General features: G+C 43.8%; 4 protein-coding genes across 8 annotated transcripts; 2 read left to right on the top strand and 2 right to left on the bottom strand.

The window, feature by feature from the left end:
- Positions 1–4,829: 4,829 nt before the first annotated feature.
- On the bottom strand, positions 4,830–17,440 carry patl1 (PAT1 homolog 1, processing body mRNA decay factor). Its single transcript, XM_084929793.1, has 20 exons — positions 17,350–17,440; positions 14,049–14,154; positions 12,756–12,983; positions 12,426–12,680; positions 11,340–11,416; positions 11,057–11,137; positions 10,725–10,919; positions 10,432–10,533; positions 9,645–9,731; positions 8,878–9,095; positions 8,658–8,799; positions 8,425–8,542; positions 8,241–8,338; positions 7,518–7,577; positions 7,255–7,400; positions 7,008–7,167; positions 6,810–6,935; positions 6,137–6,228; positions 5,288–5,437; positions 4,830–5,206 (listed from the first exon to the last, which is right to left on the bottom strand). The coding sequence occupies exons 1-20, from the start codon at positions 17,362–17,364 to the stop codon at positions 5,185–5,187; spliced, it is 2,478 nt and encodes an 825-aa protein (XP_084785919.1). The 5' UTR covers positions 17,365–17,440; the 3' UTR covers positions 4,830–5,184.
- A 36-nt stretch (positions 17,441–17,476) lies between these two features.
- On the top strand, positions 17,477–21,992 carry LOC146384779 (uncharacterized). 2 transcript variants are annotated; one of them, XM_084929841.1, is made up of 5 exons: positions 17,477–17,551; positions 18,999–19,342; positions 19,409–19,516; positions 19,803–20,322; positions 21,231–21,992. In XM_084929841.1, exons 2-5 carry the CDS (start codon positions 19,196–19,198, stop codon positions 21,464–21,466), a joined length of 1,011 nt encoding a protein of 336 aa, XP_084785967.1. In that variant the 5' UTR covers positions 17,477–17,551; positions 18,999–19,195; the 3' UTR covers positions 21,467–21,992. The 2 variants fall into 2 exon arrangements, with proteins under 2 accessions (XP_084785967.1, XP_084785968.1); XM_084929842.1 differs by having other exon boundaries at positions 17,490–17,551; positions 19,112–19,342.
- Positions 21,993–28,620: 6,628 nt separating this feature from the next.
- LOC146384778 (uncharacterized) lies at positions 28,621–33,435 on the top strand. Its single transcript, XM_084929778.1, has one exon. The coding sequence runs from the start codon at positions 29,227–29,229 to the stop codon at positions 32,299–32,301; it is 3,075 nt and encodes a 1,024-aa protein (XP_084785904.1). The 5' UTR covers positions 28,621–29,226; the 3' UTR covers positions 32,302–33,435.
- Positions 33,436–36,641: 3,206 nt separating this feature from the next.
- Positions 36,642–67,063, bottom strand: LOC146384777 (SLAM family member 7-like). Of its 4 annotated transcripts, none has more exons than XR_014800357.1 (7): positions 66,650–66,856; positions 52,454–52,756; positions 47,354–47,632; positions 47,158–47,277; positions 40,022–40,083; positions 39,376–39,539; positions 36,642–38,709 (listed from the first exon to the last, which is right to left on the bottom strand). XR_014800357.1 is itself a non-coding variant. In XM_084929851.1 (7 exons), exons 2-7 carry the CDS (start codon positions 66,684–66,686, stop codon positions 39,426–39,428), a joined length of 915 nt encoding a protein of 304 aa, XP_084785977.1. In that variant the 5' UTR covers positions 66,687–66,764; positions 66,863–67,063; the 3' UTR covers positions 36,642–39,425. The 4 variants fall into 4 exon arrangements, 3 of the variants coding, with proteins under 3 accessions (XP_084785977.1, XP_084785976.1, XP_084785978.1); XM_084929851.1 differs by adding an exon at positions 66,863–67,063 and having other exon boundaries at positions 36,642–39,539; positions 66,650–66,764; XM_084929850.1 differs by having other exon boundaries at positions 36,642–39,539.
- Positions 67,064–70,941: the final 3,878 nt, after the last annotated feature.

Raw genomic sequence — 70,941 nt, 5'->3', positions numbered from 1 at the left:
CAGATACCTCCTCGACTGCTGATACGTAACATCCCGATAAACTCATTTTATTCAACACTAATAAGCACACGGCAGACAACATGTTTGAGAACAACACTGTGAAGAGATATAGAAATGTTTTGTACGGCTGCTACGACGGGGAAATTACAGACCACAGCTGTTTCTATATCAGGCTGGAAACATGTTTACCATATGAACTATGATCATGAAGCATTGACCATTCAAAGCAAACACTGCTGTGTTTAAAGCAGAGCACTCACTCTGTATTTGCAGAGTGACCCAACAAACCCGAGTGTTGGTGCAGGTCTGTGAAGTCAGAGCAACATGAGAGTGCAGAGCTGGGTCTTCACGTGGTCTTCACTTGTGTTTTATTGTGTGCTGATGCTGAGCTGGGCTCTAAGGCCAGCAGGAGCACATTTTTCCACAGGTGTGTCCCTTTCACTTTAAATCCGAATAAACACGTCTCCCAGCTGTAATTCTTCCATCGTGACGTTTTCTCTTTTCTCTTCGGCTGTCATTTGTTCTTCTGTTTGTCACTAAGCTGAGCTACAGTCTGCAAAACCTGCAGGCAGAAGTAAATTCATTTCACCTTCCTCTTTGTTTCTGATGCACAGTCAGAAAAACTAAACCGAGGGAGTTTTCCAGCTCTGGGATAAATTAAGTTCATCTATCGTCCACAGTTAAAGAGCTTTATTTGGAAAGTATGCTGGAGGGCAAACGCTCCTGACTCCCTCGCACTTTCTGTGCTGTTGTTATGTAGCAGTACGTTTGCATCTTTATGCTCTCTGTGCACCACAGTTACAGGACGGCCGATCTGATTAAAAGCTGAACAAGCCTGTCAGTGGGTCAGTGTTTGCGACAGCAGTCTGTTAATCATTGAACACAAACACTATAAACTCCATCACAGAGCCACACGAGTCAGTCGCTAAACTCAATAGATTCTGTACTCAGAGCAGCGTGCACAGTAAATAAAAAAGCATCTTTATTTTAAAAACGGGAGCATTCACTCGGTTTACACGATGTAGGACTAAACGTAAAAACCATTCAAAATAGCCGCTGGCGTTGAGAAGAGCGAGCTAGAACAATCAAACACCAACATTTCTGATAAAGTTAAGCTCGAGTTGTTGCACAGCGGCTAGATTTCTATAAACCTCTGTCAGCATGGAGGCGCTGTGCAGCCCTCTCAGGGTTATTCGGTGAGTTTTACTTCCAGCAGCAGTCATCGTGTCCTCCTGCAGTGTCACAGCTCGTCGATGGACTGAGTCTTGTTGCCGATGATTTCGTTGCAGCTTCCAATGATGTGAGGTTGGTTGGCAAAGGGAACCGTTGTGCCGGCGAGCTGAGGTTCAAGCACGAGGCAGAGTGGAGACAGCTGAGCAAACAGCGCACCTGGAGCCTGAAGGAGGCCGGCGTGGCGTGCAGACAGCTCGACTGCGGCTCTGCTGTTTCAGTCAAAAACGTCAGGCACCGGCCCAAAGTTCTGCGCGTCTGGACCTTTTATTCGGACTGTGACGGCTCTGAGCGAGCACTCACGGACTGCGGAACGGTGAGGAAGGGCCTCTCAGATTTCACCACTGAGGTGATCTGCTCAGGTGAGAACAGCACGGCATTCGTTGTACAGTGAGCTGAGGGTCAGTTCAGCTGCAGGTGCGATGGACGGATTTTATTCACATAGGTCAAAGGTCTGAGACCGCCAGTAAAGGTTCCTCTCTATGGTCTTACCAGTTTTCTTTTGATTAAACATGTTTTTACATTATAGTACAGAGAGTAGGCCAGACAGTGGGAGGCAGTGACACAGGAAGTCACACAAAGGTGTGGGCGGAGTTTAACCCATCCTCCAGCAGTAGTCTTCATCAGTGGCCACCAGGGGGCGACTCATCCAGCTGTAAAAAGAATTATACGTATATAAAAAGCATCTGTGAATCATGACCTCAGTAAACACTTTGCTGATGAGGTCAGGAGGTCAAACTTCACGCCTCACGCTGTGATTGTCGAGTTACCTTCACACGATGCCGCCCGTTGTTTCGCCACATAACTGCATAACATTGATGTCAAAGCACCGAGATGGCCAAAAGCTGGTGAGAATGCTTGAAGTGTTTCATGTAGTTTGTGGGTTTCATCCTGCAGCATTTACGTCACGATCAGAGGTTAAGGCGGCTGCAGTCTCATTAAATTATCGCAGCAGACGCAGAATAAGACGAGTTTTTACTGGTGTTAAATCCAGTAAAGTTAACCTCAAAGCTCACGTCTGCAGGATTAATCTTTATTACTAATTCTATCCACCCACAATGTTTCTGCTCAGAAAGGGAAACTCACACAAATACATAAGTAATAAGGTGGTAATAACACCTCTTTCAGTCACATTAGCCCCGCCCCTCCCTAATAAAGGTTTTGCACCATCAGCTCATAAATCTGATCCAATAACTTGAAACCTGACGCTTCTTTGTTTTCTACGACACAGTTGGAGTGTTTAAAGCGTGTGCGCTCATTAGGTGTATGATGATGTCATTGCAGACGTCCTGCCTGCTCCTGACATCAGTTTCTACACTGACGGCAGTGAGACTTCTCCAACTGGGAATCAAACGCAGGGCGTGGTGTGGAAGGGCCACTCTTTCATCATCAGCTGCTCTGTGGAGCCACGATACAGCGGCGGCACCTTTACCCTCAGCATCACCGGCGCCCACCAACACCGCAGCTTGACCCAAACAGCGTTCAATCACTCGGCCAGCTTCTGGTTCAGAGCTGCCAATCAAACACACGAGGGGACCTACAGCTGCGTCTATCGCAACAATGTCTTCCGCCACATCTTCTCATCTGAGGGCGGGAGGCTCTCGCTCACTGTCAAAGGTACGACAAAGACACTGGCTGGATGGCCGTGGCTACTTCAGCTCACCTCTCACCCACCCAGTTACTTGTCACGCGGTTTATGGTGTTGTGATGCCAATATGTGTGTGTTTGTTTTGTTCTCGTGCTGATCTTGCATATGGACACCAGCATGACTACAGGTCTCTCTCTTTTTCCACATGTAGCTCAAAACCTTACAAAAACATGTTTTTTTAGAGTTTTTACATTTTAGTAAAATATTTTGTTCATATTTAAAACACAATTTTAAATGACACCTCTCTCCCTCGTCTCTGTCAGCGTCCCTTCTTCCTCGTGGCGTTGGTCAGATGTAACTGCAGAGTGGATTTTGGCCCCTCCTCATTTTGACGTGTCTGTCTCTAACAGATGATTCAGATGTGATTTTGGACGATGGCGTGCTCAGAGCCAGAGAGGACTTCGTTGCCTGTGCTGGGAAGCTTCTCATCCACAACGGGAACGAAACCAAACCGGTGAGCGCAGAGTCCACAGTCTGGGACCTGAACCACGCAGGCATAGTGTGCAGACAGCTGGGCTGCGACATCGCTGTTTCCACCAAAGCCGTCAACCTTCCCAACAAAACGCCGATGTGGCGTTTTTTTCTCTGACTGCCTTGGAAGAGAGTCTGCGCTGATGGAGTGCGGAGCTGTAAATCCACGGCTTTCCTCCTCGGTCATTCAGGTGAACTGTGCAGGTGAGATGTTTGAATCGGTTTGCTGTGGGTGTCGTCTGCTCATTCAACAGTTTCCCGTTTCCTGGTAAATGATGTACTCGTGGCACGACTCAGTCCTGCCTGACAGCTGTCACACTTTAGGAACAGTCACAGCTGTGGATCACTTTCACACATCAACGTCAAACAACATTTGAATGAAGTTTAGGATGTTTTTTGTGGAGCAGCACACAACAGGAAGTCGTCAGCTTCAGATTCACTGACATCATCCTGAGTTCAGACATTTCCTCCTGATGATAAACTATCCGAGCGAGGGTGCAAACTCAACAAGCCTTCAAAGGTGCTTCTCCAAAGTTCTCAGCTGAGGGTCTGAAAACTTCTGTAAACTTCACATTTGATCATTTTCAATTTTAAGATACTTTGAAAATTTCCTGCATCGTTACAAGAAAGCATCACATTTCATTTTCCTGACGTCTGATGCATTCTGGCTCAACGTAGACTGTAACCCCCCCATACAGCAGCGTTTTCATTTGACCCATTAATGCGCTCCACCTGTCAGACGCTCACCTATGTCACAGACATGGACACGCTTGAACACAGATGTGGTTCCACGTCAGACTGAAACTCTTCTGTTTTGCCGTCTTCATCAGGGCGCCGCGGGTGAGAGCCGAGGACACAACGCTGGACCAGACAATCGACCGCAGAGGCGCCGACAGACGGACGGAGTATTCTGGGTCATGGCTCAAATTCTGGGTTTAATAAGGAGAAATATCCGCCCTCTAAGTTACCAATAAAAAGAGCTCATGATAAAAAAAAGACTTATTTTTTGGTATGTAAATCATATAAACTGAGTCAGAGGTACTGGGCTGGATTCAGAAACCCGTCCTCGACAATTTTACAAGAAAACAGATTATGATCCGAGTCCGCTCATGAAGTGCTCCTCCCCCAAGTTTGTCCAGTGGGCGTTTGCCAGAGCCCTGATTGGTCAGTCGGCATCGGGCCTGTTTGTTGGTTTCTTATCTAAATCCCTGATAAGAGGTGACTGACGTGGGGAAACCCTGAGGTTCCCTCACAGAAAGCCCACACTCTGTGACCTTCGTATGATTTACCTGTGAATTACTCACCTGGGCAGAATGTCGTTTCTTCCTGATATTGTTTCTCATGCAAATCAAAAATATCAGTGAATTAACCATAACAACATTTAACATCACATTTTTGCATAACTGACGGTTTTTGGATCTGTGATTGGACGGAATCGTCCGGAGCGTTTGCACGTGTGCAGAAAGAGACGAGATTTTATATAATAGAAATACTTTCTTTAATCTGAAGGTTCATCACAGACATATTCGTAAACAAGATACTTAAAAATGCAGATTTCATTAATTTTTGTCCCCATTCAGACGCTGAGTGTCTCACACACACACACACACACACACACACACACACACACACACACGAAACACAGAAAAACAAAAGTGACTAAAGATTCTGCTTGATTAAAATCATCCGCTGTGGCTTCACTTCGAGTGTGCGCGCGCACACACACACACACACACACACACACACACACACACACACACACACACACACAAAACAAAAGGTCTGCATCGGGTGGGTGGGTGGGGGAGGGGCTGCGTCGATACGTGTAGTAACTTCTACCTGGACAAAGCAGAGATCCTGAAACAGAAACAGGATACAACGTCAGTTTAACGTCGCCCCTCCCGTGTTCTCGCCGCCGCTCGTCCGCCGCTCACTTACTGTAGCTTGTCCTGTAACAGCTCGAGCCTCTGCCGGTCCACGTAGCGCGAGAAGAGGGAGAGCAGGTTGGGAGGGGTGAAGAGGGGGGGAGAGAGGGACGAGGAGGGGACGCTGAGCAGCTCCCTCGTCACCGAAAACACCAACTCAGTCCTGAGGGAGGAGAGAGGCGGGGTCATGCTCACTGTCATTAGCACGAATCACATCAAACTTTCCCCACCAGGGGGCGCCGTTCTCCAGCAGCTGTATGGAGAGGAGTTCATCTTTTTTCAGCTGACCCGACTTTACCACAGATGATGAAGATCACATGACTCACTGCACCATCTTGTGGTGGTAACTGGTATTACAGGTTCAGTTAATTCTGGAAGATTTTTAACTACTTTTTAATAAAAATAAACCAAAAGTATTTGAAACAATCTTCCAAATTAATTTTAATATCATTACATGTAGCAATCCTTTTACGCTGACTTAGACGTTAAGCTGCACACTTCTGATTGTTTTAAGAACAAAGTGCACACCATACTGAGAGGCCAAGTTTTCAGCGGTGTTGTGACAGGCCGCTGGTAACAGAGAAAACCTGAAACTGTCCATCTGTCCGTTATGTGCAGACACAGCACTGGCTGAGCATCATGTGGCTGAACAGTGAAAACATTCAGGTACAAGAACGACACTGTTCAAATCTTTGACAGACCTTTGACCAGGTGCTGCTTAGACCGCTTTAAAAATATAAAATGAGGGGTGGCTCAAGACTTTTGCACAGCACATGAAAAGTAGCCGAGCAGAGGCGTCAGTGAATCCTCTGAATACAATTATATGGTAGATTATTTTAAAAATGACACACGCACGGCTCACCATCGATTGTCGTCCATGAGCTGACAGTTTGGGTCGGAGCTCTGCATCCTCTCACCTTCACTCAGGATCACGTAGAGCAGCGTCACGCCAAACTGGACAGAAACAGGCGTGTGCATGTGAACACATGTGGACGAACATCAGTTTGTTAAAACAAACAAACAAACAAAAAAAAACAGCAACAAAAATCCCCCCAAACCGTCTCTCAGAGCCAACGCATCACTCTGACAATATCAGATATACTGAAGGAGAAGAAACGTTTTCTTTGGTCTCTGGATAAAAATCCCAGAGAGACACAAACCCAGCGACGTTTGAGGAACAGGAAGGACAAACTGTGCGTGTGAGGCTCTGCAGGTACGCTGATGTAAGCGTTACCGTCCATCCTTCGGGGACTCCAAGCACAGCTGCGTCTCTGCAGGTGATGCTAGGTTTACACTCTTCGGCTTGTTTTACAGATCAATGAAATGAGCGCTCAGGTGTAATCATGTGATCACAGACTCTGTCAGAGCAGCTGCAGCAGCTGAAATCTGGAGTTTGCTCGTTACGTTGAAGAAAAAAGTTCAGAAACTTTGGAAACAGGAAGTGGCACAAACGGCATTTCCTTCTGTTGCTACGGGTGACCTGGAGTGACGTGCGTGCTCTGTGATTGGTCCGGGCTGGGCTGTGGGGCGCGTACCTTGTTGTGCAGCACTGTGGCCAGCTGGCCCTCGCTGCCTTGGAGCTCCTGGAGCAGATCTGTGAGGGAGGCGCTCGATAACGACTGGATCACTGCAGAAACCGGCTCCACCAACCAGCACAGCACCTGAACGGAGAGCAGAGGCGTTAACGCCGCACAGACACAGGTGAAAGTGAGGTCACTTCCTGCGGGGCTTACCTGGTCCTGTTTGTCCTTCTTGGCTAAAGCGGGAAGGTTGCGGGCAATTGCCATGACAACAGCAGCAGCCTGCATTGAGGGCAGGAAGGGGAGGAGCCGGGAGATGAGTCGCTTGCCCTTCCTCACCGACATGATCATCACACACTGCTCGTCACTCACTCTTCACAGAGGAGGAGAAGAAAACATTACACCGCTGAGCCGCCTGTGACGGCGCTGATTGGACAGAGTAAGGCCCGCCCCCTCCTACCTGTCGTCCCACTCTTTCTCCCGCAGCGAGCTGCAGAGCTGCTCCGTGTTGCTCTTGTGCTGCTCCAGCAGAGCCTCGCGGTCCTCCTCCGGCGCCTGGACGAAGCACTTCTCAAAGTCCTGAACCTCCAGCAGCAAACTGTACATCTGCAGGGCGGAGGGGGAGGAGGAGAGGGAGGAGGAAGGGAGACATGGTTACATTTCTCGAAGCGTTTCCTGCCGTCTGCATGAACATCCTGTCGTGCACGGCTCTGCTCGTCCTACCTTCTCCACTGTGTAGAGGATTTGTCGCCTCTTATTCCAAACCTGCTTCTCTCGTTTCTCCTTCAAGAAAACAGAAACAAAAAGATCATCGGGAGCTGAAACCTGATAAAACACTTCAGGATTCAAAAGAACGAACCCAGAAAAGCAGAACCAAACAGCTGCTGTGTCACATGTTTCTATCTGCCTGCTGGGTTTGGTGGATAAAGTGGATTCAGGACAATTTGAAGCTCGTTTCACAGGGACACTGATCCACTGTAACAGCGACTGCCAGCTGTGCCGTACGTCCAACCTCGAGTGGAGCTGCCGACAGGCTGTTAGCAGCGTCTGCTAAAGGCAAAGACTCAGGTTTCTCTCAGAGCGACATACAAACATACATGTGAGGGAAACACTGACGTAGTTAGTGCCATAACTGTCTCATTTATTCTCATTTCCAGCCGACTCTTAATCAGAATTCTGTTTTTCTGATTCGATCACGAGGCAGCTTTCTGACGTGATCAAACATTTCACCAAGTTTCAGAGCATTTGAAGTTGTGGAGATCCTGCAGCTGCTTCGTGGTCTCACAGTGTGTTTTGTTCTTGTACGACCTGATCGTCACCTGGTCTAAAGAAACAACCCGCTCTCATCTGAGCCTCCATTTTTGTTTATAAAGCGAACTTTCAGAATAAAGTGCAGCTGAAGCAGCGTCGTCATAAAAACGTTCGAATGTAGAAAGAAATAAAAACCTCGTCGTCTGAGCGAGTCGTCACCACGGCGTCGATCATCTTGCGGGGGTTGTTGACGCTGGAGACGGTCAGTTTACCCAGAGAGCCTGCGAACTGAACTGCAGACAGACCCGCGTCAGAGCTGAGCAGCTGATCGAGCAGCGCGACATGTGACATCACGCGGCGAAGCGCCGGTGTGGGTTACCTGGTCTGTAGGTGTGCTCCACCTTGGCCACCTGAGGAGTGATGAGCTTGGTGGTGTGCTCCTTCTTGCTGCTGTCTCGTTCTTTCTCCTGACGCTTCTCCATTTTCTCATAGTAGTTCTACAAACACACACACACACACACACACACACACACACACACACACACCATGAACAACCATCACACTGACTCGTGTGGGGCTGCTTTAGCTGAAGCAAGCGTCGGTGAAACCCACCTGATAGTAGTAGTCATCCAGGTAAGGGTCTGTGCTCTGCAGCTGCATCATCTGGATCTTCGTCACCCACTCCTTCTCTTTCTGAGTCATCAGGTTGCTGTAGGGGTCTCTGCTGCGCCGGTCCATCCCGGGCCTGCGGTCCCTGCACAGACGCAACAAGACGATGACCGCGTGTTGACTCGACCAATGAGCAGGCTGTGTTTCTCGCGCGCTTGCTTACCCTCCTCGGCTCTGCATGCGCTGGGTGAGCATGCGGCGGTGCTGTGGGTGAAGGTGAGTGGTGTTGTGCCGGAGCGGCGGCGCGTGGTTAGGGGGCCCGTGAGGTGGTGGGGGGCCCATTCGGTGACCGTGCGGAGGAGGAGGGCCTCCGAAGAAGGGCCTGAAACCTCCCCCGCCTGGCAGCAGAGGAGGAGGACCGCCGTGGGGAAATCCTGCCACCTGGACACACGGGACAGTCAAGAACCTGAGAAGCTGTGAGGGAGCGTTCGCTGACATGTCATCGATCACGCTTAACGGGGTAGCCTAACATGTAAGTAATAACAACATGTATGTAAAAACATCCATCCGCTTCTCCTTTTCAGGGTTGCGGGGGGCTCTGGAGCCTATCCCAGCTGTCATAGGACGAGAGGCAGGGTGCACCCTGGACAGGTCGCCAGTCTGTCGCAGGGCCAACACACAAAGACGGACAACCATTCGCTCTCACATTCACTCCTGCAGTCACACCTGTGGGCAATTTGATCGATTAACTTATCCCCACTAACTGCATATCTTTGGACTGTGGGAGGAAGCCGGAGGAGAGAACCCTCGCAAACACGGGGAGAACATGCAAACTCCACACAGAAAGACCCCTGATGGTGGAATTGAACTGGTGCATGCATGTGTGTATGTATGCAAAAGCTTGTGTGTAATAACATCACGTATATGTGTAATAACAACATGTATGCAAGTCTGCCTGTGTGTGTGTGTGTGTGTGTGTGTGTGTCTGACCTGAGAGTTGAGCAGCTGGGCGCGTTGAATCTGCGACAGAACAGGACCGACTCTGGGGGGGAACGGGCCGCGGCACAGAGGAGAGTTCTGACAACACACAAAAAAAGTGACGTCAGAATAAAACACGGTGATGAGGTCACATGACCGCGCTGTTTGTGGGGAAAACTAAAATCAGAGCTAACAGCTGGCCCGAAGCTGTAAATATGATTCCCGCCTTTATAAACGTAGACGGGTCCTTCCTGGACCTTTGTGGGTGTGACTACACACAGCAGCTCGAGCCGTCCACACAGTCACAGGTTCAAGTATTTTCATCCACAGCCCTGGTGGTGACCGAGAGGCTCCGCCTCCGCAGGTTCAGAAACCTGCTGATGTCATCGGCCCCACACAGACTGAACGCTCATCCTGATTAAGCTACAATACAAAGTGCAATCATTTCATTGTGATTCTTTGTTTTCATAATCACTAAAAGACCAAATCACACAGCTCCACCCTGCAGCCTCCATCAGCTCAGTGCTGAACCACCTGATCAGGTGCTGGTGGAGGTCACCACACAATCAGCTGCTAGCTCATCAACAAATACAGCAAACAGTGCTATTAGCCGGGCACTTTTACTGTTCCATGGTGCGTAAATAAAAACTACATGATATAAAATCATCACCAGTATGATTCCTGTCAAAAATAAACCTGTGATGTCTTTTCTATTTGGCCTGTAAACACACTGCAGCGCACCGTGCTGAGCGCAGGAGTCTAACGCAGACGGGGCAGCGGGTGGAGAGGAAACACTCACTGCAATGTTGAGGAGGGTGTTGGGTGACAGACGCTCGGGGAAAGGAGCGGGGTATCTGTGCTGGACCGGGGCTCTCACGTGGACCGCTGTGGGATGGTGGATCTACACAAACACACACAGACAGAGGGCGGGGTTAACAGAGACGGAGCCATTACACGCAGCCGGACGCCTGCCGTGCTGCTTCGTAACCTTAAAAGCACATCTCGGCGCCACGGCAACGTTTAAATCCTGTGACAGAAACAAGTGTTCACAGCAGGGAGGGACACCCAGCAGGAAGACTTCCTGTTTCTGACCTGGTGATTCAGCGCGTGGCTCATCGGCTGTTTGGGTGGAGTCCCGATTGGCACCGCCCTCACCGGAGGGGAGCCAATCACAGGGGAAGAAGAGCGTGGAGGAGGAGCCCTCTCTGACAGATCCTCATCGTTCCTGCCCTGAGGAGCTCGTTTAGGATGGCCCACCTCTTTGATTATCGACATGAGCGGATTATCCTGAAGACAGAAATGTGAACAAAAATATAAACAATAACTACATTAATGTATTTAGTCGTTCATTTCTTTATTTCTGATCCTAGAATTAACACCTAAACTGAACGGTTAGCTATCCAATAAGAAGAGTAAAGTTTAACCTCCATGTGTGTGACCAATCCCGGGGCGACGCTCACGGGGCCAAAGCCCATGCTGTTCTCCCAAATACTGTGAGAGCTCATCTATGAGAGACAGAGTCAAGAAACAAACACTTCATGCACATCAGGCTTGAACTGATTCTGCTGCAGTGAGACTAAACACAGGGCAGGAAATCTTAAATCCACCTGTTCGTAGATTTTTGGCGCATGATTCAATTTAATTTTCTCAAAAACATTTTGCCACGCTGCAAAGTCTGATACTGCACATGAAGGTAAAAACACTGACCTGGCCCATGGGAGCGGTGCCTCTGCGCAGCAAGTGCTGCTGCTGTTGGTAGCTGAGCATGGACGAGGGAGGAAGGCCTGAAGCACAACAGCAGGTTTCAGTTACACAGGGCAAACACACAGCATGCTTCTGGAGCTAATGTGAACTTAAGCTGCAGACTGAACGAACAGCAGAAACACGGAGTCATCGCCGGCCTGATCCTAGAGCGGGAATCTTTGGGAAGCTGCCCGGCAGTTTCAGAGAGCACAGCAGCGCTGCAGCCTCACACGAGGCGTTCACTTGATCTGCTTCTGTTCAGTTTTACTGTCAAACATTAATTCAATTCAATTTTATTTATATGTCTCAACAGTAGATACAGAGAAAAGCCCAACAATCATATGACCCCCTATCAGCAAGCACTTTGGCGACAGTGGGAAGGAAAAACTCCCTTTTAACAGGAAGAAACCTCCGACAGAACCAGGCTCAGGGAGGGGCGGGGCCATCTGCTGTGATTGGTGAGAGAAGGAAGACAGGATAAAGACATGCTGTGGAAGACAAATACTTTCTTGCTCCAAGTGTGTGAAAGGCTTTTCCAAATTTCGGATACCGGCGTTTCTCATGAGGCAGAAAATCTCCTGGTCTCCTGGACTCCTGGTTTTACCTCCTACGTTCCCGACATGCAGAAAGCAAACAGCAGGTAGGTTTGCTCTGAGCATCGCAGCCACGAATTCAAAATCAACCCTTTAGGCTCCAAAATCTGCCAGTGGGTTAAGAAGCCAAGTTTTCTTACAACGACTCTTTGATGAACAACAGATCGATCAAAGAAAACAACCAAGTGTATCTTTAAAAATATGAAATTTCATCAACTTATTCAACATTTAAATTCCCCAAAATGAAGCTGCTCACACGAACCAGCTCATATAAAAGAGACCAAATGACAGACGCTACGAATCAACTGTGACCAACAGTCATGTGACAACAGATCCACAGTCAGGCCGCAGACACACACACACACAATTAAAATCTTGGTGACATCTATAAAAATAAAGCCCACTGAGCTCAGTGAATCTTAGATCTTCTAGAGATGAGCGGTCGACTCATTCTCACCTGACGCAGGGAGCCCGGGAGGCAGCTGGTGCTGGGGATGCTGGTGTGGCTGGGTGGGAGGCAGGATGGGGGAGGGCTGCGGCAGGACTCTGGGCTGGTCCAGCCCCCGCAGGGCGGAGAGGCCGGATCCTGAAGAGCCGGGGGGCAGACCGGGTCTCTCAGCTGCCCCGACTCCAGCGATGGCCGGGTCGGCGTCCAGGATCAGCCTGGCCAGAGACTCGGCCAAATCCCCCTCCCCCACTCGATCCTCCACATCTGAAGTGAGAGATTACAGACTTTAAAAGATGCCGATCTCCACTTGATGCTTCAGCGTCTGATGACATCACCTACCTGATGGCGGCAGTCTAGACGAGGAAGAGGAGAAGCTGAGGGAAGCGAGGGATGATGGTGGAGGGGGATGGACTACAGAAGAAGGGATTCGGGTGGAGGACGGGCGCTCGCTTGTGCTCAAGTCTGAGTCCCCTCCCATCCCCCCTCCTCCGAACCCCAGCCCCGCCCCTAACTCGTCCCGTTCATCGAGCTCGGCGAGGCGCTTGTGTTCCTCCTGCCAGTCGTCATCTGGAACAAACAAGGAACATCAAATCTGCGCAGCCCCAAATCACATGTGAAAGGTCAAAGGTCACCACAGACAAATATGCAAAGACACAAACCGTCCTACAAAATAAAAGCAGAGACGTGAGGATGAGAATCCGTGTTCATAAACACACAGAGCGCCTTCAAACCCTCAGAGGTCGCACGTACATGTGACCTCCTCATTTATGGGCCTCTTGGAAAATATCAGAGTATACCGGGGCTGTAAACGAGCGGCAGCGCTGTCATTCAGAAACTGAGCTCGTGTGATCTAAAATAAGGTTTCTCTGCAGTCGAGCAGCACCGCGCTCCTTATAATAAAGAACCAGGCTGACAGCAGCCACTGATTTGAGCGTCTAAATGTTCTAACATTTATTTTAAAGCTTAGTGATACAAATCTACCAATAAATTACAGATTTAGCTCCCCAGTAATATATACAATAATTATGAGTTTCTCTCCAGTAACAATGAAGACTCCAGTAAAACTGTGGCCTACATGTCATCTTTGGTTCAATGACTTGTTCATGGTTAAATGCTTCAGCAGCACATTCAGTCTTTTCTCACTGAATGAAAGGAGGTGAGAACAGCTGAGCCTCTGTGCTAATAAAAAGCAGATGTTGTTGCAGATACTCAAAGATAATCAGGGTATAAGTCACCCTCTCAGTCCTCAGCCTGTCAGAGCAAACAGAGTCTGAGAAATGCTACGAGCTAAGTGAAGGAGCTGACCCTGTTCCTGACGCGCTGATGCGGCTAATGCAGAGCTAACTCAGTTTCATGGTTCAAACATTTCACTGCACGCTCCACGACAGCAAAGAAACTTTTATCAGTCATTGTGAGAACCGATGTTGCTCATTGGTTTACTCCATTTTGTTATTGTTAGACTGTGTTTGAGCAATTTGTGTGCACGACGTGTCCGACAGGCCTGAGAGCAAGAAAAAACTAGCCAGGCGTGTTTAATACGAACATCCAGGAGATCTGACAGGACAGATCCACAGTACAACCTCACCTCATCTAGACAACAGAGTCAGACTGAAAAAGATGTTTCTTTCTTACCGATGGCCCCGGCTCCAAAAGTGTCATCGTTGAATTGATCGATTTCATCTTCGTCTTCTATCAATCCATCATCTTCCTCCTCCAGCATACAGTCTTCATCCAGGGACTAAAATAAAGGAGGACAAGAGGGATGAAAAGATCTACAGATGTGAAAGACGAGGTGACCGAACAGCTGCGACTGGGACGTCAGAATAATCTGTGACTCTATAAAATAATGTCTCAACACTTTTAACTCACGTCTCAAAACTCAGAGCTGCACAGCCTTCACCATGATTCTGTCTTAGTGTAGTTTGATCTTGCTTAGCTTTTATACTTTCATGCTTTTTTTTAACCTTATGTTTAATTTGTATTTTGCTATGTTTTATAATATTGCTACTGTTATTGTACTATTGTAAGGTGAGCTGGAGGGTCTTAAAGGTGCCTATAAATAAAATTTATTATTATTAATATCATTATAATTTCTACAGCTGTAGATATTTTGTCATCCAAAGCCCTCTCTCCATCAGCATGAGAAAAATCCTCTCGGTGGATGGTCCTGCTCGACACACGGCTCCATCAGACATTTATAGTAAATCAGATCCACGATCTTATTCATTCTCAGAGCTCTGCAATCAAAAGCATCCTCTGGGTGTGTCCGATCTGACACACAACCAGTTCAGTGAGTCTCGTCAGAGATTAGTCAACAATCAATTCAAAAAGCTGACATGTTTTTACTAGTGACACATAAATATTATTGCTTAAAATATGGCCTGCTGCTGCTTCAGGGCCATTCCTCCATGTGAGGGATGATCCTGATTCAGCTGCTGTAAAACTGATGAGACATTAAACACAAGCTGACACTGTTAAACATCGTCTCATTTGCTGATTGATTGATTGATTGGCTGAATATTGCTATTGGGAAATAAAATGATATTTAAAAATGTTTCCAAAAAGTTGATTCTGTTCCTCTGGACGTAGCGTTTTGTGGGAGAAACGTTTCGTCACTCATCCAGGTGACGTCTTCAGTCTCAGCTGACTGCAGGTTTCCCCAATCTTATAAACAGGACATCTCTGTGAATGGTACTCATGGCCATTGATCAGTGGTCTTTGATCAGTGGGTTTTGGTCAGTGGTTGTTGATCAATGGTCATGAGAATTTGCATAATTAAGACTAAGGAACTGACCTCCCAGCCCATTGTTCCTTCAGTGGGCTGGTTTCAGTCATTATGCAAATGTCCTGTTTATAAGATTGAAACCTGCAGTCAACTGAGACTGAAGACGTCACCTGGATGATGACGAAACGTTTCTCCCACAAAACGCTACGTCCAGATGAACAGAATCAACTTTTTGGAGATTTACTTTCCTGGATGATTGAGAATGCATCAAGACCTTTAAAAATGTTCATCAATTTTCCGATGCTTATCCAGACGGGTTCTCAGGAGCTAAACAGACTCCCAGACTCCTCTCTCCACTGTAACCTCCTCCAGTCTTCTGGAGGACACCTACATCCTCCCAAAGCAGCCAAAAGACTTCATTTGTCATCACGTTCTGGGTCTGCTCGGGGTCTCCTCGTGTCCGTCCTCAGCCGGGATAAACGAGAGAGCTGTGCCAGGAAGGACATTCGGCGTAAATCTGTGCTTCCTCTTGGCAACTAATGGAGCAGCCGAAAGTAAACAGCAGCATCCATACCGCCAAATAAATCTTGTTATTGATCCGGGTGCATCGTTACTCTTTACCGCAGGAACTGAAAGAGCTTCACAAATTTCTCAGCAGAGGCTTGATTGCACTTAATATAGAAAAACGTATCAAAGATGGACCACAGGTCTCAAAAATACATTCACAGAAACTGCAACGATTGCACCAAACAATGCAGGTGCAGCAGCCTTGCACGCTTTACTCCAAATTTAAGTAAATGATGACAATATTTCTTTTTATTTTTTTGCTGTCTTGTGCTACGTGCTCTTCCTGATGAAACCCTCCACTTTATCCAGGCTCAGGAACTGTGCTGGGAAGTATAGTAGCTTGGGACCGTGTGAGGGAGGAGGTTATCTTCCCACTGTTAAGTTTACTTTTTAAATGTGGTCATTCTAGGTGTCAGGAACGAGGAGTACTCGGGGCAAGCTTATTGTTTAAGGACCTGTGACAGACAGCCCACGGTGAAAATCTTCACTTCGAGGATTGAAAATCAATAGGTGTGATCACAGTGGCCATGTCACCTAACAAAGGTCAGGATATAATTTTAAAATTAAGCCAGATGTCTTAAGCATAGAGAGTGATGCCCAGTCTCTTCCTCGCAGTGAGAAACACAACTTCCTTTAGCACTGGTATCAGATCAGTGGATATCTAGCAGATACCTTAAGCTGCAGTGTTGGTATCTGGATCCAAACGGAGCTGGAAAAAGCTGGATCCACGCCTACCAAACACTGCGCATGTCCTCAGAGGCAGCAGTAAATTCATTCTTGTCGAGCAACTGACAGATTTGTTATACGACGGTTCATTTTATGAATAAAATGCTGACTCGCTGGAGCTTACAGCACCGTTATTATCTTGCATAAACTGGCTGATCATCAGTGTGCTGTCAGGGCCACATGGACCTGTGATGACAGTTACTTTTATTTAACCCATCCAGAAGGTGCCAGAAAGTCTGATTCAAACCGACACTGGGCCTTGGAGTGGTCAAAGTGTGCTAAACTGAGCTGCAAAAGAAACGCCTCAGCCTGAGTTGGCATTTATAGCATGTAAGTAAATACTAGGAGTAGCATTGACCACTGGCCAAATGCTAGCAGTAGCTAGCTGAGACAATGACCCTGCTTTCACTGGGAAAAACATGAAACGCATCGAAACAGGAACACTACGGTACTGACAAGAGAAGCCATTAGTAGCCTTCCATTTTTAAACTACCTGCTGGGAACAATAGCGTTTCTTATCACAGCACTCTGGCACCCTGCAGCTAGCAGATGCGCCTGTTAGCCGCAATGCTAATGCTGACGTGATATCGCGTATGACTCGCGTCGATTAGCTGCTGCCCTCAGAGGCCGAATACGACACAGTCAGGGCCGCTGCGACACTCCGGACTGTCACAGCGGACGCTGGTTTACTTTACAGTACTGTAACCCACACGGGCCGAGACAGGGCTCGCCGTCCCCGGTTCAGCACCAGGAAAGCGGGCTGCCTCGCAGGCCGCACCGAGTTCAGCCGCATAAACAATAGTGAACGCCGAGCACGTACAGCGCGCGCTCCGTGGTCATCGTGAGCTCTCCGGGACTCACCGGAACTCTTCCTCGGGAAAACACACCTGATTATTTCCACAGAGCTACACTCACCTGAAATCGAAACATCTATCCGCAGGCTTTCGGGAGGAGAGTGCATGGGAAGCTAGGCGGCGCGCAAATGACGCCAGCAGAGGACGTCCTCTAGGACCCACGTTACGGAACGACGTGAACGAGCGCGCATTTGACGTTCGCGCTCCGGGCTGTAGCGCGCCTCCCGAAAATGAGGAAACAGAGCGAGAAAACAACAAAAACGGTAAATAAAGAAGAAAACAGCACATCAGACTTTACAGCAGCGATTTTCTCTGCACTGCAGCTCGCCGTTTGCTTAAAATCATTATTTAAGAGCTTCATTGGACTAGACCACGATTCTATGACTATCATAAAGCTTTTTTTAGAAATAAGGAACTGCATTATAATGGCTCAGCTCAGTGTTGTGTTGTTGGAATAAATGTTTTAATGAACTCAGTGATTTCATTTGTCGAAAACAAGCCATAATACGCGAATAATGTGAATGATTACATTATTAATATTACAACTATACAGTGCTGTGCGAAAGTCCCGAGCCACCCCTTATTCCTTTAGATTATTCCCTGCGAGACAGACTTTGTTGTGATGTTTTAAAGTGGTCCTGAGCAGCAGGTCTCCACAGTGGGCTGTTTTTGCACTTGTGCTTGTGCCTGGGCATTTTCAGAGGAATGATTTTTTTTTTCTTGGCTTGTTAAGCCGCCCAACTCTGCCTCATCACAGCCAGCTCAGCAGAAAATACATTTTAAGTTGCATCTTTAGGCACTTTGTTACCAGCAGCCTGACAGATCATTCATTCCCATTTGTTTAGTTGTTTAGTGTTAGTGTCATTTGTACCAAAAGTTCAAATACTGATTCAAATTCTTTACTCGAGCAAAAGTGAAACATTTAGTCTGCCTCAGTTTATATGAACAAACATAATGTGACACGTACAGATTTAACAACACGAGGACTTCCATGTGAGCTTTAAATGAGCATCCTTCCTTTAACTCTAAGCTCTCCTCTTCCTCTCCTGTCCTTCTTTCTTATCTTTCTCCATCTCTGAGTGATGTTAGCTCTTTCTTTTCTCTCCCTGTGAAATAAGCAGCTGGACCTTTAGCTGCAACACACCGTGAGACAAACACTTTGTGTGTTTGCTGATGTTTGTTGAGCTCATAGAAAGGCTGCATTTTAATTTTTTTTAATTGTTGGAATTATGAGAATAGAATCGTACAATCAGAGTTTGATCCTTCATGCAATAACACCTCCAGTCTCATTAGAGTTGTACAAACTCTGTTTTAGCTTTATGTATAATAATTTTCATCCATTTATGTGCACTTGGCAGTAAATTGCCTATTTTAAATAATTAACTAATATATAATAATATTATATTACATTATTATTAATAGTATGGTATTATTAAAATATAATAATATAATAAAATATTTCTATTTTCTCAGCAAAATATAAAGAAATGAGTGACTCATGACTTTTGCACAGTACTGTATCTGCTGTTTTACACGTGTGTGTATTTCTGAGTGAAAAAGTAAAATTGTAAATGTGCAAAACTGAGATGCTGTTGTGTGTGTGTGTGTTTTATCCCACAGTAGAGCTGTAATATTACCACATACTTACTGAAATATTTTACTGAAATACATTTTTTATCTTTAACTCTGATTATTTTGTTATTTTTTTAGTTATAACTGTGCGAGCGGGTCTCTACATAATAACAGCTGTGCACTGGCTCAGCACTGATGCACACATGGAATTTAAACAATACATCAAAGTGCAGTTTTTGCATTTTTACCAGAAACAGCGCAGTGCCTCCTCACAGTGAAAGCAGAGCTCCTGAATACTTGCATGTGTGTGAGTGCGTTGCGTGCTGAGCTCCACCATGGTTCAGTGGCAGCTCTGCACTCCGGAGAACCTGATGTATTCAGGGTTTGGCCGTCCTTTTCCACGACACGGCCTCCAGCTGCTCTTTTGGTTTTCCAACCAGTGTGTGACCTGCGACGTGGTCCAGCTGGTGGTCACCATGAAGGTAAGATCAGGTCTGTGTGTGTCTGTGTGTGTGTGAATCAGACTAACACCTGATGTGTTTCCACAGCTGGTGTCGGACTGTCAGCCGGAGAACGGGAACTTCGGCTTCCACCTGTTTGGAAACATGGAGGAGCTCCTTCCTGTTCTGAGCAGGCCCAGGAAGAGCAGGAGTAAGGTGTGCCATGTTTGTTTGGTAGTTTCACAGGTAGAGATCAGTCTGCTTCCTGTTAGGGGAACCGCTCAGCTGGTTATGGTTCAGTGAAAACACTCGCTTCAGTTTGAGGTTTCATGCTCTCAGCTGGAATCTGAATGGGCAAACATTTCATTATAAGTGAAATGAGAAGAAGAGCAAAGGCGGGACCGTGCAGGTGGGAGTAGGACTCAGACTGCAGGGGCAAAGTGCTGTTTTATTCTTCCTGTAACAGCACAGCCTCTGCCCTCCATCTTTACTCTCTTTCCAGGTTACGTACTTTGAGGTTGGCAACCTGAGCACAGAAACTTATCCTGCTTCTGCAAACCTGCCAGCGTACGTGAGGGAAAATTATCGGTCGGGTGTCAGAAGCAACAACTCCAACATCGATCGCATCATCATTGGTTACCGGGTGAGGACCCGGGTGGTGGAGACGGTGTACATCACTGAGCACGACCCAGCCGCCTTTGGGAGGTTCAGATTCGACAGGACTTTTGAAATCAGCTGTGAACTGATCCAGGCCCTGCAGAACCCCCAGCTGGACCTCACCAGCTTCCTCATCCAGATGGGCTACTACGTAAATGTGCTCCAGGGCATAGGAGAGATCCCCTACTCGGATCCATCAGCTCAGCAAACCTGCAGCGTGGTGCAGTACTACAGCGGATCCACACAGCAGCCCAGCAGCTACGAGCAGCACGTGCACTACAGCTACAACACATCAGCACAGAGCGGGCCTGCAGCTAACTACAGGAAACTACCGGCGTACAGTTACTGGAAGCTGCCTCGTGAAGGTAAACCTGCAGTCAGGGTTCAGTTTAGCTTCAGATGTAAAAGTTTTTAATGGCAGAAAATGTGGAATATGTCTGACTGGCTTCTTTGGTCAGGTCGCCCGAGTTCAAGCTGAGATGTGCGCTTCGTTTGAGGTTTTATTTCCCCAGATTTTCATTGTTTTTATGATTTGTCGTTTTGGTTTTCTTTCACAAGAAGCACTCGAGTTGGAAGCAACTGGATGTCTTATCCAGATGTGCAGAAGTCTCAGTGATGAGGTGAAACATCTAAAAAAAGACATCCAGTCGTTTTCCACTTAACTGCTTCAGATGATCATGAGCTGTAGCAGCAACTGCAGTGGGTATAAAATGTGTACACACCTGATAAAAGACCAGGACTTTATGATGTAATGTGACCTTTAACCTCTACTATTTATTTAAAATCAAACCATGTGTGTCATGTTTCCCTACAGACAATGAGCTGGTGTCATATCTGTGCTTTTACTTTAGCTTTTTATATCACCTGTAGGGTCTGCTGAAGAATTGGCTCCTGTAAAAGTTCTGGACATGAACCTAGAAATGGAGCTCTCATATTTAGACGTGATTGTTCAGAGCTGCTAGCACCGCGAGCCAGATTCCATTCACACGTGAGATAATGAGGAACATTAAAGGGACGGTTCACCGTCTCTGAGCTGTAGAGCTTTCTGTCCTTCTGTTTTGGTGATTCATGTTTTTGAGACATCAGCAAACATCATGAAATACAAAAGAATAAAGAGACTGAAAAATGATCCTCAAACGCGAGCAGTTCGGTGCCTGGCAGGTGACGGGGATCGTTTCTGACTGTGTGATCGAACCTGTAAAACAATTCTTGATAAACCATCTCTCCTTTGTAAGAGTAACATTTTAAAGACTTTCTGAATTTCTGTCTTCAGCTTTCAGTGGAAAACCAAAGAAGCGGGATGGAGGCGAGGACTTTGGCTTCCTGAAGCTTCTTCTCGGCGCTGGAGCGCTCTACTTAGCAGCCAAGTGTCTGTTCTGGTTACTCGGCAGCTGGTGGAGCGAAGACGTGGACGGAGACGTGGCGCTGAAGCCACAGTGGACTCCGACGTTTTGGCGCCGCGCTCCCAGCGATCGGCACACGCACGTCATGCTGGATTACGTCTTCTAAAACTCACACGTGGTATCAAATGTCACACAAAGCTGTGGACTTTCTGGACTCCAGCCTGTGCACTGTGCTGTTTTCCACACTGGAGGAAAAATGATTATTTTAAACGACTTTAAGGTGTTTTTGCTTTATGTTTGACACAGACTGGACCAAAATCACATTATGCATTCATCCATGCATCCAGCTGAATCTGTAAACACTGAAAAATCAGTGCAGTATTCATGTGATGGTTCCTGTTCCAGGAAGCAGCTTTAGCTCCAGATGACTCAGTTTCCACTTCCACAAAGTCAGCTCTGATTATTTTCACCCTGAGATCAGCACGAGTGGAGAAAGAAAGCCATCACCAATCGAGCTCCGATACCACGATTCACCACGGCCACGGAAAAATAAAGAGCAGGGCAGCGATTTTAATCCAGAAGACGAAGCAATATGAGCGTGTGTCAGGACGGGCGCATCAGAGATCACACACTCGCAGTGAGACTGGTTTTGGTCGTTTTTAGTGGAAAATAAACTCAAACTTTGAATCAAATATTGTTTGACATAATTTAAAAACTAGAGCTCAAAATTTCAGCATGAAATGTAATCAGATTACAGACTGTCTGTAGGTTTTTTTTAGTCATGTTTGAGACTAAATATTTAAATATTCACATTGGGTCTTGGGAATGAGGCGTGGGCTGGGAAGTCCACAGATTTCTCTCCACAGGTTCGACTCCCGAGGCTGGAAGCGCAGAGAACAGTGAGTTCAATAAACAGCTCTGACCCCAGCAACAAGGTGACACCACAACACCAGAGGCCAGCGCACACACTAACACAGGTGAGTTCACTGCCCACAGCCTCCAGGTGCGAGGACTCGTAGAGCACGAGTGTTGAACATTTAGATTCTGTCGATCGTGTCGGAGAATGGCCGACACAAATGGAGATGCTTTGAAACCAGTAACTCCAGTAAAGTCCAAGAATGAAGCAGAGAGCCGGAAATGAGCAGAACTTTAAGGCAGGTCGCACAAACATGGATAAAAGTGCGTTAGCTGTTTGACACAGATATACGGAGGGCCAGGAGTGACTAAATGAAGTAATATAATACACCATTAAATAACTGATTAAATGTTTAATTAATTAATTAATGAAACATATTTTGAGAAGTAATTAAATGACCATTCATTTATTTATATATTTATTTCAAATTTTAATTAATTATTGACACAATTCATTAATTCATTTTGTCACTCCTGGTGCTCCGTATATCTGTACCTCTTTTTACTGGTCGCCCAAATTTTAGCAGACCATATTAGGTCGAGTAAACCTCGAGGTATTTCTCTGCTGGACAGAAATCTAATCATCGCTCTTTTTTTCTGAAGAACGAAAACCAAATTTCTGCCGCTCTGGATTCAGTAAAATTGTTCCCTGGATCTTAGATCTGAATATTAACAGGTGTGAACGTATGGCTACAACATCCTTAAATCTGGAAGCTATCATTCAGAAAACCCAACGCAGACTAAACAGTGTCTCCTGAGAGATCTCTGAGGAAGAGGAGGAAGAGTTCTGATCGCCAAAGCGTCGCTCCATGTAGAGAAAAATCCTTCAAACAACATCGACAAGATGCTCTGTAACTTTGTGTGGAGAAATAATAATAATGGATTGCATTTATATAGCGCTTTTCGGGGCCCTCAAAGCGCTTTACAATTCCACTATTCATTCACTCTCACATTCACACACTGGTGGAGGCAGCTACAGTTGTAGCCACAGCTGCCCTGGGGCAGACTGACAGAAGCGAGGCTGCCATATCGCGCCATCGGCCCCTCTGGCCAACACCAGTAGGTGAAGTGTCTTGCCCAAAGACACAACGACCGAGACTAATTTTACCTCCTCACTACGTACAACTCTGGATACTGTAGCTCCTGTGAAAACTAAGGCTCAAAAAGCATCTCTAGACCCAGCAGTCTTAGCTAATTATAGGCCAATCTCCAACCTTCCTTTCATATCAAAAATCCTTGAAAGAGTAGTTGTCAAACAGCTAACAGATCATCTGCAGAGGAATGGTTTATTTGAAGAGTTTCAGTCAGGTTTCAGAGCTCATCACAGCACAGAAACAGCTTTAGTGAAGGTTACAAATGATCTTCTTATGGCCTCTGACAGTGGACTCATCTCTGTGCTTGTCCTGCTAGACCTCAGTGCAGCGTTCGATACTGTCGACCATAATATCCTATTAGAGCGATTAGAACATGCTGTAGGTATTACAGGTACTGCACTGCAGTGGTTTGTATCATATCTATCTAATAGACTCCAGTTTGTGCATGTAAATGGAGAGTCCTCTTCACACACTGAGGTTAATTATGGAGTTCCACAGGGTTCAGTGCTAGGACCAATTCTGTTTACATTATACATGCTTCCCTTAGGCAGCAGCATCAGAAGACATAGCATACATTTACACTGCTATGCAGATGACACCCAGCTCTATCTGTCCATGAAGCCAGATAACACACACCAATGAGTTAAACTGCAGGAATGTCTTAAAGACGTAAAGACCTGGATGGCCACTAACTTTCTGCTTCTTCATTCAGATCAAACTGAGGTTATTGTACTCGGCCCTGAAAATCTTAGAAATATGGTATCTAAGCAGATTCATACTCTGGATGGCATTACCTTGGCCTCCAGTAACGCTGTGAGGAACCTTGGAGTCATTTTTGACCAGGACATGTCCTTCAACGCACATATTAAACAAATATGTAAGACTGCTTTCTTCCATTTGTGCAACATCTCTAAAGTTAGAAATATCCTGTCTCAGAGTGACGCTGAAAAACTAGTTCATGCATTTATTACTTCCAGGCTGGACGACTGTAATTCATTATTATCAGGAAGTCCTAAAAACTCCCTGAAAAGCCTTCAGTTAATCCAAAATGCTGCAGCAAGAGTCCTGACAGGGACTAGAAGGAGAGAGCAGATTTCTCCTGTTTTGGCTTCCTGTTAAATCCAGAATTCAAAATCCTGCTTCTCACATACAAGGTCTTAAATAATCAGGCCCATCTTATCTTAATGACCTTGTAGTACCATATCACCCTATTAGAGCACTTCGCTCTCACACTGCAGGCCTACTTGTTGTTCCTAGAGTATTTAAAATGGGAGGCAGAGCCTTCAGTTTTCAGGCCCCTCTTCTGTGGAACCAGCTTCCAGTTTGGATTCAGGAGACAGAAACTATCTCTACTTTCAAGATTAGGCTTCAAACTTTCCTGTTTGCTAAAGCATATAGTTAGGGCTGGACCAGGTGACCCTGAATCCTCCCTTAGTTATGCTGCAATAGGTTTAGGCTGCCGGGGGATTCCCATGATGCATTTTTCCTTCCCACTGTCACCAAAGTGCTTGCTCATAGGTGGTCTTATGATTGTTGGGTTTTACTCTGTATGTATTATTGTGCGCTCTACTGTACAATATAAAGCACCTTGAGGCGACTGTTGTTGTGATTTGGCGCTGTATAAATAAAATTGAATTGAATTGAATCGTGCTGTCAGATTTGTGATCTGATTTCAAAACAAACTGCTGAAGATTTTCTCTTATTTTGGAAGGATGTTCTGTTTGGCCTTACAGAAAACTGTACACATCTAAAAAAGAAGTCTGATAAAGTATATATAATTGAGCTGATTTTTATTATGGCCAGGTTTTATACACATAAGTGTAAGTTCAGAGGCACTAACTCTGATTATTTCCTTTAAAAATGAATTCAAACAGTACAGTCAATGAAAGAACCTGCATTAGGTTCAACCTCTTTCTGTAGTCTGTTATCGCCCCCTAGTGGTCAAACAATCCTGCCGTAAACTGCTCTTTGTATATAATTAATTGATTTTACTTATTTATGTTTAATGTTTCTCTCTCTCCTTTTCTCCACTAAGCATTTTCAAAATTCACGAGTATCACTAAAAATGGCAAAACATTTATATCATTCATATACTTTTATTTCTCAGTTTATGATCGTTGTTTGATGTCACCTGCAAACACCGACACGCTGCTGTGGTCAGAGTCTTACTATAACTGTTGTGTATCTGTATGAGCGACCGGACACGGTTACTTGCTGCACCTTGTCAGCGCCTCTGCACCGGACAGCACGGCGGCTTTCCAGCCGAGCTGATCGAGCCATCGTGCTGCTTCACGTTTACCTCAGGCTTTGATGACGTCAGGGGCACGTAGAAAACGTTAGAGTCACTGGATTAAACCAAGTGACGTAAAAGACAAAAAACGCAAAAGGACAACCCCAAACGCACGCGCACACACACACACACACACACACTAAAAAGATATTAAATGATCTCTCTAAAAACATGTTTACTTATAATTTCAGATGTGCACAAATTCGGTTGTCAAAGAAGAAAAATGCCTTTAGATTAGATTCTTTTTTTGTTTGTACAATGAGAAATTACAACAAGTAGTGTATTTTTGTTTTAATGATGATTTTGGACTAAAGTGTTTCCCCAAAGAGTGGCCTACAGCTCATTTAGGTTTGAGACCTCTGTTAAGTGAGCTGTTCATGAAGGCTTCTCCATCTACACACAAACATCTCAGCTCTCTCGTTTCTCTTTCCTGTGATCTAACAGATCCTCCTGTACTGCACATCATCACATCAGAGCGAGCTCTGCCCAGTCTCACATGCTGTGGCCTGTCTCACAGGTTCTTAGTAATCCAGTGGGCTGATTATGTAGCGCCTCCCTCAGTAGAAGCTGTGAAATGTTGTTTGTCATTAGTTGTTCTTATGGATTAAACAGTGTTTGTTCATCTCCAAGCTTCATTCACTCAAAGGTGGCTTTTAGTTTGAATTCAGGTCTCAATGTCTCGTTGTGTAAACTTGTAGAACATCTGACTAGTATTTCATTAATGCTGGTTTCCTTTACCTGTTCAAAGTAGCACACTGCGCACGCACACAGTGAGAACATGTCTAACGCTGGACACCAGCAGCTGACCTACCCACAATACATGCAAGACAACTAAATTGGTCCACAGAATAGATGTAAACTGACTAAACTACGACACAAATCAGACAAAAACAGATGCAACATGATCACAAACAGACACATGTTGGCTACATGTTGATGCAAAATGACTGCAATCACACGTGCAACACTTTCTACATATTTGACAACAGAAGAAAAACACAAACAAAGTTGGAATGTATTTTCATTTAGATTTCTTTTTTTATTTCATGCCGAATTAGATATTTTAAAAATCAAGCGCCAAATCACAAAGTCTCCTCCCTATTTGTACTGTAAGGTCAAAACCCTACAGTACTACAGAGAACCCCAACAATCAAATGATTCCCCTCTGAGCAAGCACGAGGCGACTGTGGGGAAGAAAAACTCCCTTTAACAGGAAGAAACTTCCAACGGAACCGGGCTCAGAAGGGACGGCCATCCGCTGCGACCGGTTGGGGGGATGGAAATCAAAAAGGAGACGAGATGGCGTGAACTACAGTTGTTAGAATTTGGATTTGAGGGCCGATCTAAAAATCAGGGCTCGCAAAATCGCTAGCCCGACGTCCCGGGGCTAGTGATATCTCCGGTCGGGTGACCAAAATCTATCGCTAGCCCCGGGACGTCGGGTTAGCGATTTTGCGAGCCCTGAAGTGTTATGGTTTAAATTTTGATTTGGTGCTAAAATTCTGCCTCAAGATGTTAAAAGAAGCAGGGCAGTGGGGGAAAGCCAGGATGGTGATTTTAATCATCGTTGGCTTTAATGCACCACCTAAAGGGCTTTCGCAGAGCTTTTCCCACCGCTGAAAAGAACCTGGAAATTTTGGATTTCTTTGGAGGACTGGGGATGACTCCCAGGCTGATTTTTAGATGCCTTATCACAGCCTCATCAAAAGATGAATTACTTTCCATCGCAGCATGTAAGACGCGTTCTGGAGAGCCAAACTCCCTGATGAGGGATTTGGCTATTTTCTTCATGAACTGTTTGTGGTCATTGATGAGACTCGTGGTGGACTCTGTGCTGCTGAGTTCAGGCTTGATCAGGTCTCTCAGACGGTTGATGGCCATGTCTAGTTCTGCTGACAGAGACACGGACTGTTTGGTCTTAGATTTAGATTTTCTAAGAACGCTCGTGAAGAGGAAGAAGGCGAGGTCATCGGACGTTTTCTCAACCTCGGAAGATGGCACTGACACAGAACCATTCTCTGGTCTGACATATTTGTCTGACAGACAAATATTAATATACAACCCCCACTGTGTGAAAGCTTTAGATATATTTAAGGACAATATCCCAAAAATAAAGTAAAAAGATTTGATCCTCTTACGTCTCAGATACAATGAAAGACAAACAGATGCAGTAAATATTCTTTTATTGATGAGAAAACTGTGCAGTATAATTTACTTATGTTGAAGATATGAGAGCATTAAACAGGCTGATGTTTGGAGGCTCTAACAGCAGAGAGATGATACAGAAACATGACATCTTTATAAAATACTGACACTTTGTGAAGGGACAACTTTTTATTTAAATGCATACTTTTCCCACTGAAACCAGTACAATCCCACTGTGATGAAAACAATATCTGAACTCAACATATTCTGGATAAATCAAAGCATTATTGTCTGTGGTTCCCTTATTTTTCCTTGGTTCCCTGTCAGATCCTGCAGGACAAACAGCAGTGAGTGGTTCCCTGTATGCAGCTGTTACAGTTTGTGTTGGAGATACTTCTGCAGCTACAGGAAGCAAATAGAAAAGTGTTTTCAATGTTTTTACCAGTCCCTCAACTACAGAGAGCCGTCTGCTCTCCTCTGCATCTCTCAGCTGCTGCTGGCTCCTCTTCCTCCTCCTCACACACCGTCCTGGATCTGTCCTGGTGTCTCATCAGGGGTGGAGAGCCTCCGTCTCCTCTCACCTTCTCAGGCTCTTCTGACTCTGGACACTTGCAGAAGGAAATCAACCACAGCAGTCAGCAACAAAAGCAGCAGAAGTTGATCAAATATCTGTAAACTTGCAGTATAATACTTGTAATAAAAGTACAGTAACAGTAATTAGTGACTGAGCAGCCCGGGGCGTTTCTCTTGATTTCTTTAGTAAATGCATTCACCTGCACAGATTAGCTAAACGAACCCTGACATCTTAGCTAGCTAGGTCTCAGGACCGAGCTAAGGACGGTAGTTACGGAGTAGCTTACAAACACATTTAACTTACCGGAACAGTGCAGCGGGGCCTCGGGTCCTTCTGTCGGGTAGTCCAGTTTACTGAAGAACACCTCAGGCTGTCACGTTAAAACACTCGGTCGTGTTTTCGAAGCGTAAACGCTGGCCCTCCTCTCAGAGCCTACGCTCTATCTGCTATTCCCGAACAGAGATACGCAAGTTTCTCCGTGACTGCAGCTGTCACTACAGTCATTGGTGGGACATGACAACAGCGCCACCTGCAGGAAGATTTTCTCTCTGTCTGATAGCTCGTGTTCTGAGACCTGACGATGTCCTAAAATGTGCACCGTACTGCGCTTACTTTGAAGACTTTATTTCTGGACCGCTTCACTTCGACCGTCCGCCATTTTTCTTCAACCGTTGACTCGCAATGAATCCTGGGATATGGAGGGTCACAAACGGTACACCCGAGGCGTCATTCAAATCTGCTGCTGCGCAGCTGTGAGCGCGCGCCAGGGGCTTCTATCGCCGCGTCTCCGCGTGCGTTCTCCGTGACGTCACTGGCTTTTGCTTTGATCTGTCAGCCACGTCACAGGCAGTGAAACCTATAAATAGCGGCTCTCAAACAGAAACATCACACAGCTCATCTGTTTGCAAATGTTCAACAGTCGGCGTTCTCTAAAGCAAGAAAACTCGCACACTATTCACTTAAATCTAGAAAATCACAGTTGCGACACAACAATGGCATCGCCCAGCAAAGACGAAACTTCATTCGTGGTCACACCAGAGCAGATGATGCCACCAATCAACCGGTGCTTTGAAAGGCTCTCTGAAGTTCAGTGGAGCTTGATAGAAAATGGCACGTGCGACTCGGGCGTCCAAGCGGTGCTCGCGGATATGATTTCTGAAATCATTCAGGTCGCCTCTGTCAGAATCCTTGAAACAAACCTTCCTGTTATTCAGGATCAAATGACGAAGGAAGATCCGGAGCCTTTAGGTGCGGGGAAAATAAGCCCGTCCCTCGGAGACTCGATCTCAGCCGCCATCGCCAGCGCTCTTAACGTCCCGGAACAGCGACATGAGAGCGCTGACGAGCTGACACGGATGGTTGAGGAAGAGATCTCCGAAAAGGTCAGCTCAACAGTTGCCCTGATCGCAGAAAGCCCTGATTTGCCACAAGACCCCGCCGTTTATGTTAGCGGCAAATTTAGTAATATTAAAAAGCTGCGCCGCATGGTTTGCCACACTGCCTCGTGCCTTAAAAGGCACGCACGTATGCTGCGCTGCCGGTGCGTGTCAAGGGGGTCTGATTCCGGTTCAGAAAGCACGGATTCAAATGTGTCAGTGCAATCAGCAATCACAGAGATTTCTGTGATTCTGTCATCAAGGAGCTCAGATGGAGAGATGACAGAAGGAGATAAAGGTTCAGATGATGAGGAGAAAGAAATTGAGCTCCCAGACCAATCAGCTGTAACAGAACAAGGCGAAATAAAACCCACTGCAGAGAGCCACAGTATCCGAGCTGCAACCCCAGTAGAACAGGTTGCAGCTGACATTGTAAATGAGATACTTGGAAACGTGGGTTCAAGCAGTGAAGAGCTCTGTGACGGCTGTAGCTTACTCAAAGCTGCCTTTAATGCAGAATTCATTACCGACAAGGTGAGAGACTTCTTTTCCAAATGTGTGCCGTCCACCTCTCACTCCGGGCTCAAAGCACGCAAACATCGCTTTTCCGTGTTTGCGAAAAAACAATTTGAAAATATGAAAAACAAGCTGAGACAAGAAATAAAGACAAACAGCAAATATTTTATTTGTCTAAAAAACGTTTGCAAGCAGCCCAAGAGTGACACGGTGCCCTCCGATGAAAGCATAGCTGTCAGCCTCTCAGGGTCAGAGCCTCATAGTCCTCGTCCCCAGAGCGCAAACCAAGCCCCTTCCCACAATATGCTTCTACGGTACATTCGTTTTTCTCCAATCGACTTTGGCGCCATTAGATCCCACGTCAATCGGTTGTTTGACAAACTCACTAAGAAAGAAGAGGTCTCCATTGAAAAAACCTTGGAAAACTTTAGAAATAGTGGGGCAACCAGAGACTTTGCTGTGGAGTTAACGGCAAAAGTGTTTGATCTACTGATGACGGATCGAATGTATGAAATCCCCGAACCTCTAATGGGTAGATCCCTCTCAGATACCGTCATCTCCAGGACTCCACGACAAACACAAGGCTCAAAGCATCCCTATTCTGCTGAAGTCCTCTATGTCCTCGTAGAAGACGCAGTAGAAAGGTTTCTACAGAAGCTCTTACTCTGGCTGGACAACGAAGATCAAGTGATTCAAATGGACAAGGTGTCTGGGGCTGTGAATGACATCCAAAACTTTATTAAAAGAATACAGACCCCAAAGCAGGAAACAAGCACAGATTCAGCGAGCAGTGGTGAGGAATCTGTACCATCACCTCCAACGTCAGAACCTGGGAGCATTTCTCCAGAGAAATGTTCTCTGGCATCTGATAAGTCCCCTCAAACGCCAAAATCTGGGAGCATTTCTCCAGAGAAATGTTCTCTGGCATCTGATAAGTCCCCTCAAATGCCAAGATCTGGGAGCATTTCTCCAGAGAAATGCTCTCTGGCATCTGATAAGTCCCCTCAAACGCCAAAATCTGGGAGCATTTCTCCAGAGAAATGTTCTCTGGCATCTGATAAGTCCCCTCAAATGCCAAGATCTGGGAGCATTTCTCCAGAGAAATGCTCTCTGGCATCTGATAAGTCCCCTCAAATGCCAAGATCTGGGAGCATTTCTCCAGAGAAATGTTCTCTGGCATCTGATAAGTCCCCTCAAATGCCAAGATCTGGGAGCATTTCTCCAGAGAAATGCTCTCTGGCATCAAAAATTTCAAGTCCAATGCCAAAATCTGGGAGCATTTCTCCAGAGAAATGTTCTCTGGCATCTGATAAGTCCCCTCAAATGCCAAGATCTGGGAGCATTTCTCCAGAGAAATGCTCTCTGGCATCTGATAAGTCCCCTCAAATGCCAAGATCTGGGAGCATTTCTCCAGAGAAATGCTCTCTGGCATCTGATAAGTCCTCTCAAATGCCAAGATCTGGGAGCATTTCTCCAGAGAAATGTTCTCTGGCATCTGATAAGTCCCCTCAAACGCCAAAATCTGGGAGCTCTGTGGCATCTGAAAAGTCACCTGCAACGCCAAAATCTGGCATTGCACCTGCAGAGCATCCAGAAAAATGCTCTGCAGGTGTTTCCTCTAAAATGTCAGAGAATGGTTCTGTGTCAGTGCCATCTTCCGAGGTTGAGAAAACGTCCGATGACCTCGCCTTCTTCTTCTTCACGAGCGTTCTTAGAAAATCTAAATCTAAGACCAAACAGTCCGTGTCTCTGTCAGCAGAACTAGACATGGCCATCAACCGTCTGAGAGACCTGATCAAGCCTGAACTCAGCAGCACAGAGTCCACCACGAGTCTCATCAATGACCACAAACAGTTCATGAAGAAAATAGCCAAATCCCTCATCAGGGAGTTTGGCTCTCCAGAACGCGTCTTACATGCTGCGATGGAAAGTAATTCATCTTTTGATGAGGCTGTGATAAGGCATCTAAAAATCAGCCTGGGAGTCATCCCCAGTCCTCCAAAGAAATCCAAAATTTCCAGGTTCTTTTCAGCGGTGGGAAAAGCTCTGCGAAAGCCCTTTAGGTGGTGCATTAAAGCCAACGATGATTAAAATCACCATCCTGGCTTTCCCCCACTGCCCTGCTTCTTTTAACATCTTGAGGCAGAATTTTAGCACCAAATCAAAATTTAAACCATAACACTTCAGGGCTCGCAAAATCGCTAACCCGACGTCCCGGGGCTAGCGATAGATTTTGGTCACCCGACCGGAGATATCACTAGCCCCGGGACGTCGGGCTAGCGATTTTGCGAGCCCTGATTTTTAGATCGGCCCTCAAATCCAAATTCTAACAACTGTAGTTCACGCCATCTCGTCTCCTTTTTGATTTCCATCCCCCCAACCGGTCGCAGCGGATGGCCGTCCCTTCTGAGCCCGGTTCCGTTGGAAGTTTCTTCCTGTTAAAGGGAGTTTTTCTTCCCCACAGTCGCCTCGTGCTTGCTCAGAGGGGAATCATTTGATTGTTGGGGTTCTCTGTAGTACTGTAGGGTTTTGACCTTACAGTACAAACAGGGAGGAGACTTTGTGATTTGGCGCTTGATTTTTAAAATATCTAATTCGGCATGAAATAAAAAAAGAAATCTAAATGAAAATACATTCCAACTTTGTTTGTGTTTTTCTTCTGTTGTCAAATATGTAGAAAGTGTTGCACGTGTGATTGCAGTCATTTTGCATCAACATGTAGCCAACATGTGTCTGTTTGTGATCATGTTGCATCTGTTTTTGTCTGATTTGTGTCGTAGTTTAGTCAGTTTACATCTATTCTGTGGACCAATTTAGTTGTCTTGCATGTATTGTGGGTAGGTCAGCTGCTGGTGTCCAGCGTTAGACATGTTCTCACTGTGTGCGTGCGCAGTGTGCTACTTTGAACAGGTAAAGGAAACCAGCATTAATGAAATACTAGTCAGATGTTCTACAAGTTTACACAACGAGACATTGAGACCTGAATTCAAACTAAAAGCCACCTTTGAGTGAATGAAGCTTGGAGATGAACAAACACTGTTTAATCCATAAGAACAACTAATGACAAACAACATTTCACAGCTTCTACTGAGGGAGGCGCTACATAATCAGCCCACTGGATTACTAAGAACCTGTGAGACAGGCCACAGCATGTGAGACTGGGCAGAGCTCGCTCTGATGTGATGATGTGCAGTACAGGAGGATCTGTTAGATCACAGGAAAGAGAAACGTTTCAGCAGTTACAGGAGCTCCATAAGATCACAGAGTTTGAATATACAGAGAACACAGCCGGGATCACTTTGTTGGGATGATGATGATGATGATGATGCAGGGGTTTGTACTGCTGCCTAGTAAGAAAATGATTAGCTCGTCCCTGTGCTCATCTCTAAAAATGAACCTGGAAGCAGCTTTGAAGTCGGTGAAGTTTTGTACTGCACTCAGTCTGTGAGAAAGAAACTTGTGATTTTATTGTACTTTTGTGAAATCCTGAGCTGATATTTTTCTGTATGTTGATGTTTTTGTCATTTTAGTCCCCGCCCATTCCAGAGAAACAGGCCTAGAAAACTCAGTTTTTAAGATAACTGTGGGAAATCATTTCACTCAGCCCCACACTGATCCTACTCAGCTCCATCTGTGACGCAGCACCTAAATACTGATAGCTGAAAATACGCAGACTGACATTAAAGGAGACACCACACAATAAACCTTTGTTAGCGCATTGAGAACTCATTATTATGACCTCAGGGTGCAGGAAGAGAGAGAGCAGGAGCGTTTCAGTAGGCTGGCAGGGCTGGAGACAAAACAGAACGTGAGTCAAAGGATGAACTCACTGAGGACAACAAGACTGGCACAGAGATCTGAGGACGAGTGGGAACCAAAGCCAGTGAATAATGGAAGTGTTGACGAGACCAGGTGTGTCGTGTCTAAAGGGCACATGTGGAAGGAACAAAGAGGCTGACAGGAAGGAGGCAGATGGGACATAACAAAGCGCCTCAACCAAGTAAGACCCCACAGACAGTGAGTTATTAACATCTGGCTTCTGTTTTTAATGAACATGCCCACTCGTCTTAGTGATCTCAGTCAATGAAGCTCTGTGATGTTTTATTTTTTAAATACATTTTTAACATTAAATTCACTAAATCATAACAACAGTTTATTATGAAGTAAATGTAAAGAGAGAGCACATCAATGCAATGACCACACAGCACCACCAGGGGGCAGAAGCGTCTCACTGGTGACAAGTTTTACACCAAAACAATGAATAAAAGCAAAGAAAAGACTGTTTAACAGATTTTATGTGAGCACATTTTAGTAAGAGATGCACAGGAAGCTGATTCAAAAGGCTGTCGGTTTGAATCCGAGTACAAGAAAACAATGACTAGAATAAAATGTGCTCACGTTTGTTTAGATGATAGGGTGCAGCTGTAGACCAGAGGAAAGGAAAGCATTTGGGTGTGTGTTTGTGTTTTAGGTTGGTTTAGCTGTATGCCTGGGTGTGTGTAAGAGAGGAATTTATTGTCGGGGGGGGGGGGGTCTGCCTGTCATAAAAGGAAAGAGGAAGCCACAGCTGGACAGGTGTGCACAGAATAGAGTAGAAGTAGATGTAAGTCATGAGGATACAATGTTTCAGTAAGATGTTGGTTACATGAATGTTTTTTTTCATTACTGATCATGTGCCCAGCATCCACACTGCACATGCTTATGTAACACACACACACACACACACACACACACACACACACACACACACACACACACACACACACACACACCACTCTGGCCATGAGTTGCTGTTGTTGCCATATAAGGGAATCCCCACGGTTTTATAGCATGTTTTAAAGCTCAGGCGGGCCCTCCCCCGAAGGGTGAGGCTGAATGTATATATGTGTAGGACTGAGGGAGGGGCTGCCCCTCAGATCTGCTGGTTACAATTGCAGGATCTCCCTCTGCGCAGAGGTTCGGTTAAATAAAAGCATTACAAGTGTTTGTGAAGTCAGAGTTTCTTTTCAGCTGCGTGACAAACAGATGTGATTTATAACAGTTTGAATGTGAGTGTGCAGGTCTGTGAAGCCCCCTCCACACGATAATGAGGGTCTGTGGGTGGGTTGCAGAGGGAATTGTGTAGGGTGTGGTACATTCTTGAAAGTTAATAACCCTGCAAGAGACAAAGAAAGAGCCGGAGGAGGTGGAGGTCTGGTGCTTATTCTGGCCGCCTCGCTGTGTTTCCATGTTCTCTCTCTATGAAGCTGTCGCAGAAAGTGTTTCTCTCCTGTTTCTTATTAAATATTCAAAGGCTGATTATTAGTTTGTTTACTGTTTACATTCTCACCTTCCTGTTTTCCTTTCAGTTCTATTATAACTGTTATTTTGGTGGTTACTTGTCTCCATCTTCTCTGATTGCCTTGCTGTATATTTGTAGCGCAGTCACGTGTGCCCCCTGTAAACACACATTTCACAGTGTTTAACCTGCAGAAACGTCGCTGCCTCTCATATCTTTGTTTGTCGGATGGATTTGCAAACTGTGACATTAATCTGGAGGAAATGTTCTCTGACCTTCATGTTTTCACTCAGACTCAGTTTTACACTTTTTTAAACGTGATTCCAAAAAAAACAAACATATGTCACTGAGACAGATCAGCTATTAGAGTCATAAATAGTAACACATGAACAGTTACAGCTACTGTGTGCTGAAATGGTGAAAAACATTAGAACAAAGAAAATTGTTCAAAACATTCCCCATGAACCGGGAGAGCCTGTGCATCACATCCTGTCCTCGTCGGTGATCATATCCCATCGACTGTGCCTCCTGCCATCAGCTCATGACCTGTAACACTGATGGTGGCTGAGAGGAGTTTGGATTTAATAAAGTAGCTGAAAACAAACTCCACACTTCCTGTTCTCAGTTTTCCAGGTGAAACATGATCTGGCAGGACAGGTAAAGTCTGCAGAGCAGCATTTACAGCCTGATATCTGCAGCCTTACAGAATAAACTCGGCCTCTCCCTGTCTGTGCTCAGCTGTTGATAAATAATTCAGAGTTGTTGTTTCTGGCGCAGGTTTCTGTGCAATCCTCATTAGTGTGTCACTCGTGATCAGATTACACCCACAGCAACTCACGCTTCACCCAGTGATTCTTCCCGTGGATATCAGCTGTTTGAAGACTTTAAGGGGAAAGTCGCTGTCCCCCCTCCAGCGTGATGTAGAGGGCGACCAGAGGGGCGTTAAGGGTCGCTGACCAGAACCATGTGCACTGCTACCTAACCAGCGTCAAAATCCTCAAACCTAATTTACAAGTCATTTGGTGTCTTCCAAACAAGCTCACTTCCTGTTTTACTGACCTCTGAGGTTAAGAGTCCACCACAAAAATGTTCTTTTAGTTTCCAGCAGCGCTCAGTGTCTGTAGCAGCGTTATCAGTAACACCAACTTCACCATAACAGTCTAATAAGTTCAGTCTTTATTGGCATGCAAATATAAATAAATTCATTGTTAAAAATTACAGATTAATGTGCCATTAGTTACATGTTAATTACATGTTTGCAGAATATCACAGAATATGTGGGCAGAAGAAAAAAAATTAGCTGTCACACACTACTAAAGTAAAAGTGACATCACACAGGGACAGGTGTGTTATGGATTAGGACTTTATAAACGAATAAATGTTGTTGAACATCAGTGGTCACGTTTAGCTCCAGAACAGGACAGAAACCAAAGCTTAAAACGTATAAAACCACCAAATATTAATTAAGTGTGCCTTTGCATAGGCACACTTAATAACGATAATAATAATGATGCTGAACTGATATTAAGGGGAAGATTTGACCAATGAGAAGTAGATAAATAATAAACAGAACAGACCCCAGGTCAGATCCTTGGGTGTGAGTTCAGAGAATGAACTGGGTGTGGACATTTACGAGACTGTTTCTGTGCTATGGAGGAGGTGGAAACCACATGTTATTGTTCATGAAGGTTATTGGCAGAGAGGTGAGCATGAACATCAGAAGCCACCGTTTCCACCAGGATTTCAAACAAACTGGACGCAGGACAAAAGCTGCTGAATCCCTGGATTGTGCACGAGTGCAGTTATTATAGCTGAGAGACGAACAGATACCAGAGGTGAGGTGTAAGCTGGCTTTAACTGAGTCAGCAGCAAAGAGGGTCTGATTGACAGATGGATGGATCTCTGATTAAGATCAGACATTTCAGTATTCAGCAGTATTACAGTAAGCTGGCGAGTACATATGAGGTGCAGAGTTGGCTGTTGAGAACTCGGCTCCAGAGCTGCTTGGACCTGACCTGGTTGGACCTGTTTAAGGAGTAGACGGTGCTGCTGAGTGTCCTTGTAATGTTGAATATGGTTATTACCAGTGTTGGGAAGTAATGGAGTACATGTACCGCCGTTACATATTTAAAATACAAAATATGAGTAACTGTATTCCGTTACAGTTACCGTTTAAAAAGGTGGTATTCAGAATACAGTTACTTTGTTGAAATAAATGGATTACACGGCGGTATTTTCCTGTTTCATATGTTCGGCTGTCCCCTCTCTATTTTCTGTAATTCCACGCCGGTGGAAACCCAAAGAAAACACGCGAGGCTCTAATGCCCGTGTCTAAACGTCACGGCTCATGTCACCTCTACTTGCGGCCGCATAATGACGTGAAGGAATATTTAAAAAAATTATTATTCAAAAAATGATTTAATATGAAGGCAATAGGCAGAGTGTTACAGGCATCGCATGTATGAAGCATGTAAATATAATAATAACCACTGCAGCCAAACAGAGTGCCTGACGAGCGCAGCTCTAAGTAAGCTGTTAAGACTCGACTGTACACTGTGTTCCTGTTTTCCTCTGAAACAATAAGCTCCGTTGCAGCAGCCGTTCAACGCCTCTCTCTGTCTCTGCTAGCAAAGTTGACCCAGACAACAAAGTAAAGCTAGTTTTCAGCTACGAGCCGACACGAACCCGACGTATTAGCCAGAGGTCCCTTTACTACGGTTCGGAGCCGCGGACCTGTTTTATATACGCGAGGAATAGTTTTCTATACGAGATCACTGCAAAAAGTGCAGCCTTACCTAATGTCCACCTACTGTTACTCATTTATATTAAGATTTAAACATCTGGTTGGTGTTGGTGTGGAGAGTAACCTTCAGTAACAGTAATAAATCACATTCATGTAGTTGTAAAAAAGCATGATAATATATTAAGTAATCCAAAGTGTTCAGAATACGTTACTCTCATTGAGTAATGTAACAGAATACGTTACAAAATACATTTTGGGGCATGTAATCTGTAATCTGTAGTGGAATACATGTTAAAAGTAACCTTCCCAACAATGATCATTACACAAAAAAGTCTTTTTTGTAACAGAGGTTCCAGATGATGTTGATCCACACTGCTGCTGATGGAGAACCAGAGGACGGCTCTGGACCAATGGGAGCATCCGGGTTGGAGGGGAGATTTATGGGAGTATCACCTGACAAGCAACAGGTAACACTAGTCTGCAGGCACAAAGGACCCACATGCTGAGCAATGGAAAGGTTTGAACAGGTTTATTTACAAAATGAGGTTATGATATGTCCAAGAAAACACACAGACACAGAAAACCAAGAGTGGAAGAACAAGACAGAAAACATGAAGGATGAAAGGTTTTTGGGAACCAGCCTGAACATAAATCACCAAAAGTATCAGCCAACAGTCCGGGTGAGATTCCACCACCAGCCTGCACAGTCTGGGCTGAACAAGGAAGATCATTTTAACACTGGATGGAGAAAACAAGACTGACTCGCTGCACGTCTTGTGGTACAAAACTGTGTAACTCAAAAGTGGAACTTGGTTGATCTCTTTCACACAAAGCCGACGTTTGGACATCATGGCTGCTTCGCTGCATTCAATCGACAGCTTTAACTATGAAACCAGTTCAGCTGTACCTGAGCTGAGTGTGTTAGTTGTTTTTAAATCATTGACTCATTTCCCAAATTCCTTCATGCACAGACTTTTTATTAGCTGCAGGAAGTGAAAACAAGCTTTGCTGTGAATTAAACTGAAATGTGAGACTCAATAACAGAAATCTAACAGGGTGACACTGAGGCACATGCAGTTCATAAAATAAATGAAATAATATAAATGAAACGAAAGCAACTAATTCAGTCAAAAAAAACAATAACCTGAATTTTTTCTTTCTGGAAACTCTCGGTTGGGAATTTCTCGTGTGGTCTCAGGTATTTTCAGCATCGTTGTCCGTGATCATGCGATGGGCCTCCAGCTTATCGTATACTGTGGTCAGGTTGGTGTGGTTGATCGTTGTTGATGACTCTGGTATATTTTCCCCCTGGAGAGGAGAAAGTAGAGGCATCAGATAACAGAGTAAAGTGGAAGAGATGAAATAGATACTGCTGTTCCTGTAACAGGGCGTTCCTGTTATCAGAGTCCATCCTGCTGATGTAAACAGGGCTACTGAGCACGACTCAATAAATGGCAGGAAATGAGCTTCCAGGTTATTGTTTTATTTTCCTTGGAAAAAAGAAGGATTTCTGCAAAATGTTCATGTCAGGCGAACAATGCAGACGCTACACCAGCCGAACACACACACACACACACACACACACACACACACACACACACACACACACAGATGACCTGTGCACACCTGAGCCTTTGTGTGCTGCAGGTGCTATTTGCATTCAGTTTCCAGGAACTGGTGAGAACAAACACAGCATGTTTGCTAACAGACACATGATGACATCAGCCCCGGAGACAGGCCGGATGAACAGAGCTGCTAATGATAGAGTTTCTCAGTGAAACATCACCAACCTGTCTCTTCTTGCTTATTTGTATTTCACTATATTGGACCTCTTCCTGTGTGCCTGCAGGGCCTGCAAAACATACAAAGCTGAAGTTAAATGTAAACTGATAACACACTTTAAAAGCACAAACTGACAAGAAAAAGTGAAACAAAAAAGTGAAAGAACAGAAAATAATCAGGTCATGGACGCATGGAGGCAATAAAATGCTTCTGATGATTTATGATCCAGAGGAGAAAAAAGAGGAAGCAGGAATAAAACTGACAAAAATCGCAGTGGACCAAAGCAAAGCTGTGAATGTGACAGAACAAGGCTCAATACTGGCTGATTTGGAGGTTACTACTATAACATGGAAACCAGGGCAGCAAAAATTTGCTGGAAAATGGGGAAAACTGTGGGGAAGTCCATCCTGTTACAAAGTAAACCACACCAGACACACCTCTGCTGGCTTTTCTGACCATCACAGCTCTCTCTACAATCCTGTGGCGTCTTTAGTTTAGAAATCTCTATGAGAAGACAGCTGCTGCTGCCTGGAGCTATAGATTTGAACTGAATGCTAGAAAATGAAAGCACATAGAAACAATAACACAGAAAGACTCTGTGAGGTTTGTACCAGTCAGCACAAACTGTTAAATACAACTTTCTTGATAAAAACTGAAGTTGAACCAGCAGAGAAAGGTGTTCCAAGGACACGTGTATGTTATTCATATAAAACGAGTCTCAGTGAAACCAGAACGAATCCACAGAGATTCATGTTCATGGGAAACAAATGTCTCCATAGTAACTCTGTTTGCATCACATCCTCCGTCGGGCAGGTGACGCTGGTGGTCATAGAAACACTTCAGGTGCTTGGCTGCACAAAGGAAAGATGCACAACCCTTACATGACCTTCAGACTCACAAACATGCCTGTGCTGTGTGCTTGGCTGACTCTAGATGAGCGTTTGACTCTTGCAAACGCTGAGCGAGCACAGACACGTCGAGGCCTGAAGCAAACTCTAAAACTCCCACAGCCGTTGCAAAAACAAAGAACAGGAGTAGAGAAAAAACTGTGTTCACCTCCATGTAACATCTGGCAGATGTGGCAGATGTTATTGTCACGGTTCTGGGTCCGTCGGACCCAGTATTTTGAGTTTATTGTGTTTTGGTTTCATTTTGCATCATGGATTGTTTTCTTGTTCTCTTGTTGTGGTTGTGATGATTATTATTTGAGTTTCATGTTTCTGTTATCCATGTTTTAGGAATTGTGGTTTCATGTATAGTTCAGTTCCATGTGTCATTTTCTGTCTCTCTGTGTTGAGTCCGTGTCTCTGAGTTGTGATACATGTTTCCTGTTTTATTGTGAAAGTCTTTGTCTTATGTTAGTGTGTGCAGCTTTGTTCCCCATGTCTCGTTAGCCCTGATCTCTCCCAGCTGTGTTTCCCTCCTGTTGCCGATTCCCCCGTTACTACCCTGTGTATATAACCCTGTGTTTTCCCATGCTCGGTGTCGCGTCGTACCATCAGATTATGCCTGTGTGTTTTTTGGTCTCAGTGTTCAGTCCTCACCTCGTGTTTTGTTTTCTTGCCAGCAATAAAGCTGAGGTTTTTGAGTTGCATTCCGTTTTCCGAGTCCTGCATTTGGATCCTCATCTCTGCCTGCCCGCACACAGAGCCCTGACAGTTATGACTTTCATAAAAGAAGAAGTTCTAAGTTTCCCTCTGCTTCTAATTAAAATGAGCTTCCTCTTATAATTACCTAGAATACAGCAGCAACGGTGAACCGATGCTAACACTAATCAACAGCGTGCATACATTTTAAGCAAAGTGTTAAATTCATGAGTTAAAAAGGTAAAAATAAGTATCTATATTTCTGTACCCAGTGTGCATGTGCAGGCTGTTTCTAAAAGCGGCATGATGTGAGGTTACTGACTCAGCTGACACCTGATAACGAGCAGAGGGTTAAAATCTCACACAGTCTTTCTAACTTCATCTACAGACTTCCTGTCTGCTATCAAGTGTTACTTCCCCTCCTGCTCCTCTTCTCGGTTTGCTTCACCAGCTCTGTGCAGGCTTCAGGTATGAACTTTGACTCTCGGGCATCAGTGGAGTGTGACCCTGCAGCGCTGCAAACCTTATAGAAGAGAAAGTGTTGAACCTCTGAGGAGCCACAGCTTTGCTCTTTATGTGCCCACCACTGAGTTGAGCTACATCAAAGCTCTCAAAGATTATTTGCAATCTACTCTGATTAATCACACAATCAGATCAAATCAAATCACCTGGTGGAGTTAATGTGATACTACTGTCACCAAGGTGCTGCTTAGCAACCACCATTAAACAGCAGGATGGAGGAAGAACTGCAAACCAACTAAGGTCTGAAGCAGGATTTCATCACAGTCGGGTGATGACAGGGTTAACCTGGTGTTCAGTATTACCAAAGCATCTGAGGTAAATCACCTCAGTAAGAGATCAGCAGGTATGAGGTCACTGCCTGATGATCAGTCAGGTCCCCAGAAAACAGAGTCGCCATTCCCAGAAGAGTCCTTGGAGCTTTGTGTGGACAGTAGGAGGGTCTAAAGTTTCCCCACTAGTGTCAAATCTCTGTTTTATTTTCTCCTGAAACAGGATCTTATATCAAATGTTCATGTTTGAGCTCTTTATTTTTATTCTTGACTCATTCTCAGACTGTTAAACAGCAACATCATGAATCCATCAGATTCTCCTGTGTTTTCATGATCAAGGCTTCTTTCCTGGTTTCAGACATGAGAAACTTTATAAATATAATAGTAGAGCCTGAAATATGAGGCTGATGTTTGCTGGTATTAACTGTTTGCTGATAAAGCTGCAGACAGTATCTGTATCAGCATTATAACAGCAAATGAACTAAAAAGTAAAAAAGTAAAATAAAGAAGAGACGGAGAAACAACCTTTGTCCACCGGATGTTACCAGCTGGGCAAACAGATAATCCACAACTTGTGATATAAAACTTCTCATTTTTAAACTGCATTGTCCTTTTATGTCTGAAGGTTCTCAGTCATCCAGGTCATCGTGGTCAAAGGATCTTGCAAAGAAAAGCGTCTGGACTTTAAGTTGCTTGAAGACGTTTCACCTCTCATCCAAGAAGCTTCTTCAGTTCTAGGGTCAAATGGTGGAGAGTCTCAGATTTAAACCTAGTGGGTGTATCCCCCCCAAAGAGGGACAAAGGACCCCCTGATGATCCTCTAATCGCCTGAGCCAAGGTGTGAAACTGGGTGTGGGTCCCAATCAGCCAGAGTTTCAGGTGAGCTCATTGTGAAACCTGGCCCCACCTTATCATGCGAATTCCTGAGGTCAGATGGCCCAGGATGTGAGTGGGCGTTAAGGCGTCTGGGGAGGATCTCAAAACTGGATTATAGATGGCAGACAGTTGGTGTTGTAAGCCCCGCCTCTGTTCAAAGATGGTCGCTCACAGTGGACATAGATGCTTCTTTCACTCCTCTTTCAAACCATCTGTCCTCTCTGTCCAAAATGTGAACATTGGCATCCTCAAAGAGTGACCTTTGACCTTTAGATGCAGATGGACTGCTGAGTCTTGTCCCGTGGAGGTGGCTCTTCTGTGTTGTGCCATGCGCTTGTGAAGTGGCTGTTTGGTCTCTCTGTAGAGGTCTGGGCATTCCTCGCTGCACTGTACAGCAAACACCACATTGTTAAGTCTGTGTTTGGGAGTTTTGTCTTTGTGATGAACCAGTTTGTGTCTGAGCGTGTTGCTGGGTCTGAAGTACACTGGGATGTCGTGCTTGGAGAAAACTCTTGAGTTTCTCTGATACACCGGCTACATAGGGGATGACAATGTTGTTGCGTCTGTCCTTCTTATCCTCCCTCGCTGGTGTCTGGTCTTCTTTTCTGTGCCTCTTTGCTGACTTTAAGAACGCCCATTTAGGATAGCCGCACGTTTTGAGTGCTTCCTTTACATGTGTGTGTTCCTTCTTTTTCCCTTCAGGCTTAGAGGGAACATGTTCTGCCCGGTGATGTAGGTTTGTGTTCCAAATTTGAACTCATAAATAACTACACAAAACAAATGTTGGAGAAACCATCTCATGTTTCCTGTGTCTGAAGGGAAAAACCAAACTTTGGCTGACGTAGTTTTGAATCACCAAAGTTCATACATGGTTGCTACAACAGTTTACCTTCCTTTGTAAACTCAGCGGCTCTGCTGCCAGGACACTTATCCATGTTTCTGATTGGTCAGATGCTGCCAGACCCGCCCCTTTCACATGAGCTCGCGGGACAAACCCTGAGTTAACCTCATGACGTGACAACCAGCTTTGTGTAACAGCTGACTGCTGATGTTTGGGTAAGTGATCCTGATGATGGAAAGATAACAACTGTAAATCGTCATAACTCACGTTGATTATCTAGCACACTTTTCTCAGACTTCTGTATGTTGAATCTGCGTTTTTATATCACTGGAAACTGAACTTGAGTATTTTTAAAGCATTTTAAAGCTTCTTTTTAAAATTTGTGATTTAGATTAAACTGCCTGGACTTGACTTGAAGTAACAACTACGATGACCAATAACAGTTTAACATTAACAAACACTGAAGAACCAACAGCAGTCATGACTGAAACACTTTCACCACCAGAGCCAGGAAGTAACAAAGTACAAATACTCTGTTACTGCATGTAAGTGGATTTTTTTGGTATGTCTACATTTACCTCTTTAAACAACAGACTCGTTACTTTCGGTACTTCAGCGTCGAGCTCGCCCTGCAGAAGAGGAGCGAGCATAAAGGGAGAAACATGTTGTTTCAGGTAATGTAAAATGCAGCCTTTCTATCAGCTCAACAAACTGTTTGTGTGCAGTTTGTCTCACGGTGTGTTGCAGCCAAAGGTCCAGCTGCTGATTTCACAGGGAGAGAAAAGTGTTTGTACAGAAATATTTACTGCTTCAAACTGCAGCAACACAGAATATGAGAGAGACTAAAGAAACGATTTGATACTGATGTGAACATTTGGATCGAACAGCCAATAAAAACTAAACTTGTCAACTTCATCGTGAAGCAAAAAACAGTCCAGTCCAAATCCCACCAGGTGGAGGTGCATGAAGCAAAGTGAACTAACTGCAGAACTACAGGTGATAATCTGTAGTTTCAACATCGACCTGCAGATGCTCCACGATGGATGTTCTTAAAAGGAGTCCGGACTTCAGAGTAAAAGCTACTAACAGGACAAAGACGTGAAACTGATGCTGTTCGTCTTTGGCTCATTAGGTCGGCCGGGAAGTTGAAATCGCTTTGATAACAAAGTGAAAGGTACAGTTTAATGTACTTTTAATAATAGATTCTTCTTTATATAAGATCAGCTGTGTGAATTCAGCTGAAAACGTTCTTTGTTCCCCTTCATCACACGATAACGTCCAGAAGCCTTCAGAGCTCACACACTGCTTCTCATTGAAAACAGTTGGTGGGTGCGGTTAGTTTGCCGCTGCTCTGGCTCCTCGAATGCTCGTGTCCTCTTTCACTTTCCTGCATTAACGTCTGACCCTCCTCCACATTACATCCTGCCTCGCCCTTCCTCTGCTTCCTGAAGTATGAAAGTCCTGCTGTCCACACACAGACGACTGAGTGAATGTTCTGTTTGGAAAAGGTTCAAACTGCTGCAGATTTCTGAAAACCTTTTAAGTTTTCAGGTACGAAAATCATATTAAAGAAACTATTTGATTTTTAACAATAGAAGCATAATCGCTACATAAAACGATCACGTATTGCTGAAAACAGACGTCCTTGTATTTGAATCAACCCCCACAAATGTAGCATCACTGGGAGGTCCAGGATGTCCTCTTAACAGTACAGTAGGATCAAATTAATCACTAAAGTTTGCCTGATGTAAATCTCTCAGACACACGTCTCCCACAGAGGGCGAGTATCAATCAAGGTTATTGATTTTTAATCATTGCTGATGTGAGCAGGCAGCACTGAGAGGAAGAAGAGTCACAAGTATCAGAACCAGAAGCACAAAGACAGATTCACTGATGTTATGATCAAAACTATGAAGAAACAGAAGGACTGTTCATGGACACAGGATCAAACAGGAAGTGGACACAGCTGGGGAACGAGACACAGGTGCGGGTAATCAAGACAATGAGACTGTAGAAAGAAAGAACTACAAAGTAAAACATGGACAAAAACCACTGAAGCAGGAAGACGTGAACATAAAAACACTAAACATGAGAAGACTCTGTTAAAAAGGAAAACAGGAATAATGTTTGAAAACTCTGCAGGGAACGAAACGGGAAAGAAACAAAGAAGGAAACCAGAATATCATCACACTTAACTCTGACACTGAAAGTGACCCAATAATCTCACAAGACATGAAAGTCACAGTTAGAACAAGTCACGCAGACAGGAAGATGATTAGTTCTCAGTATTAATAGATACAGGAAACCAAACGTTAGCTTAACAATGAAACTCCCGGAGCTTCTGGAACAAAACCACACGACCACGACACACAACCGCACAGAGTCCCACATCCTGCTTTTAGTACTTGAGTCCAGAGTGGGCCGTGTCCTCCTGAGACCAGCCTGCTCATTACGTCCTCTGTAGTGGATTCAATACTTTTGTTCTCAGGAGGACAAACGACGACAGACCCAAAGGAGTTAATGAGCAGAGACATTTGCAGTTTTGAAGTGAACAGAGGTTTACCTTCAGTACATGTTTGCTTTCTTTTCAGTCAGTTCCTGTTGTCATATATAACACGCACAGTTTACATGGGAATGGAGATTTAAATGACTTCATTATTTTGCATAAAAACCTCCCACAGAAGCTTGGCTCGTCAGGTTTAGTCAGATGTGATCAAACACAGAGCTCACGGTGACAGCTGCATGTTTCTACTGAAGCAGCTCAACCACAAGATCCTCTGTGACACAACACGGCAGCATCGAGCCGTCAGCCTCGGCGGCCTCTTAGTGCTGATAGTGATGCACTGGAAGCAGCTCATAGTTCCACTAACAGGACAAAGACTCTACTGAAGTCAGTCACACTACAGTTAAACACAGACGTGTTACAGCTGAGTGGACTCAAATGTGTTTTTGTCCAATATCATCTGGATCTGAAGGTTTAGACCTACAAGCTCTAAAGAGGTTAGAAGTAAATACAATAAATAAAATAAAAAGAGAAAATAAATACCTGCCTTGTGCCTGTCCGTTTGTCTTCGTTTTGTTTGGGGAAAGATACTTTGACTTGATGAAAAAAGCAGCAAGTACGATCATCACAACCGACAGGACACAGAAGATTATAATGAGGATGTTATCTGTCAAACAGGAAATCAGATGTCAGCAAACACAGTGAACAACATGTTTAAAAATCACAGTTGGAAATAATCTCACAGTTTCTTGGTTCAGTCGAGCTGTTGGTGTCTCCACAGGTGGTTCTCACACGGACAGGAAGAGTTTTATCCTCTGCAGGGTTTGCAGCCACACATCTGTAAGAGGAGCTGAAGTCCTGTTTGTGCACAGTGAGAGGCAGAGAGAGCGCAGAGCTGCTCTGGTTCAGCATCTGCTGGTCTTTAAACCACAGCAGTGTGGTCTCTCTGTCCACCCAACACAGTAAGGAGCAGCTCTCAGAGCTGGAGTTCAGCTTAGTCACATTAGGTGTTGGTACAGGATCTGGAGGTGAAAAGTGATGGAGAATAAAAATTAACATCAGAAAAATGTTTTTAACTTTCTGCTTTTTGTTAGTGAACATCATCAGGACAGCAGAGCTCTGGTTATTGCTGCTTTAATGCAGTCAGTGAACATTAATATGAAACTGCTCATCTCAAATTTTACTTTTTTACCGAAGCAGCTTTGCCTGATTTTTAGCCCCGCCCCATACCAGCCTCCTTCTGATTGGCCGTCTCTCACAAAAACCTGTTTTGAATGACGTCGGCTTCTCTGATTCGATCGTGTTTTTATCACAAGAGAAAAATTGCCAAGTGAAGTACTGATGTGTAACACTGAAGTGAAATCATGTATTATATAAATAATAAATAATAACACATGCTTCTTGCATTCATTTCATCATGTTTGGATTACAGTAGTCCCTTGTTCACATTTGTAAGCAGAAACTCGCTGGAACATCTACAGGTTGTAGCAGCTTCCAGCAGGAGATGATGGTCTGCTTACATCACACAAGGCTGAAACCTAAAGGAGACACAGCGTCACACTCTGCAGCTCTCTCCCTCTGAGTTTGAGCTCCGTGGACTCAGTGGTCTAAGAAACAAATAAAAACTCATCTTTTTAAACCTGCGTTTAGTTGTTTTTTTTAGTTCTTTGTGATGGCTGTCTTGAAAGGTGCTATATGAACACAATTTTATTTACTCACTTCTCTGGTCAAAACCATTGAACGTGTCACGGCTAAGGAGGCGAGCCGTGTGGTGTGGAAGAAGGAGGACCCAAGATGCAAGCAGTGGATGAAAATGCTAGTGAAGTTTATTTACAAGGTGGTGTAGTGGTAAACGAGCAGTGGGGCATGACAAAATAACTGAAGACACCTAAACTGGGAGCATACGACAGAGGCAGAGAGAGGCAGACGAAGTAACGCAGACTGACACGGAGTAACACAGCTGGGAGAAATCAGAGCTGACGGGACAGGGGAAACGTAAACTGAACACACTCACATCAGACGGAGACCTTCACAATAAAACAGGAAACTCACAGACACAGAACTAAACAGACAGATTCACAAGCAGACAGTGTGACACCATGGACAGACGGAGGGAACACAGAGAAGTGGGAGCAGGCAGGCAAAGAACAGAAACCTAACAAATGGCAAATCACAACAGAATACATACTCGGAATGAACAAAAACATAAGGAAACACAAAACACTGAGTCGGCAGACTCAGGACCATGACAGAACGACTGTATTAAGGAGATCTTTATCTGTTATGTCTTACAGATCCAAACACAGAACAGCCTAAGCTCTTCTGTTTGATTAGACAAAATCAGCAGGGAGGTAAATTCAGCTGTGGGCTGAGGTCAGGCTCTGGTACAAAGATGCTGCTGAGACGCAAAAGAGAGAAAAGTGCTGATATGGAGGCCTTTAGAGAATGAGCAGCAGGAGGAAGACTGTGGTGGAAACACTGAGCTAACAGCGGGGAAATGTGAGGTCTGCCACCAGAGATGGGCACTGAGAGGAAAAACAGAAAGCAGAAAAGGAAACATGGCAGTTTAAGCTAGAACATAACAATGGCATCACAGAATAGAAGATGTGTAGATGTGGCTGAACTGGTTCCAGTGGAAAGTGGTTTGTGAGCAGCTGGGGCTGAGCACTGAGTGAACGGGGAGCAGGTTTCTCTACTGAGACGGGTAGTGAAGCCAGGTGGTTAGCTTGTGTGGTGTCCATAGATGAAAACTCCAGGATAAGCTCGTCCTTCATCCTAAGATCCTGCTTCAGTTGTCGGGTATCAACTTGTAAAAGTACGTCAGTAGGCAAAGCCCACAGACAGCTGTAGCTTCAGGGCAGCAGACAGTTAGCAGACAGGCTAAAAACAAGGCTAGCTAGCATAGCCCTGGTAACAGACTAACAAAGTTTGGAGGTTCGGCAAGAAGACGTCACAGTCTCAACACCACCCAAGAAATAGTAAAGCCATAGAAAACACATGTGGTTTGTCCTGTTCAACAACAGCTGCCCACTGTGGGCGTTCACAGAGATGTTTTCTGGCAAACTCTTTATAATAAAGGGAACCTGATAAAGAGAAATGTGAATATTGTGGGGAAGATGAAATAAGAGAACATTTTTTAATTTCACTGTCATAAAAATGCAGATTAGAGACAGCAACTTATTCCAATCTTAAACTGTATATGACTGGTATACTGAACAGTGAAAGATGTCAGGACATGTTCTACTAACACATACTGCTTGTTCTATAGTATTTTATGTGATGTCTTTGAGGGCAGGGGCATAGTGCGGTAACGTGTTTGTGCAACAACCACAAGAGTGTGGGAGGAGACAGCGGTGAGAGCTGTGCAGCAAACAGCACAAACACAGTGAACAAAGCAACAGTGTGTGCATGTTTGAGGGTTCCTGCAGTGGCAGACGTGATAAAAACTCAGACGCTTTGGTGTTTGGAGTAAAAATCTGCCAAAATCAGCTCTGTGATGACCTCCAAACGAGGGAGGAACTAAAACGGCCTCTCTTTTTGAGGATTATTCTGGTGCGTACTACATACCAACTGGTGGCAGTAAAGTCCCACACTGTCTGTTGTAGACCATGTGGGTCTGCCGACACCTCCCCATATGAACTCTAAGGGTCTATTTGTTGGGTAAGCAGCGATCCTGGAGCAGAGCTTTGAATTTCAGGTGAGCTGCTCTGATGTCACAATCAACACAAACTCTTTTTGTGCTTGTTTCCCTTCAACCAGCAGCTTCTGACTGTTCTGTTCAATCGTTTGTCTAAACGTCTCGGTCACATCTTTCCTGTGAAACTCTGTGGACTCAAAACCTCAACTTCTGTGGAAGCCTTTCTTCTTCCTCTACAACGAAACAGATTTTCTTCCTTTCAAAAGTTATTGGTGTTACTGGTTAAATCAACCACAGGTAGCGTGATGATGATGATGAGAGGAGATTTACTGCAGAACTGTCTGAAAACAAACCACACGAGTAGGGATGGGTACCAGTATCCGGTGCCATTATTGCACCGGTTCTGACATAAACGGTAGTAACCAGACAGAAAACCAGCACACATTTCGGTGCTTTCTTTCCTGAGATGTCATACACTTTGGATTCTAGCCAATCATTTTACCTTTCCAAGCATAGTAGGCGGGTCCAGGTACGTACGTTCTTTTAGAGCAGAGCTACAGATTAAAATGCCCAAGGCGAAGCGGTCAAAAGTCTGGCTGTACTTCACAGCAAAAGATTCAAACTCAGCAGCCTGCAACAAGTGCTTTAAGGTGGTACTGTGCAAAGGAGACAACACCTCGAATCTGATGAAACACCTGGCGATGCATAGTGTTTTTTTAAAAGCCGAGAAATGCACCATATTTGATAGCTTGCTGCAAGACCTCACACCGTGTACATCTACTGTGGGCCCGGAGTTAGCAACATCCCCCAAAAACCCGAAGAGGAGAGTCCTGGCCCCTAGCCCTGCCAGTGCAGCAGAAATGATGAGGATGATGATGCAGCAGCAGCCGTTCTTCTCTGCGTGAGTAGCTTAATGTTGTTCGTGTGTAATTTACGTTGAGTAGGCTAACCACGTTATTACATTAATGCATGTAAGGTGAACTAGCAAACACCGTCGTAGCTACATGCGGCTGTCTTCTTGTTTGATGGCAGATGCTCCCTTCACCCTGGCCAAAAAGGCTAAAATGACCAAAAAAGGTGGAAAACAGCTAAACATGAGAGGTTTTTGGACAAAGTTTGTGTTTTTTCCATTGTTTAAGCACCAGCACTGTTTCAAAAGTACCGGTTTAGCACCGGTATCGGATAAAACCTAAACGATACCCATCCCTACACACGAGAGACAGCAGACTGCCAAACCACCATTATATCCATTTGAATCTCATTATAAAGGTTTATGAGGGATTTCTCAGGTTTCCTGTCAAACTAGCATCACTATCAGCAGAAGGTGCTGAAGAGGACACAGAAGAAACAAACGCTCTGATTCAAATCCTCATGAAAGGAAGAAAACAACACAAAGACATTATTCTGTGTGTGGGTGCGTTCCCATAACTACATGACTGTCATTGGTTTTCTACGACACAGACAGCAGCTTTGTAGTCAGACACAAACATTACAGCACAATGTGTTGCTTCATGAGTGGAAACCACAGCTTGTGTTTTGTAATGTGTTCCTCTCACAGCAGCAGCCACAGGAAGTCACCATCAACAACAAACCCATCAAAATAAAAGTGTCTGTTCTGCTTTTTAGGCAGTGTAACACTGTAGGCCATACAAGACTGACAGGTGGCAGCTGGGCTGTTCAAATATACATGTTTCACTGTAAGAAGTAACTGTTAATGCTTCATAAAGAAGTTCAATACCTTAGAAACTCACAGGGTGCTGTGCTGAGCTGTGATTGGGCGATAGTTAGGCACTAGTGGGAACATGGCCAATGAGGCTTTGTGTTACTTCTCTGTGGATTAAGGTGACCATGAAATGGGAAACATGTTCAAGTAAACAGGAAGTTTTGTGTTTTGGTTAAAAAAAGCTGTTAAATAAAAACGTGTTAATTTCAGTTGTTCTGCAGGATTTTCTAAGAACAGTGTTTAAAGTTTCTGCTTTGTCCTGTTCTTTCATTCACTTTGTACAGATCAGTAATGTTGGTGAAAACACTGAAGTCAAAGCTGATTATTCCTTTCACACCAGACATTTGTGGGATTATAAGAACAAAAAGCTGTTTTTATTCTGAAGTGATGATATGACCAAACTAATGAGGAACATACAGACTGAGGTCACATATGAAGCTGGGATGTTGCACAAAAATATACCAGAATAAATATGAGACTTACCGTACACTGTGAGCTTATATGATGATGTGGAACCTTTTCCTGTTTTAGAGTCGACAGTATAAATCCCTGAGTCGTTCCTCTGCAGCTCTGTGAGTGTAAAGAGTCCAGAGTTTCTGTCCCACTGAAGTCTGGTCTTATAAATTTCCTCTGATATGTCAAATTCCCCCTTAATCACATCAGCAATAATCTTTCTTCCATATGACAGATATCCTTTCTCCTGCACAGAGTCAGGTAGAGTGATGTTTCCTCCCACAGTGCCCGTCAGGTTCTTCTTCACTTCCTCAGAAGCAGAAAATCTCATCACTGTAAAATATGAAGAGATCCAACAGTCAGTGAGAACTTTAATGAAAGTGATCAGAGATCTTACAAAGAGCCACAGAAAGTAAGTGAGGATTAAATCCAGGCAACATGAAGCACGAGGAGGGTGAAGCTGATACATGTGAGCTGCATCAGTGACAGGAGGAACTCAGCCTCACACATTTTACACCAATCACAACAAGTTCTTACTTTTTGATCTGGTTGTGACAAACTAAACATTTACAGCTGCAAAAAGGTCGTTGGTGTCAAATAATGTTCAAATGTCATGAAGCCATATTTTATTCACAATAGAAGATAGAAAACATTTCACATGTTTAAACTGAGAGAGCTCATTTTTAATCTGATGGCAGCAACACGTCTGTAAACGCTGGACGGGGTCATGTTTCCTCTGCAGACTGATCAACTTGTTTATTTCTGAGAAACTCGGCCTCTTGAAGGCTACGTCCAGACGTACACGGGTATTTTTGAAAACAGAGATTTTCTGTTTCCGATTAAAAAAATAAATAAATAAAAAATAACTAAATAAATCCCATCCACACGTAAATGCCAAAAATGAAGGAAAACGCTGCTAGGAACATACCAAAGCAACACGTGGCGACAACCGTGTAGAAAAGTTGGCCAATCAGAGTTCTAGAAGCCTGGGTGGGAAATAGTAAACAAAGCTGGCGCATAGAAGCAGAACTGAGTCGTATGTGTGGAGGGACAGTAACTGTGTGTGTATATGTGAGCATTTAAACACTGCAGAGAGTAAAATTAACAGTAGCGTATTTTGTCTACGTCCGCCATTGTAGAAATTCATTTCACCGAAACAATAACGTGGCGCACAGTGTGACGTCAAAAAATGCGCACACCTTTGACGCTGCGTTTTCTCTGTTTACCTCGTCCACACGTAAACGCAAAACTGAGTTTTCAAAAATCTCCACCCTGGCAGGAGTTTTTAAAAGTCTCAGTTTCCTGTGATCGAAAACGCCGTTTACATGTGGACGAAAAGTGGAAACGCAAAAATACCCGTGTACGTGTGGACGTAGCCTGAGGGCGTGTCCAAATTCATGGGCTGCATCCTCCTGAGGCCGCATTTGTAGACCGATTACGTCACAGCGACGCGATGAAGGCTGTCCAAATTCGTAGACTCCTCCGAATGCAGCCAACAAATGCGTCCTAATTTTCCCCGAATTTGAAGGATGGGTCGGTGTGTCCTTCGTGGCCCACCATATCCCAGAATTCAAAGCGCAGCTCAGCCGATTCCAGTTTTTAAAAATGGCGGCCGCTACTAAGTTTTAATATTACTCTTATTAATCTTTCTGGGTGACAAAATAAACTCTTCACATATTTTCAGGCGAGAATGTAGCTGTGTAAACTTCAAATATCTGCTCGGTTTATCAAGATGTTGCATATTTGCTAGTGATGTGCGATACCACTGATTTCCTTTCCGATCTGATACCAAGTAAAATTCGGGGCGTTATCAACGATACTGATCCGATACTTTGTACATTTTTTTACTGTATCTTTTATTGTATCTCAAATTATAGCTTCATAATGATTACAGGACGTCAGATTACTTGTTCTTATCACTTAATGATGCACAATTATTATATAGAAATAAAAAAAAAAGAAGTTGTGCGCCATTTGAACAGCTTGCCCTCCTGCAGCACTAAAGGACTCAGTGAGAGACGTCTGTCTCGCCCTAGCAGCACCTGTCCTTCTCCTCCTCTTCAGTTTGCCTCAACATACGCACCTCATATTCTGTGATATGATTTACTCAGGGGTGTTTGACAAGGTTAGTGGTGTTGCCACAACACCTCACTGTCGTGCCACATGTATGTCTGCACATAACTCCATTTACGCTCAGCCATTGTTGAGAGTGCGCATGCCGGGGCTGCCACACAGTTATACAGCCGTATTTCGCACATGACTATGAAAGGTGGAAGAGGAAGTAGTTCCTTCGAATGTAGACAATCCGAATGTTATCGTTTTTTTCCACTTTGTTCCTGTTAATGATAAACTAAAAAATTACCCTAAATTAATAAAATATCAATATTTTAATATGAGAATCGATTCTAGAACATAAATTACTGGTATGGGAGGAATCGATAATTCAGTATCAATCCGCTCATCACTAATATTCTCAAAAGTGCTCCGATGTGTTCGGAGACGTCTGTTACCCACCAGCTCGATAGCCGAGAGCTCGAGGGTCACTGAAGCCGCCGAGAACGGCACAACTCCCGGCACATCATTTTCAGATCACCGCGGACTTTGGCTACTCAGGTTAAACGTAACATATAAAACACTTAGACAACCTAAAAATGTTATTGTTTGGCTTCTTCAGTGTTTTATTTGTTCGTGAATAAATCGGTTTGGCTGAGATTAAAGTTACTAGATTAGATTTCACTAGCTGGGCCCACGTCCTCATTTAAGTTTGACAGCGTTTTAGCAGGTAAAGGTGATGCTTGGACATGAATTGAGCTGCGGTTTGGGGAAGGCCTCGAAGGGGACTGGCGACGGCTCCCGGGCAGATCCCCGTGTACTAAATAGAAGTGAAGAAGTTAAGAATTGAGAACAAGGAGGGAGGGAGGGCACGTAAATGAGAATGAACAGTTTGCAGAACTGGGGGAACCTATATAGGTGACAACCGGAAGGAGCGTGTTGGGATGCGTGGTACATAACATACATACATAATCTCCAACAGATAAAAAAAACAAAAACGTTTTTAATTCCCTGGGTGGTTTTTACACAGCTGAATAAACGTCAAACAGAAAACTGACTAAACAGAAGTGTGAGAGTTTACTCCAGTGTCCTGTTATATTTTAGATAGCAAGGAGCAGACGGCCGAGTTTATTAAACTCCACCGAGACAGCGGTGACGCAAATCTGAAGGCTCGATCGTCCAATTTCACAGCCGTGTACTTCCAGCCTACCCGACCTTCTGAGGACCCGGCCCTCGTAGACTGCGAAGGACGGGTCCTCAGGAGGATGCAGCCCATGAATTTGGACACGACTAAAGACTCTCTTTATACCCGATCATGTCACTGACCTGAGGATATTTAGGTTATGATGTTTTTGTAGTTCGTTGTGTTGGAAGTTTAGTTCGTATTAATTATTCTTTGCTTTGATTTTATATTTAGTTATATTTGTTTCCATGTCGTCTCAGCTCAGTGTCTCGTCTCCCTCGTCTGTCATGTACGCCCATCATGTCTCGTTCCCTCTTCCTGTGTTGTAGTCTCCTCTTCTCTCTCATGCTTCCTCCCTCTCCTCCTCCTCACTCCCTCATCATGTGGCATCATGTTTATTTTTCTCAGCTGCAGGGGTGGGTTTGAATTATCGATTTTGGCTTGATAACATGATATAACGTCATTAAATCCTAAATCCATAATTCCTCTTCTACACCACTGCAATTGGGAAATATAAAATATTTAGGTATTAATGTTTCTCCCAAGCTTGCAGATCTAACTAAATTAAACCATATCCCACTTTTAAAGAAGGTAGAAGGCGATCTGGCTCGATGGAAATGTCTACCCATATCACTCATGGGAAGGGTTGCTATAAAAATGATGGTCTTACCAAAAATAAATTATTTCATCTCAATGATCCCAACTAAACCGCCACAAGATTGGTTCAGATCTCTAGATTCACATTTCTAACATTGACGGAGTCTTCATTAATCCCATGCAAACGTACACCTATCTGGAACAACCCGGACATATTAAAAAACAATAACTTGATAAACTTTCCAGATTGGAGTGGTAAAGGAATCAAATATTTAGAACATATACTAGAAGGAACAGAATTTATCCCATTTGACAGACTAGTTACACAATATGTGATCAACAAGAAAAGATTTTTAGAATATCAACAAATTAAATCCATACTAAAAAAGAAATTTAAACCGGGTCAAGTTGAACTACAAACACCACCAAGTGTGGTTCAATTTCTTACTCTTAAAACCCCCAAATTACTTTCCAAAATATACAGAATTCTTTCTAAAACAGATGAATCAATATCACTTCCTATTGCAAAATGGGAAGCGGATTTATCAGTTAACTTAGACCAAAACTTCTGGTCTCAGATTTGCTTAAAAACCTTTCATTTAATTAATTTAATTAATCCACGCTCTTTGGTTCTGTCCACCAGTTCAGAAGTTTTGGCGCGAGATATGTGAAGACTTATCAAAGTGTCTGAAGTGTAACATTCCAACTTCCCCTTTAGTGTGTTTGTTGGGCAGCTTAGATAATGTCACTACAGATAAGAATATGGCCCATATGGTTTTCACTGCCCTATGCAAAGCCAAGAAAACAGTCCTCATGAACTGGAAAAATAAAAATAATCTTAATTCTAACCAATATAGAAATTATCTATTAGATTGCATTAGTCAGCCTCTGCCACCACATCAGATCAATTGCTCTGGGCTCCTTTGATCAGCTCCTAGTGGGGGTGGGGGGGTGGGGGGGGGGGTCATAGTTTGGTCCCACCTTCGCTGTTGTGATTGGTGTGGGGGTAGGGACAGGCTTAGGGCGTCGGGGGATCCCCCAGGAGCATCTTCCTTGGAGGGCTCAGCCCGGGGTTGCGGTCATGGCCTATTAAGGGCTCTGTTGGCTTTTTGCTTGTTTTCTTTTTTTTCTCTCAACAGGTGATCGATATATGTATTTTTTGTCTGTTTGTCTTGTTGGTTTTTGTTGTTTGCCCTTTATCGCCGTTCCTCTTCCCTAGTGTTTTTCTTTCCCTCTTTCTTTTCCTCAGTCAAGTCTGTCCCGTATTTAGAAAGTGAAAATAAAATAAAATAAAATAACCAATAAAAGGTGAATCAAATAGACCAATATGGCAAGGCTGGGATGGTCCATTTGGTAAAGTAAATCCGTTGGGCATCTTTCTTCACCTTTAGACAATAATTCTGATGGCAAAGAACCAAACGGGACAGGCAAAGAAAAAAAAAAATCCTAAATGGATTTTTAAATATAAATTTATTTTGCCTGAAGCGCCAGAATCTCAGGTTAAACCTCACAACATTTCAACAACCACCAAACTGCTAAAACAGTAAATGAGAGCAGGAACACGGATTCTGCACAAAGATGTAAACACAAAGCGTAGAGCTGCCGACGCATCAGAATCAGTGAGATGTCTCCATTCTCACCTGACGGCCCGTACACCGACACGCTGTTGGGTCTGAAGGCCGACAGCTCACTGATTCTGATGTTGTGTTTGCGTCTTTTTTGCGCTGATTCTGAAGCTGCAGGTTTTTATCTCTCTCCAAAATTCACATAAACAGCAGTAAAAAACATCCAAACTACGCTTCACACAGACATGGTCATGAATTCCCTCTGACGTCTGTACTGAATTTTCTGGAGGAACCCACCCGAGGGATTAAGAAATTTTCATCTAATCTAATCTGACTTTGGACGGAGCCCCGCAAGGGACATAGGAGAAAAAAAAAATTAAGATGAACTTTTCCAAGATCTTGCAAAATAGGAATTCCAACAATGGTGGCAGCTACTTAGTTGTGATATTAATCTTTCTGGGTCACGCCTCAAAATAAAGATATTTTGAGGCGTGAATGTAGCTGTGTAAATGTTAAAGATCTGCTCGTTTTACAAGACATCAAATATTTGCAAAAGTGCGCCGACGTTTTCGAGGCGTCACCCACCATCTCAAAGCTAATGGGAGACCTACTACAGCCGGGGGTAACACCGCTCTCCTGGCACATCGTGCCTCGACCTCCCGGCTGTCTTCGAGCTGGCGGCCTCCGAAGAATGCGGCCAAAACTTTTGCGAGATCCCGAGTTACCTTTGTAAGGTCTCACAAAAGTTTGTCTTAATTTTTTTTTCTCCCATGTCCATACTTTTGCTGTTTTGCTTCCAACCACGAAAAAAAATCACACTGCATGCACAGCTCTCTCTCAGTGTATTTCAAGAACAGTTTTCCACCTAAGAATCTTTTTTCTGCATTATTTGCTGCTTATTATGCACCAGTCTACTGTTGTGTTTTCATGTTTCGGCTGTGTGCAGGCAGGAGAAGGACCCAAACGCAAAACTCACGACAACAAAATTAAACTCAAAAAGCTGCTTTATTGCAGAATGGCATGGAAAAACTAAACTAAACTGGGACATGGATAAACTGACACGCAGGGAAACACAGCCATGAGGGAGACTACGACACACAGGGCTTAAATACACTGAGGGATAACGAGGGAATGAGACACAGGAGAGCACAGCTGGGAGTAATCAGGCTGGCCGAGATAAGGGAAGCAAAACTAGAAACACTGACATGAGACACGGACCTTCAAAGTAAAACAGGAAACACACTGACTGAACTCTAGACATGTAAACTTAACAGCAACTGGGGAGACAGAACATAGGAACCTGAAACATGGTACAGAAAGGCACAGTAGACACAACATGGAACACAGGGAAGCCATATTACAAGAATGATAACCATAACTGAAACCTAGGGAAATAACAACTATAAAGATCAAAACAGCACAACCCACATGAACATAATGAACTCGCAGGGAAAGAGTAAAACTAAATAACGTAACAAGTGAACATAGAAACACAAGACCTCTTCAAAATAAAACAGGAAACATAAGTCACAGACATGAAACACATGAAGGGCAAGGGAGACTTAACAGGGTTGGAGGACACAAGGGGAATCTAATAACATAGAACTATAACAACCTAGGCATGATAAAAAATGAACTTAGAAAACCTAAAGGGCTTAAACATAAACTAAAACTCCAAAACTCTGGGTCATAAGACCCAGGATCGTGACATGTGTACAGCACTGTCGGCCACTGTTTTATAAAAACTTTATTTTACTTAAATGACTTCCAACAAGAAAGCCTCATTTCTGCTGTTCAATACCGAAGAAACATTTTAAAATGAAGCTAAACTCCAAAACTCTCAGCTGTGTCTGTAATCAAACCTCTGTAACTTTGCTCTGCTTCACTTCAGCAGCATCATCACAGGTCGTAGAGCAGATCAGCTACTGATTGAAAGGTTGGTGGTTTGATTCCTGGCTCCCCCAGTCTGCATGTCAAATATCCCTGGGCAAGATATGAACCCCAAGTTGGCCTCCAATGCGTTCATCGGAGTGACGGTGTGTGAATGTAGTTTAGTTTGTACTTGTGTTTAGAAGTGGTTGCATGAGTGGGTGTGAATGGGTGAATGAGGCATGTTGTATAGAGCGCTTTGAGAACTCCGGGAGAGTAGAAAGCGCTGTATAAGAATCAGTCCATTTACCATCAGGTAATCTTCAGATGTTCATGGTCTTCTTCAGTTTTTGTTCTACTGCAGAATATTTTAAGGTTATAAAGGCCAGAACAGGAAAATCTCCTTCATGTTTTTCTGTTTTATCCTAAATTACTTTGACACAAAGGCCTCTGCTGTGATGTCACACCTCTGATGAAGTGTCAGCTTTCTTTTTATAGATAAATACAGCGCTTCCTCGCTGTTACGTGGTTCGCATGTTGCGGCCTCGCTGTTTCGCAGATTTTGTTTGGTGCAATTCTGCATGCTTTTTTTTTTTTTTTTTTTTACAGTCATTGTGTTCTGCGTGTTGATTGGCTGTAGACCATCGTCAATCTATCTCGTGCTGCGTCTCCTGTACTGTATGTTTGTAAGTTTTCTCCCCAACAAACACAACAATGTCGATGAAGTGTCGTCACCTGCTGGTTCCTTTGGCTTCATTCTATAACACTGAACTTATTTTCCTACCAAAGTTTGAACTTTGTGCACTTTTCTCAGACAGACATGAACATTTTCACTTTTTTTTCCTCTTGTTTAAACACACAAAGTGTGTAGTGAGTGGTTTTACAGCCTTAAACCATCTATAATAATTTTTAAAAAAAATAATAAAGTTTGCTACTTTGCGGATTTCACCCATTGTGGGTTATTTTTAGAACGCAACTCCTGCGATAAACGAGGGACCACTGTATATTAAAAATGTAAAAATATGGACATGTACTCATAAATGATCATAATTATAATATTTCTGACTGTCTGAGGCAGAATTTCCCCAATTCAAATGGAATCGAATTGATTCTAGACGATATCCAGCCTTTAGCTACGTCCACACGTACACGGGTATTTTTGAAAACGCAGATTTTTCTATGTGTTTGCACCTTTCGTCCACACGTAAACGGCGTTTTCAGTCACTGAAAACAGAGATTTTTAAAAACTACTTCCAGGGTGGAGATTTTCGAAAACTCAGTTTTTGCGTTTATGTGTGGACGAGGAAAACGGAGAAAACGCAGCGTCAAAGGTGTGCGCATATTTTGACGTCACACTGTGCGCCACGTTATTGTTTCGGTGAAATTAATTTCTACAATGGCGGACTTACACAAAATACTGTTACTGTTAACCCTCTGGGATCCCCAGACGCACTGGCGCGTCAAAATCACATGACCAATTTAAGACGACACAGCTGCAAGATGCAGCGAGTCAAAGTCTCCATTTCAACTTGGGTCGAAAGTGCGGACTTCAAACTACATACCAGTTTTTGAATTGTGTCGACGGGCCACGTAAAACCAGAGTTATGATAAAAAATGTATTTTTCTGAACATAACAGTGGTGTTTACAGCGGGAAGAACGGTAAAAACGGCGTTTTCTACAGACAGCGCTAGCAAACACTCTCCCTTTGTGAGTGAAACAAGAAAAAGAAAAAACACCCCTTCCCTATTGGTCTTAGAGTTTACCATGTCAGCCAATCAAAAAAATGATAAGGCAACATGTGACACTTGGTTGTTTAGGGAGAAGGGGAAGTTTTTAGGAGTGACACCCGCGACGGAAAGCGGGCGAGCGAAAGAAAGAGAGAGAGCGAGTTTTCATATGTGAGACATTAGTGACGTTTAGCGTGTTTGGAGGCTGTAGTTAGTTTGTTGTGTAGTTATTGTTTTGTATTGTGTGTCAGTTAGACTGCTGAATTTCACATTTTCTGTCACAGGCAGATTCCAATGTAAACACTGTCTCCACATGGAAAACTGGACTGATGCACCTCCTGCTGTCACACCTGCAGGTTTAGGCTGTGCTGTTCTCCTCTGTCTTATACTGAACACAAACTACATTTTTTGGACTGGCACAGATAATTTGTGTGGCTTCTTATTTGATGCAGCACAGCTGATTGTTCTGTAAATAGTTTTAAATGGTTATATAAAAAACGTAAATAGTACCATATGACTTTGTTGTTTGCAAAACTTGTGCATAATTTTTAGAAATGTACAATTTCTATTTGTGAAAATGATTCGTTAAACATGTTTGTGGGTTTTACAGTAAAAAATATTACTTTTTTCTACTCGGATTTTGAATTATTTTTTGTCTGAATTTAGATCTTCTGTGCTAATATAGTATACCAAAATGAAAAAATAACTTGAATTTCAGATATTTGAGGTTGTGCTGAAAATAATGATACCAAACAAGGCAAGAAAAACACATTTTAAAGGTGAAATGTGGAGGTAAAAGTAGTCAAACAGCCAATTATACCCTGGACCACAGAGGGTTAATTTTACTCTCTGCAGTGTTTAAAAGCTTACATATACTCACACAGTTACTGTCCCTCCACACAGGACTCCTTTCTGCTTCTACCATTTCCCACCCAGGCTTTACGTCTGGACGGGATTTAAAAAACAAACAAACAAACAAACAAACACAAAACACAAAAACAGAAAATCTCTGTTTTCAAAAATACCCATGTACGTGTGGACGCAGCCTTAGTCAGCTGTGTTTCCATCTCCCTTATTTCCACTCTGTCTATTTAAGTCCTCCGTCTTCCTTCGTTTGGTGTCAGGTCATCTGTCTGCTTCCTGTTTCCTGGAGCTTATTTCACGTTTTCAACTATCAGTTTTTCCAAGCTCATGTTTAGGTTTGTTCATGGTTTAGGTAATAAATGGTAAATGGCCCGTATAGCGCTTTACTTAGTCCCTAAGGACCCCAAAGCTCTTTACACGTTCAGTCACCCACCCATTCAAACCCACAAAGATGTCATGCACATGCAAAAGCAGCCAATATCAAATAAAACTATACAGCTCAAATCTGTCAGCACAACCAGCTCGAGGAAGTTTTCACACTAAAAAACTGTGATAACTGTGAGCTGTGCATTAAAGTTACACAGTGTGGATGAGATACTGGAGCTTGTAGGCACATCGTGCATATTTACATGTTCCTGCTGATACAAGATATTAAAGGTTTTATCTGCTGTAAATACAAACACAACCAAACATGGTGTAAAGACTACGAGGTGCTTCTGTTGAAGAAAGACGCGTTATTTGTACCGTCGTCTTTCTTACAGTGTTTCATGTTTACTGAGTCAGAGCCAGGAGGAGACTCTGAACTGGATGCAGCTCTGGATCGATGCTTAATGTCTTCTAATGTAATATTCATGTCTGCTACATCCTGTTCAGGACTTAGAGTTATAACACTTATAACCTTCCTCAATTTCGATGGCAAACAGAGGAAGCTGTGTCCTGTAATAACACTGAGTATTAGTCTGGCTGTTACTTGGTGATAACACAAACAGCTGTCAGTGACCAGCAGGCCAAAGAAATGTTGGTAGTTTCCTGTTAGGCCCAGAGTTTGGTTCTCTTTACAGTCTAGTTAGTATTATTTTACTTAAGGTTCAGTGTGTGTGTGTGTGTGTGTATATTTTTTTTCAACATTTTTATTTTTAAACTTTAGATATAAACAAAAAAGAAAAATAACACTCACACTCTACTTTCTACTTTCACACACCAGACGCCACAACCACCAAGCTGCTGAAAGCCAGCTGGTGAGAGGAAGGAGACCAGACACAGTTACACTGATAAAGTTTAGTAGCTGCAACCTTTCTTGCACTACGGACGGTTTAATGTCCGACAATATTTTCACGGACCGGCCTTTAAGATGTCGCGGATAAATACGACAAATTAAAATGATACGACCGAGACAGAAACTGGTATTCTGTAAATATAATAATAAACACAAATTCACTGTGTAATTGTGTAACTTTATTAGCAGCGTCCTCCTGAAATGCACCAACAACAGTGAGAGTAACATCCTCCTCTCTGCCCTTAATGCTCTCTGGTCACTATGGTAACAGGTAATCATTTCTTTCAAAATAAGACGCACAACTACAACACGGGAAAAGACCCAGGGAAACAGAGTTAACGATAAAAGCCCTGAAAACCAGAAATTTCACACCCGAGCCTCAGCTCTCACGGCCCGGTACGGGTCCCTGACCCAGGGGTTGGGGACTGCTCTAATAGACCATAAGTCACTTTTTTGTAAGATGCCAGTTTAACCAGTCTTCATAGGGAGGGGCCGCTTTTCCCGCCAGTGTCTTAGCAAAACACTTTTTTTAGTAGTAAGTTCAGTTTATCTTTAGTCACATTTTAATGTTTGTTTGATAAGTTAACTTTTATTTTTCTATTTGAATCGCTCTTATTCCTGACGCTTTATTAAGAATTTGAATAAACAAAGTCCAAACTGAACTAAACTAGAGGTTCTTTTTATTTTAGGTCACAGCTTTGATTCGGACTCCAGTCGAATCATCTGAAGCTTTATGACGAACGACGCTGCGCATGTTTTTGAATCGGTTCTTTCAAACTTCAGTTTATAAAAACTGGTTCCTGCATCTTTGCTGTGACTGATGACCTTCGCTGACTTCACCTTTTCTGTCCACATAAATGTTCCAACATGTTTACTGTAAAATATTATGAGTGACAACATCAGATCATCAGGTTACTTCTGCATCTCCATAGTTCAGCTAATGTGCTCACCATAAACAGACGGAGCTTCCTGCTTGAAACACACCAATAAACCAACAAAAGTAATTTGATTATTTACTCTCAGCTTTTTTATTCTACTCACATGTAAGACGGAACAAAACGAAAAAACACAGTTTTGATCCTGAACAGCAAATTTTAAACACCAAAGCCTTCGATATAATTATCTGTGTCCAGTAAAAGTGTATAATTAATGCTTCTGATCATCAGCCGTCCTCAGCATTTAAACTATGAACTTTTGAAAAGAAACGTCTGAACTGAAACTCCGAATATAAAATATTACAAACGGCTCAATTAAAGACAGAGTGTCGCGGTTACAAGTCCTCAAAGATTTTATTAAAACATTTTAAACTAGTAAAAAACCTGGACTGTCAGGCAGTTTGATACTGTTGATCATCGATGTGATCCAACCAAACATCCGTAAGTTTGTACACAGGCAAAGAAGTCCAACGTCCAAAACTTGAAAGTTGTATTTTATGGTTCATTTATCCAGTTTGGCATTAAACAAAGATCCATAGCCCCGCCCCAGTGCATGCTGGTCCTAAACCAGTCCCTTTATTTATAGAAAATGGTCCTGCGGTTCTTCCTGACTGACCGAACAAAATAAACAACAAACCAAAAACATAAAGCAAATTTTAACCTACAAATAAACTTTTAAATAACCCCAAAATATAAGTAAACCAACAACAAACTCAAACAAATTTGAAAATAATAAAAATGAAGAATAAATAGCTCCAACATCCGGTTTAAGCTCCTTGTTATTCTCATTATATATCCTGCCATTAGGCCTTATTATTAGTAGTAGTTTGAAAATCATTTCCTATCATCTGTGTGCAGACGTGAACTGGGTAAACTGGGATGGACGGTCTTAAGGGAATTATAGCCGGATGGCACAAACGTTTCTGCAGCTGAACGCAGAGTGTTTAACTCTCCAGAGAGCATCAAGCACCATATTAGGCAACATCTGTGATCTTTCTCACCCAGAGTTAAAGTCACGATCTTGGATTGATTTTTGATCAATCTCTGACTTTTGATGCTCACGTCGAGTCTGTGATCCGCTCTTGTTTTTTCCATTTAAGAAATATCATTAAACTCAGGCCTGTTGTCTCACTTATTAATCAAGTGTTGAACCAAACACGTTTTATGTTTTCTAAATGTGATGAATTTGTGTTTGTAACGTTCTCACATTCATATATTTTCTATTCTTACTGAGACCTCTGCAGCGCTTTATTCTGCACGATCACCAGTTAATCTCACTGCTGTGTGTTTATGGACTGTGGCAGGAAGCCGGAGCAGCGGGAGAGAACTCATGTAAGCACAGGACCAAAGAACTATTACGTGTTTTAATATTAGTTTCTATGTTTTTTGTTCTTTGCTGCACTAAACTGCATGAAAGCTGCTGTAAAAATAAAGTTTCACTGATTATAAAGTGGTGTTCCTCAGGGTTCTGTTCTTGGTCCTCTGCTGTTCATTAACAGCCAAATATCCTTCAATAATCCTGCAGCTGACAGATATTTAAAATACCAACAAGTGCACACAGTCCCACATGAGTGTATGAATATGACCTGGATATAAGTGGGACCGATGATCAGTCCAAGTATCAGAGTACCAGCTTACTGTGAGAGAGTAAAGACTACAGGAAGACAACGTGACAACTTTTCCTCTTAAAGACGTTAAATGTGTCATGAAATGAATAAAAATGGAAGAACTAAATACATAAATCTGTATGTGAGAAACAGCACGTTGCATTTTTAAATCTGTATTTTGTTGGTTAATAAACAATAAACCTGCAGTTTAAACACTTGCAGCTCATCGGTGCTCTGACCAACGACACAGAGATGTCGCTCTGTGAAGCTGCTTTAATAGAAATCACTTAGTGACGAGGCCGCTCGTTTCTACTGTTTTTCTACTTTGACCTGTTTCACGGACGCAGCCCGTGTACATGTTAATCTGTAGATCATCATCTTTATTTATAAGAGGATTTCTATATAAATAACATTGAATTGAAAATGATAAAACACTGTAAACGCAAAGTGCTGCACACTGGAAGTAAATAATCAAAGTACAGTTAGTCTCTGTGAGCATCACAGCCCGTCTCATCTCTGTCACAGTGAAATGCAGCTGCTGTAAACTCACCAACCAGAAGGACAATGACTCTCATACTTGACTCCATCGCAGAGTTAAACGGAGACGGTCATGACCAAATATCCCTGCTGCTGTGTCTCCTCACAAGCTGTCCGTCAAAGAAACACTTTTTGAAAACAAGAGGAAAAAATATCATAATTAATTAATTTTAATTCAGACTGGAACTAAGCCTGACCCATAAACTTGGCTTAGTGCAAAACGCACCGAGTCTGCAGACGAGCTTCAGCTGGCAGACTCCTCCTCCTATACACGCTATAATGGGAAAACGCCGCGAGGTGAAGAAAACACGAGTCATTATGGGGAACTTTGTAAAAGAGACCGAGAGGATCTCAGTGAAGCTGTGATGGTGGATGTTACTGTGCTGGGAAACTACAAATGTCAGACTGCATCTTAGAGAGTCTGCTGCACTCTGTGAGTTTGAACCATGACTTCAGACAGAATAGAAACACATGAAAAATGACCAAAGCGCTCATAATTTAATTTGGTCTTTATTTCATATTTTAATATATTTTACTTTTGTATTTTCCTACATTTACATCACAGCTGATCTCTGACCGCGTTTGTTCCCCTGCTTCACTTTGCACAGTGTGTGTGTGTGTGTGTGTGTGTGTGTGTGTGCTCTCGCTGGTCATTGTTCAGTTTCCTGTTGGACTCCTGATCTGTTTCACATTAAAGGTCGTATTTCTCAGGCTCCTGCGTCATTTCCTGTCATTGGTTCACAGATTCACTGCTTTTATTCTGGATTTCTGTTTCTCAGATTATTGATAATCCTAAAGATGGAAACACAGCAGTGCTTTAACTGTGAGCAGAGCTGATGCAAACTGAATGATGGAAACAAGGAGCAACTTTATAAAAACGATTTTATTTCCTCTCCTAAAGGAGATAACAAAGGAAGCACTGAAGCACCTTTCCTTTGTTCCTTACTTCCTTACTTTCCTAAGTGATCCAGCTCGTTTACTGCTGTGCTGATGCTTCAGAAACTCACGTCAGTCTTTGGAAGCTCAGTGAACAGATTCTGTCACCGATCAGGAACTGAGACATTTGTAAGATCAGTTTGTGGGTCAGAGGCAGGACAGAGGACACGAGGAAGCACAAAACAGGATTGAGGAAAGGTCAGAGGGAAGGGGAAAAGAGAGCAAATTTCCTCTTCTGTTTTTACACTGTGGAAGCGAACGTGTCATTTTTTTAACAGCAGCTGTAAACAAAGATGGCAGCTGCTGCTCCAATAGAACCAGCCTGAGAAACTGGTTTAAAGAACAAACAACGACATCCTGACTGGTTTCCTGCACGTGACAAACAGCTTTGCTGCTGATGTTCAGCCTCAGTAAGATTAATAAACATCTCCATGCTGACTGAAAGCTTCATCGGGCCTCAGTGCTCGACTACAAGCACTCGCTGTGGTCTCATCGATAAAAATGATTTCACATCCAAATAAAAGCGTCCACAGAACTCTGTTTATTTCAAATGATAAATAAATATTGTTTATGATGCCTGTGATTATAAACATGTCCGAGTCGTGTCACCATGTCAGTGTGACGTCAGCGTGACGACGCACAAAATATATTTAAAGTCATTTATTCTGAACAAATGCAGTTTAAAAACCGTTTAAATTAATTCTCGAGTCCATCAACAGCTGCAGTGACAAATGTTCCTGTTTAAATATAAAATTCACATTAACACACACACACACACACACACACACACACACTGTAGTGCACTGCTCAGGGCTCACTCACAAATGCACAGCTGAAATCAAACCATCCAAATTACAAAAGAAACAAAGAAGAATTCGTTTTGACATAGTCGATAAAATACACACAAATACACACAAATACCAGCAATAACCAGGAAAACCAGTCGACATCCTCTGAGGCCTGCATGGTCCTGCAGCCTGCCTGCAGCCTGCACACAGACTTCAGTAAATGCGTTGCTGGACGACTCGTCCATCTGAAACACTTACAAACACATGTTGACCTTACAGATACAAAAGCACTGGCTTATTTAAGAAGCGTGGCCCTCGTCTTTGGCCTGGCTGATTATTTTTCTCTGGGACAAAGTAGCTGCTGACGATGGAAGAGAGCAGTAAACAGGATGTGACAGGATGTGGCTGCTCGTTATCTGGGAACAATGAATTAGCAGTAACATGCAACAGTGGCACTGGCAGAGTACCTGCAGCAGAAGCTGCAGCAGCGTGACTGCAGAGCTAAACCACATCATGTTTCCTGTTCTGTCAAATGTGGAGCGAATGTGCCTTTAACAGAAGCTGCTGTCTGGCTACTCGGTCCGGTCTGGTGTGCCGCAGCTCTGCAGAGCCACTGAAGACATCATCAGCTCTGCTTTCATTTCTGCAGCCACAACCACAGCACACAGCGTTTGTCACGCAGTCTGTGGCTTTCAACCTTTCCACCTGTGGGACGCTTCTCACACTAGATGGAACAGTTCACACATGTGCAGACCACACAGGTTCACGACTGAGAGCTGTGGAAAAAACACACCTCTAATCTTTTTTGAAAGTTGTTGAATTAAAGACGATGTTTGAGGCAGGAGCATCATTGCTCCTCCAACACAGAGCAGTTTGATGCATCAGCCCACACAGTGTTATAAATATGGACTGTGCTTATTAGAGAAGCGTGCAGCGGTCAGGTCTAAACTCCCACTCAGACCCACCTGTACAACTTTCTATCTGAGCACACGTCCTCCAGTTTTCTGAGAACAGAAACATGATCTGTGGATGTTTGTTAGAAATCAGTCAGTTATTGAAACAGGATGCAGATCAGAGATCTACAGAAATGTTTTGGCCTTTCCAAAAAGCTTTAAATCTACTTCAGATTCTAACGCGGACACTTGCTTCTTCCGACCACATGAAGACCTGTGACAGTGAGAAACCCTCTGTGAGGCGTCTGTCTCAGTTTCCTCTGTAGTGTTTCAGACTGAGACCGAGCAGACCTGAGGTTATGAAACAGTTCATGCTCCTCATCTTAGTGCACTTACCTTAAGTTTATAGTTTATAATGCAGGTTTTAAAGTGTCTGTTGTTCCTCTCCTGTGCAGCTGGTGTTTGACTTGGACGTGACAGTGAAACTATAAATTATGCAAATTAATTGGAAAAGCACCAGCTGCTCTTCATAACGGCTGAAACAGTCAATAAAAGAAGAGGAACTGATGGGTCCTTACATCCTCCTGTGAAGATCAGTGAGCACACTCTTCACCAGCTTTTATTGTTTGGACCAAAACATCGAACATCTGACGCACAAAAAACAAAACAAACAACATGATATCATTTTAAACGGACTGGTTCTTATAGCACTCAAAGCGCTTTATACACTTGTGCATTCACCCAAGCACAATTGTGCTTTCCAAGTAACATTCACACACACACGCGGTTGCATCAGAGAGCGATTTGGGGTTAGTATCTCACCCAAGGATATTTGGCATATCGAACCACCAACCTTCCAACCAGTGGATGACCTGCTCTACCGCCTGAGCTACAGCCACCCCGTACAGCTAGTCACTGTTGCACTGAGTCAGGCCACCATCAACACTAATGCAATATATTAATGCACTTTTAAAATGGAATAAACTGAGCTCAGACACAGGGAGGCTGTGAGTGTGGATGTTTAGTGTGAATAAGTCCAGACTTGTAAAACGTTTCTTCACATTTCACTGACACACAGAGGAACTCTGCTTTTCTTCCCTCTGAATTCATCTTCTCATTTTTTCTGTTAATCTGCACAGAAGCAGTGAAACAAACAGAGACAAATATTTAAACTTGGTGTTTATGGGACGAGTTTTTGGGAAGATTTGTTTTGCAGAAGCTCGCTGTGGAAAAAACAGGACATGGAAGAAAGATCAGCGTGTCCTGATGTTTTAAACAAGAAAAGGAAGAAACTGAGATTCTGGTTCCTCCCAGTCTCCTGACAAACAGCAGCAGGGACAGTTTCATACATTTCATACTTTTGTGCATATTTGAGGATGAAAAGCTTCCAGCTCTCTCTCTTTGTGAGAATCAGATTACATTTACTGGCTGAGAAACACATTCAAACATTTAAGTTATAATCGTATAGGAGTCAGTGTAACTTACAGGTTTGGAGGAAGTTTGGTATATTTTTGTATCTCAGTAGATATTTAGTGTCTGCTGAAAAAATGTTCTCATTCATCCTCAGGTTACACCCATGCTTACAAAAAATTCCCAAATGCTGTCGTCTCATTGCAGCTGTCTCACGTCGCCTGATCTCATCAGATTTCACTGAGAACAATACTTTTTGTAATTAAGCCCGATGTGTC

This window comes from Perissodus microlepis, chromosome 6 (assembly GCF_051167445.1).
Source record: "Perissodus microlepis isolate ML-2025 ecotype Zambia chromosome 6, ASM5116744v1, whole genome shotgun sequence".
NCBI classification, from domain to species: domain Eukaryota; kingdom Metazoa; phylum Chordata; class Actinopteri; order Cichliformes; family Cichlidae; genus Perissodus; species Perissodus microlepis.
Note: the sequence above shows the minus strand (reverse complement) of the source record. Positions and strands in the feature narration are given on the sequence as shown.

Bases quoted from the DNA above. Each gene is read 5' to 3' on its own strand.
- patl1 (XM_084929793.1), bottom strand. The intron at 7,401-7,517 runs GTAGGACGAGCA...TCCGCCCTGCAG, and splicing joins TCCTCTACACAGTGGAGAAG to ATGTACAGTTTGCTGCTGGA. The intron at 5,438-6,136 runs GTGAGCCGTGCG...CTCCTCCCTCAG, and splicing joins CTCATGGACGACAATCGATG to GACTGAGTTGGTGTTTTCGG.
- LOC146384779 (XM_084929841.1), top strand. From the start codon at position 19,196: ATGGTTCAGTGGCAGCTCTGCACTCCGGAGAACCTGATGTATTCAGGG. The intron at 19,343-19,408 runs GTAAGATCAGGT...GTGTTTCCACAG, and splicing joins AGCTGGTGGTCACCATGAAG to CTGGTGTCGGACTGTCAGCC. The intron at 19,517-19,802 runs GTGTGCCATGTT...CTCTCTTTCCAG, and splicing joins CCAGGAAGAGCAGGAGTAAG to GTTACGTACTTTGAGGTTGG.
- LOC146384778 (XM_084929778.1), top strand. From the start codon at position 29,227: ATGTTCAACAGTCGGCGTTCTCTAAAGCAAGAAAACTCGCACACTATT.
- LOC146384777 (XM_084929851.1), bottom strand. From the start codon at position 66,686: ATGGAGTCAAGTATGAGAGTCATTGTCCTTCTGGTTG. The intron at 47,633-52,453 runs GTAAGTCTCATA...TTTCACCTCCAG, and splicing joins ATATAAGCTCACAGTGTACG to ATCCTGTACCAACACCTAAT. The intron at 40,084-47,157 runs GCAGGTATTTAT...TATGTTTTGCAG, and splicing joins GACAAACGGACAGGCACAAG to GCCCTGCAGGCACACAGGAA.